We start from the raw sequence: 71,030 nt of genomic DNA, 5'->3' as shown, positions 1-71,030 counted from the left end.
TTGGGGTGATGCTGAAACAGGGCAGAGTAGAGGTGGCATTGTGGGGCTGGCGTAAACCTTCTCTCTCCATTTCCCCTTCCAAGAACCGAGGGGACAGTAACCCTTACCCAGCGAGGTCACATTCTCATAGTTCTTCTGCATGACATCCCAGTAGAGGGCTCTCTGAGTGGGGTCCAGCAGAGCCCACTCTTCCCTGGTGAAATACAAAGCCACCTCCTCAAAGGTCACTGGCCCCTGAAAGAGCAAGAGTCCAACACTCAATACCTGCTGCCCCATTCACAGCCCCACCATTTGTGGGGAGAGGAGCCCATCAAAGGGAAGCCCTGGGTGGATTGCAGTCAACAAAGTCCCACCCCCACCCTGCTCAGAGCATCCAGGAAACATCAGAGTGAGGGGACAAAGAGAGAGCCCTTATCTCTCCCAGCAGATCCATCACATACCTACTAGCCACAGACTGGTAAAGGAGAGGGAGGCCCTAGCAGGGACCAGGGAGAGCTCCCTGGTAGGAAGCCCAACACCCTCCTCATTGTGAGGAGCTGGATATGAAGGGAGGGGAATCTCCCCTAAACCTCACTGGTGGGTGCCCCCTTCATATCTCACAGCAGCCGCTGGTTAGTCGGGTCAGGCTCCAGCACTATGAGTCTCGTCAGTTTTCCCAGCCCCATGTAACTGGGTTATTTTCTGTTCCACAAACTAGAGCATTTACACCTCTGAACCTCATGGGTCTGTTCCTAGAATCTAGGCCACTTATTAAACAACTCCCAGCAGGTTTGTCACACCTGCCCTCCCTTTCTCCACCCTGTGCATTTCCTGCCCCGCGCCAACCTCCAAACCAGACTGTGCAAACCTTCCCATCTCCACTGTATTTGCTGTCCCTCTCTCTCCTGTAGGAACACTCCAAACCCCTCCCTCAAAAAAATAATCCCTACCTGAGCTGGCTCCACTGCAGCCATTTCTCTTCCCTGTATCATGGCAGAATGGGATGAGCTGGAGAAAAACATGGACGTCATTCTGCAGCCCTGGCAGGGAGAGAAGGGCAGTTGTGAAATTAACTAAAGCCTGTTCTGAAACCTCCACATCACGATTCCCCCAGGCCCTTTCCCTCCAGACAGACATCGTAGACTCTGCCATGCTGGGAACATGCTTGATCTCTTTATTAGAATGTAGACCTGGCTCCTCCTGTCAGGCTAAGCCCACAGAGACATTTTTAACCTCCCTTCTCCCTCCCCTCACCCCGTAACAAAGTCTCTGAACACAAGGCTGGAAAAGAGCAGAACCCAAGGAGTCACTGTGGGGGATTCCCTCGGACACTGACCCCACGGCAGTCACACCCCAGCAGGGGGAATATGGAGTCAGGAACTGGTTTTTCCTCTGTCTGATCCTTTGCTTGTTCACTGGAAAGTGGTTCTGCCCAGGGATGCTGCAATACATGTCTCTGGGTGGACTAGAGAGCTGGAAATCTCTCCCCCCACTCATTTCTCCCACTGCCCCTTTCAGTCTCTCCTTCCCCTGTCCTGTCTCCCTGCCCCTCTGGCTGGGACAGTCCCATTCCTGGGGGCTTTGCTCTCCCATGGCTGGATTTGCTCCTGGCAATTGCTAATGGGAGGAGAAATGAGAAGGGGCTGTTTGTGCAGAGTCACCTTCTTGCCAGTCCCCAGCACTTTCCCTGAGGTCTTTCAGTTACCTGGAGTCTGTAGCTCAGAATTTGCATTAACAGGGCCCAGGGCTGCCCCAAGAGGCTAGGACCAGCTGGTGAAAGTCATCACCTGGGCCAGGCAGAGAAGAAGCTTTAATTAAGGGCACATCCCAGCACAGAGCCCCGCTGGGGGAGCAGCAGCTGCTAAGCCTGGTCTCCCAGATCACAATGGAGGCTGCAGCATCTGACCCAGGAAGCTGAACCCCAATATCCTGAGCAGAGAGGGACAGAGCGTTTGAGCAGCTTCCGTCCTTTAGCTCTCTGGGGAGAGCAGCTAATGAGAGCCCCTCCTCACAGGGAGAACTGCTGATCTCATTTGCCCCACTGTCCATCTGGAGTCACTCCTTGTCTTTCCATGCAGTGACTCTGGATTAACAATGGTCTCAATGAAACCAGATTTCAGAAAGAAGGAGTCCAGAATGCTGTGGAAGAGACCATTGTGTGGCATTTCTAGCCCCCTTCCCACCTGCCTCACCCCCAAGATCTAGTATAAGGACTCGGGGCACAAATTTTCCCAATGGAACTGGAAGGTCCTGGAGTTTTCAAGATGTTTGATAAGTGGATAGAAAGTTATCACGGTGACTGGGCCTGGCTGGGGAATGCTGGGCAGTGCTTGGAGCCAGGATTCTGGCACAAGCTGATGAGATAGAAGGAGCATGGTTAGTAGCAGCCCCCAGAGCCTCCATCCAGGGGCCCCCAGACACCCCCAGTACCCAGAGCACAGACCTCACAGCCAGGGTCCCACCAGATATTCTCTGGGACCCAACCCCTAAAATCCCTGAACAGGGACTCCAGATACCCCTCAGCACCCCACCAGACCATCACTGGCAGGCTGGGAATCCTAAAGGGTTCCCCCCACCAAGAGCCCCCAACAGCCAGGGACCCCCACCGCAGGGGACCCCTCACTGGGAATTCAGTCCCTACTGCCTGCCCAGGATTCCCCTACTGCCTGCCTAGGACCCCCACCTGTCCTCCAGCAGGACCTGCCAGGCCGTTTGCCTGGGACCCCCTGATGCTTTACAATGGGACCCCTCCCTCTGCTTGCCTGGCATCCCGACCTAGCGCCTGGCACTCCCCCACCCAGTTCTGTGCATTGGGCACGACTGAGCCCCTGGCACAGCACCAGGCTCCCTCTAACCCCCTGCCCCGCCTCCCCAAGAGACGCCCACCCTCACTGTTCTGCACCAACAAGTCCCCAGCGATACCCACCTCCAGGACCCACAGCCTCAGGGCTGGGCACATCAGAACCCACCCCCCCCCAACCTCCAGAACCCACCAATTTGATTAGGGTACCCCCTGCCCAGTCACCCAGAGGCCTCCCCCTCCCACAATGCCCCTTCAGCTCCAGTTGCAATCCCTCCACACAGACACCCCATCCCCTACCCCAGCAACAGTTACCTCACTGTGTCTGCTAAGTGGATAGAAAGTTATCACTGCCTCCTGCTGGCCAGTCACACGGGCAGAGGGATCCCTGGGCGGTGCTGCTTCAACAGGAGAATGGAAGGCCTGGAGGACAAGAAAGGTCCATGCCCTGTCACTAGCTACATCTTCGCACTGCGGGAAGTAACCCCTCCCAGAGGCCATTTGTCATGGGCTTTGGGATACTTCTGGACCCACATTGCACTCAGAGTGACCTCCTCACCCAGTGCCAGCTGGAGAAACGAAAAGGGTCCAACCAACTCTCCTGTTACCAGCTGGGAACCACTGATCCTCCAAACAGGGGGAGGCCTCTGGATTTGATGGGTATTAAATAGGTTTAGAGAGGAAAGTGGAAAATCAGAGGTTGTTGATAGGAGGTAAAATCTGAGTGTTTCACATCAATATCTGATAACTGAATAGAGAGAAAATGGGCAACATTTGCCAATATTTTATATCCATGTTCAGGAATCTGAGAAAAGGTGTAAATCTGAGATTTTCTTAGTATTTTATAATTAAAAAGAGACAGGGAAAAATCTCAGGCCATAGTCATTTAGAAATAGACAATTAGAGAAAAAGTGGGGCTTAGGATAATTTTTAGATTTGCAGAGAATACATATCAGAAACTACGCAAGTGATAACATGAGAAGGGGGAGGGATAGTTCAGTGGTTGGAGCACTGCCCTGCTAAACCCGGGGTTGTGAGTTCAATCCTTGAGGGGGCCATTTAGGGAACTGGGGTAAAAATCTGTTGGAGGATTTAGTTGGGGATTGCTCTTGCTTTGAGCAGGGGGTTGGACTAGATACCTCCTGAGGTCCCTTCCAATCCTGATAGTCTATGAACACTGTCGAGATCTGAGAGGATTTTATATTACTGCTAAATAACTAGAGGGAAAAGCGGGACTGTTGGACTGGATTTTATATTACTATCCAATACATATACAGAAAGTGATGGCTCCTCCCACCCCCACAGGCAGCAGGGAGCCCTGTGAGGAGCTGCTTTAAGAGGGCAAAGGGGGGGGGGGGGAAGCTGGCAGGTCCCTGGATGAGGGAAGGGGGCAGCAGTGGGGGATGGGCAGGTGGCTGTTGGTAGTTGGGGGCAGTAACTGGGATTGGGAAACCGGGGTCCGGGCAGCCCCTGTTGGAAAATCATAGTGCTAATGAAGCCTTTCCGTATTAGGCCTGAGTAAACCAAAGTTATGTTATGCTTGTCCAAACTGTGTTGGAAAGCTTACAGAACTCATTAGACTGAAAGCCGTGTATCTACCTAAGTCAGCTATTTCGCTTATCAGTTTTGTTTGGCTCCCCAAGTATATGTTGGCTCCCCAAGTGTATGCAGCTGTGTTCACATGTATGCATCCAAAGTATCTAGTACAAAGGGTCAACGGATGCATCTTGTGTCCCCTTCAGAATGACAAATGTATCCTCAACAGATGTCTCTTGTAGCCCCCACAAAATGATATATGTATCCTGCGTATTCAATTATCCCCTAACAGATGCATGTACAGGTTCTACAGGTCAACCAAATGACGTAGACAAACGTAGGCTAAGTTGTTTGTTTCGGGGTATAAAGGTAGGCCCATCTGGCCATGTAAGGTGTGTCTCTTTCTCTGGCACTAGCCGAGAGGAGCACCCGCTCAGCTGACCGATCAATAAAGGGTGTGGTACTTGTCTTCCTGTCTTCATGCCTCCTTGGTGTAATTAGGTAAGCTCCGGGGGGAAAACGAGCCCTTTTGGCTAACACCCCCACGGGGGACACGTGCCCCTCCCGTCCCCGCCCTGGCAGAGAACCGGCATCTCACCCCCACCCCCCCCGGGGCAGCCACGTGCTGGGGACTGACCCAGGGGGACAATTTCCCACCCGGACAAGGACAAATCGCCGCAGGTAAAACGGGGGACAGGGAGCCGAGAGAGCGGCTGGGGGCGAATCTCCCGGATGTTACAGCCCGAGCGAGACCCCGAGAGAGAAACGGGGCAGAACCGGAGAGACTCTGTGCCGGGGCGAGAGGCGCCAACAGGGACAGGAGCCAATTAACCAACCTGCCCCTGGGAATTTCCGGGCTGCCCAGAGACAGTTCAACCCCGCACCGCGTCCCACCGACCTTCCCCCCCGCAACTCCGGCTTCTCCCCACAGAGACCCGGGGCGGGCTTCTCCCCAGCGGGGGCGGATCCTGCTGCGGCTCCCGGGGCCGAGGCGGCTCCGAGGCTTCTCCCAGGTTCCCCGGGGCAGAGTCACGTGCCCGCCCCTCCCCCCCGGGGTCTCTCACTCACCGGCTCGCACGGAGGCGGCAGCAGCAGCTTTATTCTCCCGCCCCCAGCGGGACTCGCACCGAGCATGCGCAGTTCCAGCTCCTGACCTCTCCCTCGCCTGGGCAGGAGAGGGCGGACGCGCCCCCGGGGCAGGCTGGGAGATGTAGTTCCGGACTCTCCCTGGACCGGAAGTGACGTCAGCGCGGGAGGCGTGGCGCTGCGGTTCTGCCTGGCTCGTGCGGGGCCGTTGGAGCCTCTCCCGGGCCGGAGAAGGTTTGTGCCGTTGTGCTCTGGGCATGCGCAGATCGCGGCGGGCGAGACCTTCATTAACCCCCCGTGGGGCCGGGCGGGGTCCCGAGAAAGGGGCGGGGAAGTGTCGGTGCGGCCCGGACATGGCCGGGGGGGGGGGAGCCGGTGACCCCCGAGGAGCGGGGAGAGAAAGGGGGGGGCTGAGCCCCCCTCGGATTTACTGCTGCCCCCCCCGTGGGGACCCCCCGCCCCCTTTCTCCCTAGAGCCACGAGCAGCCCCCAGGGTGACCCCCCTCCCCCAACCCCTGAGAAGTTCCCTGCCCCCCCCCTCCGGCTGTGCCCCATTTTCTCTGCCCTTCCCCAGTGGCCAGTTCAGAGCTCGGGTTTGGGGGTTTCCCCCATTTCCCCTGCAGGGATTTGTCCTTGTGCGGGTGGGAAATGGTTCCCCCGAGGGATTCCTGAGCTGGGCAGAGGCTGGGGGGGGCCTGAGACAGGGACACCTCTGGGCTGTGCTGGGGGGGGGCACTCTCTGCACTCCCTCATGGAGGGGGAAGGCCCAGGAAGGGGGGGAGGAACAAGCGTCCCCCATGGAGATGGCCCAGCCCCAGGTTTCCCAGTCCAGCTACTTCCCCCTCCCCCCCCTGCCCAACCCAGCAGCCCCCGCCCCTCCCCGCCCCCTGCCATCACCTGCTAGTCACATTCCCAGACCCCACTGCCAGCCCCTCCCCACAGCCAGTGACCTTCTGACTCCAGCCCCCTCCTGTCCCCTGTGAAAGCCACATCACCCAGGGCTCCCTGCCGGCCATGGGAATGTGAGGCAAGAAGAATCTATCCCATTCTGTTGCTGATTCAATATCGCTGTATAATCGCCTCAAATTTCCCCTCTCTTCTCTTAAATGGTTGAATGGTGACATAAAATCTCCCCAAATGTTGGTGCTTCTCTCTTATATTGGCAAATATTTAGTTTGTGCCCCATTTTCTCCTCAGTTCTGAAATACTGATATCAAATTCTCGAAAATCTTCCCGCTTTTTTCTCCAGGTGTATGACCGAGATCAGGGTTCTTATCGTACTGAGCATGGCCCTGTTCTGCCAGGCGCTGCAGAGACCCCAGGTGAGATCAGACCCCACTGTTGTGCTAGGTTAAACTGAGCCCTGGACCGAGATCACGGCCCCCCTTGTGCCAGGCAGTGCACGACTACGACCCAAACTGCTGCATCCATTGTGCTGGGCACTTCAGAGACCTCAACTGAGATCTGTGACCTCGTTGGGGTCTGGCACTGCAGTGATCCCAACCCAGATCATGTTGTACCACTGTACTGGGCACTGCACAGACCATGACAGAGATCCCAGTCCTACATTTTGCCAGATGCTCCAGGTACCCCAAACAAAACCCGGGATCCTGTAATGCTAGGGTTTGCAGAGCCCCAACTGAGATCAGGCCCCCTGTTGGTCAGGGCTCTGCACAGACACTGACCGAGATCATGGTCCCCATTGTGACAGGTGCTGAACAGACACCCAGGATATCTCTACCCTGCCATTAAACCCCCCAGCTGGCCCATGGCAGCTGCCTCAGGCTCACAGGGCTCAGGCGAAGGGGCTGGTTAATTGCCGGGTAGATGGCTGGGCTCAGGCTGGAGCCAGGCTGTAGGACCCTGCGAGGTGGGAGGGTGCCAGACCTTGGGCTGCAGCTCCAGCCGGAACATGGACACCACCATTAAACAGCCCCACAGCCTGAGCCGTGTGAGCCCAAGTCAGCGGGCACGGGCCAGCCGCCGGTGTCTGACTGCAGCGTAGACGTGCCCACAGGGACAGAGAGGCCTTGCCACAAAAAGCTCAGAGGCTAAATAGGCCAATGGTGGGAGGCGACTCTCCATTTTACAGATGGGGAAACTGAAGCTCAAAGAGCTGAAGTAATTTGCTCAAGTTTCCATGGAGAATTTGGGGCAAAACTGGGAACTGAACCCAGATTGTTAGAATTCTTGCCTCTTCCCCTTAACCCCAGGCCCAGAGCGTGTGTGTACAGCTTGTTTTGAGCTGTGTCTGCCTTGCATTGGCTTCCAAGGGAGGCTGTGGCATTTCCTTCACTGGAGGTTTCTAAGACCAGGTTAGAGATACACCAGTCTGGGAATGTCTAGGGATACTTGGTTCTGCCTCATCACAGGGGGCTGGAGTAGACGCCCTCTCAAGATCCCTTCCAGGCCTACACTGAAATAATTCTCTTCTGTGCTGTGTCCTGTTCTACGCTGAGCTGTTTTGCATGGTGCCATTTGGAACTGTGATGCACCATGTTGTGTAGCAGTTTTATGGTGCATTGTTTTGCCTCAGCTTGTTTGGTGCCTGTGTTGTGTTAGTTTGAGCTGAGCTCTTTTCCCTTGTTTACTTTTCTCCTAGTGTGTGTTAGTTTGCATTGTTTTGCTTTTTTCCCCTTTTGTATTGCCATTTTATGCTGTGGAGTGTGGGTTGTTCCCCCCCCCCCTCCGAATTGCCTGACATTATGTTGTGGTGGGTTTTACTCTGTGTGTTGTGTTTTATACGTATCTATTTCATAGCATCATAGAAATGTAGTGCTGGACAGGACCTCAAGATGTCATCAAGTCCAGCTCTCTCTGCTGAGGCAGGACCAAGTCTATGTAGATTGTCTCTGACAGAGCTTTGTCCTACTTGTTCTTAAAAACTTCCAGGGAAAGAGACTCCCAGCCCCCTTGTAAGACTATTCCAGAGGTGAACTGCCTTAGCTCTGGGGACCCCCCCACAGATTTGAGTGGTGAGCAGCTCTGGAGAGAGAGGAGACCCCAGTGAGTGGGCAGCTGGGTAAATAGATTAAAGTTGGGAGGAGAAACATTGATGTGTCCAAGGTCACCCAGGCTGTCCGTGACAGAGCTAGAACTAGATCCCAGTTCTAGTGCCACCGTACTGCTGTTTTGGGCACTGAAGGTCTCTGCCACACTGGTGTTTTAGGCACTGGTGCAAACCCTTAGTTTGACAGAATTTACACTAGTGCACTCGGATTGGCACTGGTGCACCATGTCCCGGTTTGAAGGTTTGGTGGGGGCGGGGGAGGGAGGCAGTGATCTCACTGAGGCCTGGGGCTGACTGAACAGTGCAGCTGGCAAGGGAGGGGCAGTGAAGTATGAGCCAGGAGCACAGCGCCACAGCACTGGACACTGACTTCTCCTGACCCATGACACACACCCCAGGTGTGTGCAGGGACTGCCGCTGAGCTGCCCTGCCAAGACAGCCTGTGCATCCATGGACAAACCACCGTTCCTGCAGCCTAATACAATGGGGTCTGGGACCTTTCCAAGCTGCGGGTGATGGGGCTCTGGAGTTACCAGGGTCTGTTCCTGGCTCTGTCCCTGACCTGCTTGGTGGCCTGGGGGAAGTCACAACCCCTTTCTGTTTTCCTCCTGCCCATTGTCTACTTGGACTGTGATCTCTTTGGGGGCAAGGACTGTCCCTCTCTGTCTGTGCAGAGCCCAGCACAATGGGGGTGCTGATCTCAGTCAGGGTCTCTGCCATATGCAGCACGATGGGGCCCTGATCTCCATCAGTGTCTGTGCAACGCAAGGCACAGTTGATAGACTCACAGACTTTAAGGGCAGAAGGTAGAGGTGTATTTCAGATGAGGTCTCATCAGTGCCTTGTACAACAGTACTAACCCTTTCATGTGTCTGCTGGAAATACCTCGCCTGATGTATTCTAGGACTGCATTAACCTATTTCACAGCCGCATCACGTTGACAGCTCATAATTATCCTGTGATCAACCAATACACCCAGGTCTTTCTCCTCCTCTGTCACTTCCAGTTGATAAATCCCCAGCTTATTGCAAAATTATGCACTTGGGGACTAACAACTAGAATTTGTGCACTATTAATTTTCATCCCATTTCTATTACTCCAACTTTCAAGGATGTGCAGATTTTCTTTTATGATTTTCCTGTCCTCCTCCATATTGGCAATCCCTCCCAGCTTTGTGTCCCACTCCCACTTCTTGTGCCAAGATCACTAATAAAAGTGTTGAGTAAGATTGATTCCAAGACTGATCTGAGGAACTCCACTAGTAACTCCTCCAGCCTGACAACTCACCATTCAATATGACCCCCTTGTAGACCCCCCTTTAACCAATTCTTTATTGACCTTTCGGTTCTCATATTAATCCCCATCTTCTCCAATTTAACGAATAGTTTCCCATGTGGAACTGTATCAAAAGCCTTATTGACGTCCAGATCACGTTTCTCTGGCACAATCTACCTTTGGTAACACCAGGGGTGATTTATTTATAGTGCTGAAGGCTGGGAGGAACTGTTAGCAATGGGCTGAGAATGGCCATGTGGAGGTGGGGGAAGAGATGGGAGGCGGGGGGGGAGGCGGCATTGGAGGTGTATCTGGGATTGTGTTTTGTAGGAGTCCATGTCTCTGCTCCCTGTGGCCGTGGCGCCTTCCGTACCAAGGCAACACGTCAGCAGAGCAGACGCACACACCATAGCTCCGCCTGGAACACTCAGCGTTCACTGCCAGACGGGCTGGGCAACTTTTTAGGGACCCAGCTTGATATGCCTGCCTGGGGTGGGTTCAGTTGGGCGGGGGTCTGGGGCTCTGATAGTTTGCGATGTTCCTTTTTGCATAGTCAGTTCTTTCCATTTAATGTTTTACCCCCACCGATGCCGCTCTCTTCTTAACTTGCTTTGGTTATTTCACTTCCAGGTTACCGCCAGTCATAGAATCATAGAATATCAGGTTTGGAAGGGACCTCAGGAAGTCATCTAGTCCAGCCCCCTGCAACTAGTCAGATACTAACCCAGACACCAACTCACAAGCATTCAATAAAGTCTAAACACATTCTTACAATTCTAATACCTCTTTTAACAATACTAACATAGGTGAGTCAGACTGATTCCAGTTATGTGTTTGTCCATGTTCAATTAAGACATGGGGGCTTTTGCAAGAGCTAACGCCTCATCTGCCAGTGTCAGAGGCAGGATGGGCAGGGATGGTGTGTCTAGCCTCTTTGCCAGAAGCTGGGAATGGGTGGCAGGGGACGGATCACTTGATGATTTTTCTGTTCTTTCCCTCTGAAGCACCTGGCATTGGCCACTGAGCTAGATGGACCAGTGCTCTGATGCAGTCGGCCATTTTATGTTCACAGTCTGTATGAGGAATATCTATTCATTTGGACTCGCTGGGAGGCACAGAAAGAAACAAGATGTGCTGTGGCAAGAAGGCCCAGTCTCAGAGCCCCCAGGGTCACACTTGCCAAAAGCTAAAACTAGGCCCATCCCATGAAAGAAGCACTCCCAGGAGAGACTGTATAAAGGCTGGAGCATCCAACAACTTTGTAAACCCGAGACAGCTGCCTTGGGGCCAATGACAGGGAGAATCCCCCAAAGTGACTCCTTTGATTCTGCTCTTCTCTGGCCTTTGGTTCATAGAATCATAGAACTGGAAGGGACCTCGAGAGGTCACCAGTCCAGTCCCCTGCACTCATGGCAGGACTAAGTATTATCTAGACCATGCCTGAGAGGTGTTTGTCTAGCCTGCTCTTAAAAATCCCCAATGATGGAGATTCCACAACCTCCCTACGCAATTTATTCCAGTGTTTAACCACTCTGACAGTAAGGAAGTTTTTTCCCTAATCTCCATCCTAAACCACCCTTGCTGCAATTTAAAGCCATTGCTTCTAATCCTACCCTCAGAGGTTAAGAAGAACAATTTTTCTCCCGCATGTTTGTAACAACCTTTTATGTACTTGAAAACTATTACCATGTCCCCTCTCAGGCTTCTCGTCTCCAGACTAAACAAACAGTGTTTTCAATCTTCCCTCATAGGTCATGTTTTCTAGACTTTTAATCATTTTTCTTGCTCTTCTCTGGACTTTCTCCAATTTGTCCACATCTTTCCTGAAATGTGGCACCCACAACTGGACACAGTACTCCAGTTGTGGCCTAATCAGTGTGAAATAGAGCAGAAGAGTTATTTCTCTTATCTCGCTTACAGTACTCCTGCTAATACATCCCAGAATGATGTTTTATTTTTTTTGCAGCAGTGTTACACTGTTGACTCATATTTAGTTTGTGATCCACTATGACCCCCAGATCCCTTTCTGCAGCACTCCTTCCTATGCAGTCATTTCCCATTTTGTACGTATGCAACTGATTGTTCCTTCGTAAGCGGTGTACTTTGCAGGTGTCCCTATTGATATTTACTTCAGACCATTTCTCCAGTTTGTCCAGATAATTTTGAATTTTAATCCTATCCTCCAAACCACTTGCTACCCCTCCCAGCTTGGTATTGTCCACAAACTTGATAAGTGTAAAAGAGACTGTTACTGGGAGGGTTTCACGATTTCTCAGAGGGTTACACCCTGGTGGGAGGGGGCTAGGCCTGTACTGGAATAAGGTCACTCTGTTCTTCACAGTGTGGCAGAACCTAGAATGTCCATTAACAGGGAAAATCCTGGGAATCGGCTTGTGGAATGGATGAAAACCCCGTCTGAATTCTCTCTCAGTGCCCTTCTCGCCCTGACAGGCTACAGACTAACGTCCACGTTTGCTCCAGATCATCCCGTCCTCCCAGGGGACAGGAAATGGCTGCAGTGGAGCTGGCTCAGGTAAGAGATTATCATGGAGCTGGTGGTGGGCTCTGCTTGGAGGGAGAGGAGCAGTAAATGCATAGGAGGGTGGGAGCTGCTGGAGGTGGTGGGAGGCAGGAAATATTGAGGGTGGAGAAAGGGAGGGGACAGGATGTGACAAACCCGCTGAGACTTGTGTAAGGTAGGGTATGATGGGTTGTCTCCCCTAGGGTGCGGTCTGGGGCTTCTGGGAACCGCTGTGCCCTCTAACCCTCAAGCTGGGCTGGCCCTTCTCACACTGCTTTGCTGGAGATTGTCAGCCTCTCCAGGCCCTGTTATCACCCAGCATGACAGCAGGTGGCGCCATACACTCAACTAAGCTACCTGAGTGCTTTACCTAAGCCACTCAAGGACAGATAGAAGACAACAGCCAATTTCCCAGCTCCCCAACCTTGCACACTTGCTGTAGTAGAAATCCAGAATTATACCATCTTATAGTGCACAGGGATCTCTATAATGTAATCTCATTAATATAATTCGCCTTCCCCTCAATATGGGAAAGATATGCACAACAAGCTTGTGCTAACCAAGCTCAGATTTTCCCCAGACACTTCATTCGAAATACTTAACACTGGCTAAGATAAAGCATAAAACGAGTTTATTAACTGCAGAAAGATTGATTTGAAGTGATTATTGTTAGAAGAATAAAGGAGCAGGTTGACCCGGAGGCAGATACGAGTACAGGCTTCTTTATTGCAATACTTGTTCCCCTCAACCCAATTGTTGAGTAAGCACTGGATTAGTTACATCACTCTCCTTTTATCCCAGTTAGTATGTACACGCCTACATCCATTACAATACCCTCCCAACCCTTATTAAGTAATAGAAATACCCATACTGTTAGTATACCCATCCCTATCTATTATTCACAGGATTACACATGTCATACAGGTTTCAGAGTAGCAGCCGTGTTAGTCTGTATCCGCAAAAAGAACAGGAGTACTTGTGGCACCTTAGAGGCTAACAAATTTATTTGAGCATAAGCTTTCGTGAGCTACAGCTCATTTCTTCGGATGCATAGAATGGAACACACAGACAGGAGATATTTATACATACAGGGAACATGAAAAGGTGGAAGTATGCATACCAACTGGAAGAGTCTAATCAAATGAGATGAGCTATCATCAGCAGGAGGAAAAAAAACTTTTGAAGTGATAATTGAGATGACCCATAGAAGGTGTGAGGAGAACTTAACATAAGGAAATAGATTCAATTAGTGTAATGACCCAACCATTCCCGGTCTCTGTTTAAACCTAAGTTAATTGTATCTAATTTGCATATTAATTCGAGTTCAGCAGTCTCTCTTTGGAGTCTGTTTTTGAAGTATTTTTGTTGCAAAATTGCCACCTTCAAGTCTGTCACTGAGTGGTTAGAGAGGTTGAAGTGTTCTCCCACTGGTTTTTGAATGTTATGATTCCTGATGCCAGTTTTGTGTCCATTTAGTCTTTGCGTAGAGACTGTCCGGTTTGGCCAATGTACATGGCAGAGGGCATTGCTGGCACATGATGGCATATATCATGTTGGTAGATGTGCAGGTGAACGAGCCCTGATGGCGTGGCTGATGTGATTAGGTTCTATGATGGTGTCACTTGAATAGATATGTGGACAGAGCTGGCATCGGGCTTTGTTGCAAGGATAGGTTCCTGGGTTAGTGTTTATGTTGTATGGTGTGCGGTTGCTGGTGAGTATTTGCTTCAGGTTTGGGGGCTGTCTGTAAGCGAGGACTGGCCTGTCTCCCAAGATCTGTGAGAGTGAGGGATCATCTTTAAGGATAGGTTGTAGATCTTTGATGATGCGCTGGAGAGGTTTTAGTTGGGGGCTGTAGGTGATGGCTAGTGGTGTTCTGTTGTTTTCTTTATTGGGCCTGTCCTGTAGTTGGTGACTTCTGGGTACTCTTCTGGCTCTGTCAATCTGTTTCTTCACTTCAGCAGGTGCGTAGTGTACTTGTAAGAATGCTCGATAGAGATCTTGTAGGTGTTTGTCTCTGTCTGAGGGATTGGAGCAAATGTGGTTGTATCTTAGAGCTTGGCTGTAGGCAATGGATTGTGTGGTGTGTCGCGGATGGAAGCTGGAGGCATGTAGGTAAGTATAGCAGTCAGTGGGTTTCTGGTATAGAGTGGCGTTTATGTGAGCATCGCTTATTAGCACAGTAGTGTCTAGGAAATGGACTGCTTGTGTGGATTGCTTTAGGCTGAGGTTGATGGTGGGATGGAAATTATTGAAAAGATGGTGTAATTCCTCAAGGGCTTCCTTTCCATGGGTCCAGATGATGAAGATGTCATCAGTGTAACGTAAGTAGAGTAGGGGCGTTAGGGAACGAGAGCTAAGGAAGCGTTGTTATAAGTCAGCCATAAAGATGTTGGCACACAGAGGCACTGCTATGGGTACCCGCTCCACCAAGCCTTTTAAAACTCTTGGATACAAGTTATCTGGACCTGCTGATTTAAACGTGTCTAACTTTAATAGCTGCTGTTTAACGTCCTCGTGAGTTCTTGTTGGAATGGAAAGAGGGTCGTCGTCAACATCTTATGATATGAGTTACAGCATCTGTTTTTCTCCAAATCCAGGGGAGAAATATTTATTGAGGACTTTTACCTCTTCAGCATTATTTTTGATAATTCTGCCATTTGGAAATTTAATGTAGTAATTTACCACTACCTTTGTTAGGATTAATTTTGTACTTAATATACTTTTAAAAACTTCCTTCGTATTTCCATTGATTTCTTATAGCCAGTTTTCTACAATTCTGACCTTCTCACTTACACTCTTTACTATTGACTTCCCCTTTCTTCCATATATTTTATTTGGAGAATGTTGGCATTCCTACCAGGGAGACACCAGCAGGGTCCAGAAACAGCCCCATCTCCTATATAAAGCTCTGGCTAGTAGGTATGTGATAAATGTGAAGACCCTGCCTCCGTCTGTCAGCTGGGAGACACAAACTTTTTCTCTTTCTACCCTCTGATGCCTCCTGAATGCTCTAGACAAGGTGGGGTGGGACTCTGTTAACATGTGCGTTGCGGAGCTTCCATTTACCTGGTGCTGCTGTTCTGTGAATAATGGGACTGTGAGTGGGGCAGCAGGTACTGAGTGTTGGACTCTTTCTCTTTCAGGGGCCAGTGACCTTCGAGGAGGTGGCTGTGTATTTCACCAGAGAGGAATGGGCTCTGCTGGACCCCGCTCAGAGAGCCCTCTACAGGGATGTCATGCAGGAGAACTATGAGACGGTGGTCTTGCTGGGTGAGGAGTCCTGTCCCCTGGGTTATTAGAAGCTGTGGGGTCTCTGAAGAACCCGAGTAGTGATAACTTTATACCTTTATTTGTCATACAAGTTTTGACAAGTTTCCTTGCCCCCCTTTTTTGCCTTATCTCCCATACATAAGTATCATTTTTGGACATGTGCCTTTTTTGGTGCTGTCAGTCATTTTAAAATTGCATTAAATGTATCCTTATTGGCTACATTAGCAACTACATTAATAACTGTAGCTTTGATGCCTTTTCAATAGGAAAATATGCTGACTGTAGAATTCTACAGTAAATAGGTGTGTGACTCATGCCTGGCTTGTGTGACAGGCAGATGAGCTCCTCTTTTGATAGGAGATGCAGCTAAAGAAGTGAAGTTTTTTACCCACGAAAGCTGATGCCCAAATAAATCCGTTAGTCTTTAAGGTGCCACCACTGGACTCCTTGTTGTTTTTGATAGGAGAGCGTATAATGTTGACATTCAGAACCCCACGGGTGAAGGGAGAACAGAGCTATGGGAGGGGAGGAGAAGTGGGGAGTAGATAATTCTGGGGTGCCAGGACACGGGAAGGGTGTGTGCAGGGTTAGAGCTAAGAAGCAGCAGGGAGGGGTGAGGTTGTGAGAGACGAGGAGGAAAGGCAAGTAGTTCCCAAGGTGCCGGGAGGTGGTGCCGGCTGAGAGTAATGGGACGAAGAGGAGGGGAGTGTGGAGGAAGGGCACCCAGGATGTGGGCTGGGTGGGTCAGTGGGAGGGAGGAGAGGTTTAGGGATCTGGAGCTATGGGGAATCCCAGACCTTTAACCCCGAATCCCTACCCAAGCTTTAGAGCCTATACTCTGGTTTTATTTCTGTTCAGTTTCGCTTCATTATAAATTTTTTTCCTAAATATTATTATTTTAACTCTTGACCTCCCTCTCCCACTCATTACCCCCCTCCCCATATAACCTCCCCATCTCTATGCCCAGCGACCCTGGCCACCGCTCCGGAGTCCTTGCTGCATCCTCCCTCCCATCGCGGGGCCGCTACCCAGGCACAAATGGGCACTTTGTTGATGATGTCACAGGGTGGTGGTGTAGCCTGTACAATGTTTATGCCTGTAAGATTACGTATTGGGGTACAGCTTGTCCTTGTACATGGCCACTCACAGTGAATTGAGTGGATGACATTTGGTGAAACACACAGAAACGTGATTTAATACAGACAGTTATAATTGAAGTCATAGGCAAGGCTCAATACACGTAACAATTAGACTAGATAGTAAAGAGGGTCTTGCCCTGTGCATACTTACAAGTTATGGACACCGTTGGAAACAAAGATCGAGGGGCAAGGGAGCCCATCAGAAGGGAGGCCCTGCTTCCGTTGACCCTATCTCAGGGACCCAACAAAATGAAAAAATGGTCACTAGGAAAGGTAATTTATCCACTTTATTATGGTAATAGGATGGCTATATACCCTATCTGCTCCTTTACTCTGATTACAATAATGTCAATAGCTGCCCCAACCCATATGTGGCCTTTGGGAAGTCCATAATTTAGCATCAAGCATTAATACTCACGATTTACATCACTTAGTTATTAATAATTCCAATATATGAATGAGTCCAACTGCTGAGATACTGCATAGCAACCTAATTGCTAAAGCTCACCCCCACTTTCAGAATCCTGTGGCGTATTGCACCTGTTTGTGGTTACTCGTTAGTCTCTCAAAATGAGGGTGCAAAATATCTGACTTGGGATTCTCTCCTTAGGCCTATTCAGATAAATCCCAGACTTCAGCATAACTACTCCCACAAAGCCTCCAGCTAATATACGGCCCTTAACTGTAGCAAGCTTTGGCTATGTTTACACTACCGCAGTCAGTCGACCTACGCTGCGCAACTCCAGCTACGTGAATAAAGTAGCTGGAGTCAGCGTACCTTAGATCGCGTTACCACAGGGCGTATGCTGCAGGGGGTCGACTTACTTTACTCCTCTCATCTAGATAGAGTACAGGGGTCGACTGGAGAGCAATCTGAAGTCGATTTAGCAGGTGTTTACTTCACCCACTAAATCGATCACGGGTGTGCTTTTGCAATGTCACAGTTATGGAGTAGCTAAGCCTTTGATCTGCCTCCATGTGGTGCTCAAGGAATGGCCTCTCAGGTATCAGGCCTCTAGCCAGCCCCTCTCTATGCGTAGGGACCCACATGCCTCTCCTTTTTGACCAGGGTTTGAGGCTTGCAGCTTGTCCTCCACCGTGTTTGCTGGACTAACCCCCAGTTCCTGTGCTTTGCTTTCTCTCCAAGGGCTGTGAGCAGTGTGTGTGTGAGAGAGGCAGGAATTTTGGTGATACTTGTATGATGCCAATACACACCTCAGTTTCCCTCTCTGATTGGTATTGCTATGATTAGAAAGAGCAGGAGACATGAGGTGTTTTGTCACAGAGCTGTCATGAGGTGATATGAATGGATCATTAAGGACTGGCTGGGGCCAACCTACATCAATGGAATACCCGACAGAGACAAGGGACTAATTGTCACCTGTCCATGGGAGGATCTCCCCTTGGCTGAGTGAAGCACACATGGACTCGTTACGTTCTTGGGAGCAGGAAGAACTGGGCTCGCAGGCACAGGGAGCTCTACCGGAGCGAAGACAAATGAACAGGCACAGTGAAAGGAAACCAAAGCATTTTCTACTGCAGCATGGCTCAAGGGCATTGGCCAGTATGGACTGTATTGTCTTCTTCGCTTCCCTGTCCTAAGGACTTTCCAATGCTGTGTTTTAGTTGACTAATAAACCCTGCTATGTTTTAAAAGTCTGCCCAGTGTCACAGCAAAAACTTGCTCTGTGCATTGACTGAGGAACAGTCTGTGTACAGGAATGTCGTTCAGCTGGGACCTGCTGGCAGAGCTCACAGGTTGAAATAGGAGTGTTGAAGCCAGAGGCTCAGTCTCAGGTGCTGAAGCTACATGGCCTATCCTTGTGGAAGAGTGGGACCCGTTGGGGGTCTAGTGCACTCAAGGGGCACCTCCCAAGGACTGTTTCAAAGCCAGGGCATTGCACCGATCCTATGGGTCCATGACAGTGTCAGTGTGTCTTCTGGGGAAAAGATATAAAACAAGAAAAGCGTCTAAATGCATATTTACCATTGCCCCCTCATCAGTCATCTTTGGAATCACTGGTTGTTTCCGAAGTGTATTAAATCCTTCCTTAAAAGCTGACCTCTGGGTTATCAGGTCATGTCAGTTTGTAGCCCAAAATATCCCCCTCAGTCAGCTCAAACTCAGCTGTTTCTCCCCCAAAAGTCTGCCTTCTTCAGTCTCCTGAAAGAGGTAAAATCAGTCCCTGCCCCTTTCTTCATAGGGCAAAGCTTCAGAAGATGGAGGTCTGCATAACCAGCTTTAGGATCTGGCATTCATCACCCCTTAGTGACACCAGATTGCACAGGAAACCCATCCCAGCCCTCCCCGCTATCATCTGGCCCATCTCAGCAACATAGTCTATGAAGTATTCTATGGCTCAAAGATACAGATAACAGTCATAAGTAGGGCCAGTGTTTGTTGGCAATGAAAACAGAGTAATTGACAAGCATGAGCAATATATAATCCTTTATAACATGAAAATGCATTGGGGGGAGGGGACAGGAGCCAGCTGTGTGGGGGAGGTGGGGCCCAGACACTGGGCATTGAGAGCCTAGAGCCGGCTGTGTGCTGGGGAGACAGGGCATGAACCAGCTGCGTGCAGGGGAGAGGAGCAGGGGAGAGGTGCTGTGGACGCAGCCGAGAGCAGGTGCGAGCGCCATCCGCTCTGCAGTCTGATGAGGGAGCCCGACGTCCCATTGCCAAGGGCCCCCCCTACCCAGGGGAAGCTCCACGGTGGTTTTGCTGAGCCCAGACTTGTATGAGGAGGGAAGAAATTGGCAGCAAGTCTCAACCACAGCCAGCCTCTGCCCTGCGCCCTGGGGAGGAGTTGGGTGTCTCTGGGCAGAAATCTGTGGGGCTGTGACCCTGCATGCCCCACCCACCCTCTGATCAGAAATTCCAGATACGAAGGGTGATTCCAGAAATGAAGAGTAATTTTGGGGAAAAAATGCATTTATAGCGGCAATTTCTGGAAAACACTGGCCCTAGTCATAACATTAAATACGATAGTCTCAAGATGTATGCCTGTGTTCATCAGATCTGTCCCTCTGCCTTCACATAGTTCACTCTCCTGGGGGGTTCTACCCCTTCCCCCATTCTGTGTCTGTCTAGTCTATTTAGACTGTAAATTCTTCAGGGCCTGGCCCAGCTACTATTCTCTGTTTGTACTTTGCCTAGCACAATGGGGACCCACTGTTAGCTGGCCCTTAGGCACTAAGGTAATGCATATGATTTATAATAAATAACTCTCCTGCCACTTTGAGCCAAGGAAGCTGGCCTTGGGACGTTACTGCTTAAAAATGAGCTGGGGTTAAAACCATGGACTATTCTTGTGACAAGTATCCCAGAAATTCCACTGACTTCCCTTGTTTTCTTTGCCTGGTGTAGGGTTTCCAGTTTCCAAACCTGATGTGATCTCGCAGCTGGAACGAGGGGAAGAGCCGTGGGTCCCAGACCTCCAGGGCTCTGAGAAAGAAGTGCTCCCGAGAGCTGCCTGCACAGGTGAGGAATTGGTTAAGCCAAGTCAAAAACTGTCCGTGAATACAGGAAACATTTGGGATGCCCTACAAAGACCCTATGAGCTCTCTAAGTTCAAGATTGTTCCCTGCAGATGTGGAATCATTAGGCAGATGTCACTCATGGCTCCCCTCTACCCTGACTGACAACTGGCAGGAGGTCCCTCCCCGATCTCGCTTTCCCTGAGAATTCTGGTGCAATGAGGACCCAGAACTGATCCCTTCCTCTCTCTTCTCTGGGGAAAGGTTTGGGGATAATCGGCTCCTGATAGCTTTGATCTCTCCCGCACATATTTTGGTCTGTTCATCCTTTTTCCCATTCTCCACTCTTAGATTTCCTTTCTCTCCGGTGCAGGGAGTGACCTGTGTCTGGATTCTCTCTGTCTGCCATCAGGTGTTGGGATGGTGAGTGAGAATGGGGAGAAACCCCAGCAGGAAGATACTGAGCAAGTATTACCCCATGGGACGTTATCAGGAAGATCAAAAGGGAATGAGTCCAGGAGTTGTGCACTCCCAGAAAAAGCAAAAGCCTGTGAGAATCAGCACAGGCCATCGGAAGATTTCAGTAGCCACTCAGAACTTCTTACATGTGAGCGAATCAACTTGGAAGGGACACACTACACATGCCATGAGTGTGGGAAACACTTCAGTCGGCGCTCAAACCTTATCAGACATAGGAGAATCCACATTGGTGAGAAACCTTATAGATGCCATGAGTGCGGGAGAAGCTTTAGTCTGCTCTCATCCGTTATCAGACATAGGAGAATCCACACTGGAGAGAACCCCTACACGTGCTCTGAGTGCGGGAAACACTTCAATCAGCGCTCGAGCCTTATCAGACATCGGAGAACGCACACGGGTGAGAAACCTTATGCAGGCCTGCACAACTTGTAAAGCGGCGAGGGCCATATTACTCTAAAGAAAACAGCTGAGGGCCAACACCCCCACCCCCGGCCTTGCCGAAAGCCCCCCTCAGCGCTGCCCAGGCCCCCCCCCAAAACACATAACCCCCCCTCGCCCGCGCCACCTGCCCGGTGGAAACAAACCCTCCTTCCCCAGCACTGCCCTGTCAAAAAAGCTGTGGGCCAAAAAGGAAGGGTTGTGGGGGGAGGTACTTTATTAAGAATTTTTCAATTAATCAAACAATTTTTTAAATTATTTTAATGTTTTTATGACTCACCCCCCCCCATGAACTAAGGGGAGGGGAAAAGGGGGACAGTTTGAAGGGATTTTCTGGGGCTATGAACTAAGGGGACGGAAAAGGGGGGCAGTGTGAAGGGATTGGATGTGACTGTCCAACACAAACACAGGGGCCGCAGGGGGCAGGGGGGAGGTCCCTGGACCAGGGAAGGGGGCAGCAGTCAGGGCAGGGCAGGTCGCACTCACACACACACACACACCCCTCCAGCTGCAGCTCAAGCCCAGGACAGGCGCCCCTCTCCTCGCTCGGCACTTACGGGCTCTGCCTCGTGCCCAGCACTTCCCTCCTCAGTGCCCCCCCCTCCCCAGGCAGGGGGCTGAACCCAGCAGCCCTACCCCGCCTCTTGCCTGCAGGCCGCACAGTCTGAGAATGCAAAAAACATTTGGGATGCCCTACATGGCTTCCCTCCTATTCTGACTGACAACTGGCAGCAGGTCCCTCCCCGATCTCGCTTTCCCCTGAGTGTTCTGGTGAGATGCAGACCAAAACTGATCCCTTCCTTTCTCTTCTGGGGAAGGGTGTGGGGAAAATCAGCTCCTGATAGGTTTGATCTCTCCCACACATATTTTGGTTCCTCCTTTATCCATCTCTCTCTCTCTGAGATTTCCTTTCTTTCCAGTTCCGGGAGTGACCTATGTCTGGATTCTCTCTGTCTCCCATCAGGTGATGTGATGGTGAGTGAGAATGAGAAGCAGAAACCCCAGCAGGAAGATGCTGAGCAAGGAGAACCACAGGGAACGTTATCAGGAAGATCCAAAGGGAACGTTTCTGGGAGTTGTGCACTCCAAGAAAAAGCCAATTCTTGTGAGACTCAAGAGAGGCCAAAGGAAAACTTCAGTAGCCACTCAGACCTTATAACATGCAACAGAATCAATTTGGAAGAGACACGCTACAGGTGCCATGAGTGCGGGGAAAGCTTCAATGAGAGCTCAGCCCTTATCACACATCAGAGAATCCATGCAGGGGAGACGCCCCACACATGCACTGAGTGTGGGAAAAGGTTCAATAGGCGCTCAAAGCTTATCAGACATCAGAAAATCCACACTGGCGAGACGCCCCACACATGCGCTGAGTGCGGGAAAAGCTTCAATGACCGCCCACACCTTATCAGACATCGTAGAATCCACACAGGGGAGACGCCCCACACATGCGTCGAGTGTGGGAAAAGCTTTGATCGGCGCTCAAACCTTATCAGACATTGTAGAATCCACACAGGTGAGAAGCCCCACACGTGCTCTGAGTGTGGGAAAAGCTTCAATAGAAGCTCAAACCTTATCACACACCAGAGAATCCACACAGGGGAGAAGCCCTACGCATGCGCTGAGTGTGGGAGAAGCTTCAATCGGCGCTCACACCTCATTACACATCGCAGAATCCACACGGGAGAGACGCGCTACATATGCTCTGAGTGTGGGAAAAGCTTCAGTGACATCTCTGCCCTGATCACCCATCAGAGAATCCACAACGGAGAGACGCCCTACACATGCTCTGAGTGCGGGAAAAGCTTCCGCTGGAGCTCATACCTGATCAGACATCAGAGAATCCACACAGGGGAGAAGCCCTACACGTGCTCTGAGTGTGGGAAAAGCTTCAGCCAGCGCTCTACCCTTAACGCACATCAGAGAAACCACACACGAGCGACGCGCTACCCATGCCCTGAGTGCGGGAAAAGCTTCAGTCGGAGCTCAGACCTTATCAGACATCAGAGAATCCACACAAGAGAAACGCCCTACACATCAGGCCTGCACAACTCATAAAGTGGCGAGGGCCATATTGCTCCAAAGAAAACAGCTGAGGGCTGAAACCGCCCGGCTCCACAGAAACACCCCACCCAGTGTCACTCGGCCCACAGAAACACTCCCCCCTAGCACTGCCCAGCCCCACGGAAACAAACCCTCCTTCTCTAGCACCGACCCGCTGAAACAGCTGTGGGCCGAAAGGGAAGGTTGGGGGCGGGGGGGTGATACTTTATTAAGAATTTTTCAATTAAAGCAAACAATTTTTAAAATTATTTTAATTTTTTTATGAATTATGTAAAAATGAAAAACACCTGTTTCATTGAAAGAAAACATTTGTACTTTTCATAATTCCCTTGCAAATTTAATGAGAGATAGTACATCTCTTTTCGGCAACAAGCTTGTCGTATTCGGGGGTCATATTTGAAGTGGATATTTTCATAATGTTTTCCAAATGGTCATCAGTCAGAGAAGAACGTTGCTTGTTTTTATTCATGTTCATGATGGAAAATGTTCACGTATGAAAGTGCTTCCAAAAATGCTGAATGTTTTCAGTGCAACTTCGATAAGATTCTTGTATTTTTCATTGTCCAGACTTTTGTAGAAGTCCCGCAGGCTGCTTTCTCTGTGCTTATTTCGGTAAACTGCCGAACATGGAAATTCAGTAACCTCCAACTGCAAATCTAGTGGCACTTCCTCTGGATCCACAGAAAAGGGATCTTCAATCAGCTTCACCTGGACGTCTTCTTTAGACAAAGTAAGTCTTCTGTCAGATTCTTCAATCAAAAGATTAATGTGCTTTGCATATTTTTCTCCTAATTCGGCAGGTTTGTGCTGAGGGACACATTTAACCTATTTTTCTCCTAATTCGGCAGGTTTGTGCACAAGTGACACATTTAACCTTTTGACAGCTGACTTCTGAAAAGTTTGTTTCATTTTGAAAGCTATCACTGCTGTGTACATTTGAAATAGAAGTTGATTTTTTTCCTGAAGGTGAATGTTGAGATCATTCAGGTGGCTGTAATATCACAAAAGAAAAAGAGATCTTGATTTCAGGACTCATTTTCAAGCTCTGGGAATTTTACTGGCCCATTTTCTAGGAATTTTGCTACCTCCTCTTTCAAAGCAATGAAACGGCGGAGCACTTTTCCTCGACTCAACCACCTCACTTCCGTATGGTAGATCAAGTCGCTGCACTCGGCGTCTACCCCTTCAAGAAAGGCTCTAAATGTCCTATGTTTTTAGTCCTCTAGAACGGATGTAGTTTAACATGGAAACTACCACTGACATGACATGCTCAGATTTTAAGACTTTGCTACACAAAACCTGCTGATGTAAATGCAGTGATGTTTGGTTATTTGTCTCCCAATAAATTCTTCAAGAATAACAACTGCACCAACATTTTTTCCACACATAGCTGGAGCACCCTCAGTACAAATGGCCACCAAGCTTGTGAAATCTAATCCCGACTTATCATTCATGGACTTTATCACTTCACTGGAGATTTCTTTTCCGGTTGTGCGACCCGTCATGGAGCACATGCCAACAAGTTCTTCAGTTATTTCAAAGTTATCAATACCTCTAATAAAAATAAGAAGTTGGGCGGTGTCTTTTAAATTGGTGCTTTCATCCATAGCTAGGGAGTAAAAGCAGAATTCACTGACTCTCTGCTTTAACTGATTACTTAGATTGGTAGAAATGTCAGCTATTCTTCTCTGTACAGTCATGCGTGATAGACTGACATTCTCAAATATTCCCCTCTTTTCTGGACATAACTCAGATACAGCAAGCAAGATACACTTTTTTAAAAACTCACCTGTGAAGCATTTCCCAGCAGCAGCAATTTCCTTAGCCCTGGTCTACACTACGGGGGGGGGGTGGGGTGTCGAACTAAGGTACGCGACTTCAGCTACACGAATAGCGTAGCTGAAGTCGAACTACCTTAGTTCGAACTACTCACCCGTCCAGACGCCACGGGGTCAAAGTCCGCAGCTCCCCCGTTCGCGGCGGTGGAGTTCCGGAGTCGACGGGAGCGCATCCGGAGTTCGAACTATCGCGTCTAGATTAGACGCGATAGTTCGAACTCCGAGAAGTCGAACGCCACCCGTCGACCCGGCGGGTAAGTATGGACCTACCCTTAGCAATTTGAAAGCTTACTTTAGTAACTGTATCATTCTCAGTATGTACGTATTTATTCGGCCATTCAGTGTTGAAAACGCTGTGCTCTGATTCTCTTTTTCTTTTCACTCATGGTAGCCATTACAAAACTCAAGATTTTGTTGAATAAATTCACACACAAAGAGAAGAGATCTCTCACGGTGCATGGCCCGCTAGCAAGGCACTGATGGTATGTGGAAGCCTGTAGAGGGGGAAAGAAACAGCGCGCACAGGGTGACCAGATCACAGAGGTAAAATAGGACCCACCTCCTCTCCGCTCGGCCCCACCATCACACCCCTCTTCAACCCCTAGCCCCCCACTGGCTTGCTGCGTCCCTCCTAGTCAGTCCCCCACCCACCACTCACCTCTTTTCACCTCCTTCCTCCCCTGCCAGAAACCCCCATGTCCGCCCCTAGAATCCCTGCTGCCTCACTGCTCGCCTCTTTGCCCACCCGTCCGCCTCCGACTCGCCGCTCACCCCGACTCGCCCCCCCCGAAGTATAAAGCCTCATTCAAAGACCCAGGGATCACTATATTACTGCATACCGCAGTCAATCAATGCAGTTGTAGATAAATCTCTGCATTATGCATTTTTTTATAACTTGTATATCACTTTATATTGAACCTTGGTAGTATGTTATAGCGGGCCCCTAAGGTAGTATAAATAAGGTAAAAAAAATGTCTTTTTGCTAGAAGTAGAATAAGATCTTCCCCCCACTTGGTAATCAATTGCCCCGTTGAATGAATGAGGTATGACTGAGGAAGGTGTGGAAGGCAGCACCTCCAGACAGCTGCAACCCTTGGAGAGGGGCTGGGAGCCAGACCAAGGATTCATATTACAAATAAGGCACAAATAGTCAACAGTGCGGAGGATTCACCACAGGAACAAGCTACCAAGGAAATTGGTGGATTTGCCATTTCCTGATGTCATTTAATGAAGACTAGATGCCTTTCTGGAATGTTTGCCCCAAAAGTAGCTCTTGTGTCATACAGGAGACCTGTGATATGCAGGGGGTCAGATTAGATGCTCTAATGGTCTCTTCTGGCCATAAAGTCGTCTAATTTCTGAAAAACTGAGTGTAGCATTGAGAGCAGCGTCTGATGTGTTCCTGTCTAACCGGCTTGCTGCCTAGAACAAACGCTCCTTGAGTGGGGTGATCAACAGGGAGTAGCTCAAACCTCCAAAGTGCCTGGCCAGGGGCAGGACATTAGCACAGCAAGGGAGAGGTGTGGCAGTGACATCACAAAGTCCTTTTGCAGGACCTCAGACTATTGGTCAAAGGTGGTGGGGAGGTGGTGACCTCACAGAAAGATGCTGACAGGCAGGACAGGGGCGAGGGGCCAGGGAAACCTCAGAGACCCTGTGGCTTTGCTTCAGCAAGTCTCCTTCTCCAGGTCTCTCTTTGAGGACTGAGAGCCAGGAGGAACCTATTTCGAGTTTTCTCCTTCCCTTTTCCTGATTTTAGTAGAAAACAGCTGTCCCTGTTTAGAAGGTAAGAGCCTCCTTGAGGTTTGAAACCTGTTCAGTCTGATCCATCTGGTGACAGTTGAATTCTAGGCATGGAAAACACGAGCTTAAGGAGGCAGAATTTCATTCTGCTACCTGGGATTTTGTCCCTCAGAATCACTGGGGACATTAGGGTTTGTCTTTTTTGTTTCATCTTTTCCTCCATCCCTCCCTCCCTCCCTCCTTTCTCTTTGTCTCTTGCTTCTTTTGTCCTTTCTCCTGTTCCCCTCCCAACACCAGGAGCGAGGTGTGTGTGTGTGTGTGTTGCGGAGGAGTGCTCTGCAACTCCCACTGTGGGAGGTCCACCCAAAAATGTGGGGCGGAAATAGTGCTCGGGCAGTGATCCCCACAGGTAACCTGGCCATCCTTTGGGCTCTCTCGTGAGAACCCTCAGCCTCTCGTCCTCGGTCTCTACCCTGATTGGCTGAGCAGGGGGTTATTGACAGGGAGGATTACTCATGTCCTTGTTGTTCTCTTTGAAGACCAAGGAAATAAGTCAGAACCAGTTCTATGTTCGATGAATTTTGCTGCTTCGCTGCATTAATGGTCTCTGAGCAGTTCATGATTCTCTCTAACATTGCAGTTCTCAAATACTTGCTGAATAATTACAGTGCACTGTTGTTGGTCTGGAGCTCATCTGAGAGGACTTTATTCAGGTCATTCAATGGATGAAATTCTAGATCTGATGGTTAGTTTGAAAATCAAGGCTCTTGGGTCCTATTCCCAACTCTGCCATTGACTGGCTGTGTGACCTAAGACAAGTCAATTCTCCTTTCTCAGCCTTAGCTTCTCCCTCTTTCAAGTAGGGATAATAATGATCCGCTCCTACCTACCTTACGGTATGTGGAGGCAGGGCTGGCTCTAGGTTTTTTACCTCCCCAAGCAAAAAATTTTTGTCTGCCCTCCCATCGCCCTGCTGCCCGAGCCCTGGGTTCTCCCCTCCCCACCCCTGCACCCTCTGCCTCCCCAGCCCTGGGCTCTACCTCCTGACCCTCACCCCCCTGCCACGGGCTCTACCTCGTGACCCTCACCCCCCCTGCCACCCCAGCCCTAGGCTCTCCCCCACATACACCCTGTGCTGCCCCAGCTCTTGACTCTCCCCTTCCCCCCTACCAGTGCTCCCCCACCCACACACCTCCTGCTGCCCCAGCCCTGGGCTCCTCCCCCCACCTGCACCGTCCTTCCACCCCAGCTCTGGGTCACTGGTAACTTGCTCCCAGTTTAATAGAATAGAAAAAAGAGAGGATTGAATGTGTAACAGGGAGTTTCGTAAATCTTGGTTATTTTATTTTTGCAACAGGCTCCTGTCCACCTCCAGTAGAATTTTCAGTCCCAATGGCAACTTACTTACCAAATGTAATACAGACTAGTCCATTCCTCCCAAGTGGATGTGGTTCTTGTTCTTCTGCACGTTGTATCCCATGGAGGCCAAGGACCTGCAAATGTGTCTTCATGTGCCTTTGTTTCATTGATGAAAACATAAGCTAGACACTTAGAGGATTGGAACTGCTTTCATCAGAGGGACATGTTTGCTAGGTTTTTATGTATTTGCACGGGAAAATGTTGAGTGTTTCCATTTATTTCAGGCATCCCTAGTCAGTGGAGCTCTTGAACATAATGGAAATGGATATGCAATTATTTTTGTTGAAAGACCAGGCTTTTAAGGGAGTACTTGGATTTGAACCAAGGACCACTTGATCTGTAGTCAAACACTCTACCACTGAGCTATACCCCCTGATAATTACATTGGCAAGTCAGTGATCTTAAGGATCTTGAAAACTGAGAGTGGAGTTTGTTTCTTCCACACCAGTGTTGCTGTCTGTGCATCCCGGAGCTATGGGGTGAGTGGGGAAGGCCCACAACTAGCTTGTCATTATCAGCAAAGGAGCAGCCGACATCAGGACCAACGAGACGTGTTGGTGGCCCATTAAGAAGAATCCACTCTCCCAGAGACTTCTCACCGAGGGCACGGTACACAATGGGGGCTACCTACCCGCCACGTCCCATCAAGGGTCTTTCTAGTCCCACGTCAGTGTTACCCAATTTCTAATCAGTCTTTGGCCCAGATTCCCTCCCTGAGCGGCACCAGCACATGCCTGGGCCCCTGCTAGTGTTAAATCTGCCTTGAGCTGGGACCCAGCTTGGCAAAGAGCCTGCAGCCCCCTCTGTGCTGGGGAGTGAGAGCAGCCCTGGCACTGGGCAGGGCAGCCCTGACGGAATGAACCCAATGTGCCCGTGAGGCCCTGATCCAGAACCTCTGCCAGGCAGCTTGTGCTGCTCGGGCGTCTCTAGTCTCCGGCGAGGATTCAAAGCTTCTCTGCTCCAGGGGAACCCCTGCGGGAGGGGGGCAGGGCACCTGCAGGATAAATCTTCCTGCTGGCAGAGCCCCGGTCCCCTCCTCATGGGCACAGGGCGTTGCACACGGCACCCACCACATGCACACACCCCTTTGTGGGGAGAATCAGCTCCGGGATATTGGGGTCAAACCCTTCCCACCTCCTCCCTGCAAACCTTCTCCTGGCTTCAGTGAGGGAATGGGGGCGTGAGGGGCTAGTGCGGTAACAGCAGCAGCGTGGCCGTGGGGCTCGGCCGGTGGCTGGGGCCAGTCACCTGAGCATGAACCCAGCCGACCCCAGGAGATGGACCCGGGTCACCAGCCCAACCCACCACGCGGCTGCTGCCGCTGCTCCGTTAGTGCGCGAGCTCCCACAGACCACGCTGGGGAGAGCCCCCAGCTGCAGGAGAGACGCCCCTGAGTGCCTGGCAGGGCCCAGCTCCTGGCTGACCTGCACTGCTGGGGGTCAGGGGGCTGGGTGACAGGGGGGCGTTGGCTCTGGGGTGGGACTGTCACTTCCCCCCCTGCCAAGCCAACAGGATCACAGCAAACGAAACCAGCTCGGCCGGCAGGGGAAAAGTTCAGTCCAGGGCCTGGTGCATTCTGGGAGCAGGGGCGGTGCAGAGAAAGGGCAGATACGGGGCAGCTCTGAACACTCTGCGCAGAACTGCCTGTCCTGTCCCGCAGCCCCTGTTACAGGGGGCTTTTAGCCATAGTTTTAATCAGGCCAATAAATTGAAACAAACCCCTGTTAAATCATTGCTCAGCCCGAGTCCTTCACCTGCATTCCTTAGGGCATTGGGTGTTTCATTTCCTGCCTCCATTTCACACAGAGACACAATTTCCTTTGCACAGATCCGTGAACAGCAAAACCTCACTGTGTCTCTGGTCTGAGCCAGGGTGTTCGATTCCAGTGAACCCTTCTCTCCTGCAATGCAATGGTCAGACAGAGGGGACATGGCACCTGCATCCCTGGCAAGGGCTCTTTCTTTCTGCTGCTGTTGTTAGTCCATGAAACATCAAGGGTGGAATGCAATGCTGAGTTCATGAACCAACCCTCTGAAATAGTTCAGTGCCCCAGAGAAATCCTGCTGCCTGCTATTGGAAGGATGTGCTGGAGATTTGAATGGGAAAGGGACTGTCTGAATTGTCAGAGTGGGGAATGAACAACAATCTACAGCAATGTCATTAACACAAACACACTCTCATCCTGCTCCAGCCGGAAGGGAAATGGGCAGGAATTCTCGCTGTTCAGCCCAGGACACACTTACACTGATGCGCAGCCGTGAGTGTGCTGGGGAAGCTGGTCTGGGCAAACAATTTGAAGTGACAATTCAGTGAGAACAGAATCATCATGTAGGGAAATGGGTGTATGTCAAGTGGTTGTGGCTGAGTGGTTAAGGCGATGGACTAGAAATCCATTGGGGTCTCCCTGCGCAGGTTCAAATCCTGCCAACTACGCAAGCGCTGCGCTGCTGTTATTATTACCCTAGTCTTAGTACCTGAGCATCCACAGTGCAAACTGCAGCCAGATCTACTTTCACTCTGTCTACACTTAAAATGCTGCTGTGGCATTGCTATAGCACTTTGGAGTAGACAGTGACTGGAGGGGTTTTCCCATCCCTGTAATAGCTGCATTGACAGAACAATTCTTCCTTTTAGTTAGCACTATCTAATCCGGGCTTAGGTCACCTTAATTCTATGGGTTTGGGGGGAGGGGGGATTCGCACCCTGAGAGACGTCGCTCTGCCAGTTCAGTGCCCAGCGTACACCAGCCCTTAGATCCCTCTTGGTATTTCAATGCAGGCACTGACCTGTGAGAGGAAAACATCAGCTCACAAACACAGGGACTGAATTCCCCACATTTAATCTCGCTGCACTTTCCAAAAAGTCACGAAATTCAATTCATTCTTGCTAGGACAGAGAAAAAATAAGTGACACTAAGTTTTTGGCTTGGTTAAATAAAACTAAGTGTTTAATTAATATAGTAAAAATCTGCACTGATTCCTCTAACTAACCCCATCGCGTGAAATAGGAACAGAGACAAATCTTGTCAGTGATGACTAATTTCGCAAATGATCTTCCCATTATTAATTGGAGGTCTGGGCATCTCCAGTGTCATTGCTCTGCATTCACCTTCCCCTAGAATTGTTCTCGGACATTCACCTTCCTCTGCAGCGTGGGGCTTGGGTCACTTGCTGAAGAATTCCCTGCACCTTGAGGTCTTTAAGCCACGAGTTGAGAACTTCAGTAACACAGACATAGGTTAGGGGTTTGTTCCCATTAAATGCTGTTGTGGGACATTCCCAGACCTGGAAATGTACCAACAACAGAATTTGAAGAGCAAACCTGGCTCCCCGCACCAGGTGGGATTTGAGTGTTTTGTCCCTGTCACTTAGTCTTTGTCAATAGTACAGATGCCATGGGCAGGACTCCAGGCTCTGCTTGTGGGATCCTGGCCCAGGGGCTGGGGTGGGGGGGCGGTGGAGAAAGAATTGTAGATTCTGACCTGCACTCTGGAGAGGAGGTAATAAGTGAAGGGGGCATTTTTGACTGCTCCCCTGCCTCAGTGTCCCCAGGGCTGGAATTCTACATTCCACGGGGGCAAATAAGGGGGTGATGCCATTTGGTTAATGAAAACCAGTGATCCATGTGAGGTTTGAACTCACAACCTTAGCATAGCTCCTCACAGCACTGCTGTATAAGTAGTGTGCGCTAACCAATTGCGCCACTGGAACACTTTTTAATTTTGGTTTTCCGAGACCCCTAGGTTGATACAGGCAAGGAGTGATCCCAAAGACTTCACAGTGCAGCTGAGAGCAGGGGTTAAGAGCAGGTAGCGACAAGTGTTGTACTCGGTGGGGTGGATTCTTCTTAATGGTTCCAGGCACCATCTGACCCTTTTGTTCTTCCCTGTGTAATAACAGAGCTGGTTAAGACTCAATGGAGAGTCTTGCTGCAGACCAACAGATCTGAAATCACTGATAAGCAGCTCTACGCATTAGTCCTGCTTTGGGACAGTGTCTCTCATGCAACCAACAGTTAGCTAGTCTAGCTCAGGGTCCAGCTCAACTTCCACCACGGTCCACTGGCCAAGGGCGGCTCTAGGCATTTTGCCGCCCCAAGCATGGCAGGCAGGCTGCCTTCGGTGGCTTGTCTGCAGAGGGTCCGCTGGTCCCGCGGCTTTGGAGGCACGCCCGTGGGAGGTCCGCCGAAACTGCGGGACCAGCGGACCCCCCGCAGGCACGCCTGTGGGAGGCAGCCTGCCTGTCGCCCTCGCGGCACCAGCAGAGCGCCCCCCCGCGGCTTGCCGCCCCAAGCACGCACTTGGCGTGCTGGGGCCTGGAGCCGCCCCTGCCACTGGCCCCCAGTCCTCTTCTGCCACCAGGTCAACCCGGAACTCAGGCAGGAATGGGGTGAGGAAGCAAGTCAAGCTGAGCAAGGCAGGCAAAAGTGACTCTTGCCTTCAAGGGCTGCTCACAATGACGTCCTTTTTCTGTGCAACTGCTGCAAAAACATCCCAGGCAGAGAAGCAGCAGGCCAAAATGCTGCTCTATAGCTGCCAAAGTAACTCAGTTGGGAGAGTGTTAGACTGAAGATCTAACAGTCCCTGGTTCAATCCCAGGCTTTGGCGGGCCCTTTGATCCCTCTTTGTGCAGTGCTGGCTTGTTTTCTGGGAGCACAGTGGTCTCTGCACCCAAGGTGAGTCCCTGAGCTTGGGCTCTGCAGTAGGAAAAGATAGTGTGGGCTTCTTCTGCTAGTTGGCCCACCTGACCTTTAAGGATGAGAGCTGTCTTTCTCAATATCTCAGGAAAAGAGTGAGGCAAGGCAGCCCTCAGGAATGGTGCCAGAGGGCTGCTAGGCAGGGATTGGGGATGAAAACTCCTCTGTGCAGTTGAGCAAGGGCAGTACCAGGGAAGGGGCATCTGTAAAAGTGGCCATGTGGAAGATGGCAGGGGTTTGGGGGCCCAGGAGGAGGTGCTTGATGCCCAGTGCCTTGGGTATGGTGGGTGTTCAGGAAATGCACATTCATGACTTTAGGGTAGCGTGATGGGCAGAGGGTGATTGGAGGAAGGGCCCATCTCTCTGGTCCTCCTGGCCAGGGAAGAACCATGGGGTTGTAGTCTTGTTTTTCACAGAAGGTGCTGGAGGGCATTACTGGTAGACTTTGTGCTCTGTGGAAAGTGTGTATGGTTCCCTGTTAAGGCGTGAACGGGAAGATCAATGGAAGGGACTAGCTCCCTTCCTCTGGACAACAAGATGTTTGGTCTGGGGAGGGGGGGATTTTAATTGTGTCAGCTGGCCTGAGGACCACTGGTCCCGTTTTCCCAACTGTCAGCCCCACTGAGAATGTTTTGGGGTCACTCCTTGCCTGTATCAGCCTAGGGGGTCTCAGAAAATCACAATTAACAGGTGCTCCAGTGGCGCAATTTGTTAGCGCACAGTACTTATAGGGCAGTGCTGAGAGAAGCTATGCTGAAGTTGTGAGTTCAAGCCTTATCTGGAGCACTGGTTTTCATTAACCAAGTGGCATCACTCCCTCATTTGACTCTGTGGAATGTGGAATTCCAGCCCTGGGGACACTGAGGAGGGGAGGAGGCAGAAATGCCCCCTTCACTTATTAGCTTCTCTCCAGAGCACAGGTCAGAATCTACCATCCTTTCTCCCGCCCAGCCCCTGTGCCAGGATCCCTCAAGCAGAGCCTGGAGTCCTGCCCCTGGCGTCTGTACTATTGACACAGACTAAGTGACAGGGACAAAACACTCAAATCCCGCCTGGTGCGGGGAGCCAGGTTTGCTCTTCAAATTCTGTCATTGGTACATTTGCAGGCCTGGGAATGTCCCACAACCGCATTGAATGGGAAGCTGCCTGCAGAACAGTTACACTGCACAGAGCTCCTGTGGAGGAGGGGTGGGAATTAGTAACATTTTGAGGATCGTTTAGGAAATGAGCCTTTGCTGACAAGGTTTGTCTCTGTTCATATTTCACCTTCAGGTGTTATGCTGAGGGATCTTTAGTGTATTTTTGGGAGGTTAATAACTATCTCCTCAACTTTATTTACTCATCTTAAAAATTGGTGTCACTTGATTTTTGCATCTCCCTATGAAAATACAACTGACAAGTGTGGATTTCTACAGGGGGTCATGATGTTATAGTTGGGGGATTCAGTCTCTGTACTTCTGTGGGGGGGGGTTGCTTTTTTACAGCTGCCTCATGGCCAGGCACACTGGGGTGTTAGCTGCACCCACTGTCCTTGCCAGGGGCCCCTGCTGAACCCTGGGCGGCTGCACTGCCATGCTGGGGTGACTCTGCAGGGGGAGAAACTGCTATGGAGCAATGTAGAGCAGGTGCAGGAAGGAGACGGGGTCACTATTCACATTCTGAACTGCACAATTTTCCAAATTTGGGACTAGATTCATAGATTCATAGACTTAAGGTCAGAAGGGACCATTATGATCATCTAGTCTCACCTCCTGCACAATGCAGGCCACAGAATCTCACCCACCCACTCCTGTAACAAACCCCTGCCGTATGTCTGAGTTATTGAAGTCCTCAAATTGTGGCTTAAAGACCTCAAGGTGCAGGGAATCCTCCAGCAAGTGACCCCGTGCCCCATGCCACAGAGGAAGTCGAATGTCCGAGAACAATTCCAGGGGAAGGTGAATGCAGAGCAATGACACTGGAGATGCCCAGACCTCCAATGGGGGCAGCGTGGAAATTAGTAATGGGAAGATCATTTGTGAAATTAGTCGTCACTGACAAGATTTGTCTCTGTTCCTATTTCACGCTGTGGTGTTAGTTAGAGGAATCAGGACAGATTTTTACTATATTAATTAAACACTTAATTTTATTTAATCAAGCCCAAAACTTTATTTAACCAAGACAAAAACTTAGTGTCACTTATTTTTTCTCTGGCCTAGCAAGAATGAATTGAATGTTGTGACTTTCTGGAAAGTGCAGCGAGATTAAATGTGGGGAATTCAGTCTCTGTGTTTGTGAGCTGATGTTTTCCTCTCACAGGTCAGTGCCTGCATTGAAATACCCAGAGGGATCTAAGGGCTGGTGTACGCTGGGCACTGAACTGGCAGAGCGACGTCTCTCAGGGTGTGACCCACCCCCAAACCCATAGGGTTAAGGTGACCTAAGCCCGGGTTAGATAGTGCTAATTAAAAGGAAGAATTGTTCTGTCTATGTAGACATTACACAGATGGGAAAACCCCACCAGTTACTGTCTACTCCAAAGTGCTATAGCAGTGCCACAGCAGCATTTTAAGTGTAGACAGAGTGAAAATAGATCTGGCTACAGTTTGCACTCTGAATGCTCAGGAACTAAGTCTATAGTAATAACAACAACAACACAGTGCTTTCGTAGTTGGCAGGATTTGAACCTGCGCAGGGAGACCCCAATGGATTTCTAGCCCATCGCCTTAACCACTCGGCCACAACTACTTGATGTAGACTGATATCATTACATGATGATTCTGTTCTCACTGAATTGTCACTTCAAATTGCTCAGACCAGCTTCCCCAACACACTCACGGCTGCACATCAGTGTAAGTGTGTCCTTGGGTGAACAGCGAGAATTCCTGCCCATTTCCCTTCTGGCTGGAGCAGGATGAGAGTGTGTTTGTGTGAACGACATTTCTGTAGATTGTTGTTCATTCCCCACTCTGACAATTCAGACAGTCCCTTTTCTAGTCAAATCTCCAGCACATCGTTCCAATAGCAGGGGGCAGGATTTCTCTGGGGCACTGAAATATTTCTGGGGGCTGGTGCGTGAACTCAGCCTTGCATTCCACCCTTGATGTTTCATGGACTAACAACAGCAGCAGAAAGAAAGAGCCGAGCCAATATCTCCCTGGCAGGGATGCAGGTGCTACGTCCCCTCTGTCTGACCATCGCCACTGCAGGAGAGAAGGGTTCACTGGAATCGAATGTCCTGGCTCAGACCAGAGACACAGGGAGGTTTTGCTGTTCATGGATCTGTGCAAAGGAAATTGTTTCTCAGTGTGAAATTGAGGCAGGAAATGAAACATCCACATGGTGGCCCAATGCTCTAGGGAATGTGGGTGAAGGACTCGGGCTGAGAAATTATTTAACGGGTTTGTATCAATTTATTGCCCCGATTAAAATCTATGGCTAAAAGGCAGCCACTGTTGTTAGTACTTGTACCGGTGTAGGGACACCCCAGTGGGTGTCAAGTCCATTGCCTTCACCAGGGGCAGTCAATTATTTTATCAAGGTACAAATTTCTTGGCGAAGGCCTAGACTCCAGAGAAAACAATACACTGCTGATAAGAAGAAGTACATCAAAAGATTTTGCAGCCACCATGGGCATAACTATGATGTGTCGTGTTTCACTCTTTATACCTGGCGCCACCTCCTTTCCCTTTAGCCTTGTAGTTGACCAAGGGCAAAGCTGAACATCTCCTCAGATACCAGGGAGTGTTTATGTCCATTCCTGCGAGCTACACAGGGGTTTGATGTTGCTGCTTTCAGTCCTCTGGCTCTGCCGGGATAAGGAACAATTCAGGCTGTCACTGAACTGAAGGAGGAAGATCAGTTTTTGACAGGCAGAGGGACGCCTCCTCTTAAAGGTGTTTGTCTGGCTGGCAGTCCTGGTTCCCAGGTCTCGTCCGTGGGGCTCCAGCAGTTTTGACCGGGTCACTCCCTTGGCCACACCGGCTGCCCCCAGGCGCTTCCCCCCCAGGGGCTCCGGCAGTGCAGCGGAGCTGAGCAGCATCTGCCTGCTCGCTCCAGTGGCTGCCGGCCCCTCCCCATGGCAGGGCAGGGTGGGTCTGTGCCTCCGCGCACTGCCCCCGCCCCGAGCCCCTGCAGCCAATGGGACGCTGTGGGGGTGATGCCTGGGGGCAGCAGAACATGGAGGCCCCCCAGCCTGCCCTGCCTTGGAGCCCCAGGTAAGCGCCACACCCCTGACTCCCTCCGAGAGCCTGCACCACCATCCCCTCCCCACATACCCCCTCCTCCCCGCAAACTCCCTCCCAGAGCCTGCACCCCGGTCCACACACACCTGACCCCAACTCCCTCCCACAGCCTGTGCCCCTCCCTCCACACAAACCCTCCCGCCCGCCCTCATCTCCCTCCCAGAGCCTGCACCCCCACCCCGCCTCCTATTCCCCCTACTTCCTATCCCAGCCCAGAGCCTGCACCCAGCACCCAAACTCCCAGAGCCGTACAAGGAATTTTTGTGCCCAAGGCAAGGGCCGGCTCCAGGCTCTTTGGCAGCGGGTCCTTGAGTTCCTGTCAGAGGGAAGGACCTGCCACTGAATTGCCACCGCCGCTTCATTTGTTCTTCGGTGGCAATTCAGCAGCGGGTCCCTGAGTCCCTCTCGGAGAGAAGGACCCACTGCCGAATTGCTGCCGAAGAAGTGGCAGCGGTAGAGCTGCCGCCGAAGCGCCGCTGATCGTGGTAGAGCTGCGCCCCTTCACTTTGCGCGCCCGAGGCAAGTGCCTCACTCGCCTCACCCTTGTTACAGCGCTGCAAACTCCATCCCAGAGCCTGCCCCCCAGAACCCCTCCCCCACCCAAACTCCCTCCCAGAGACCAGCCTCTCACCCCTTCTGCACCCAAACTCCCCCCAGAGCCTGCACCCCTCCTGCACCCCAATCCCCAGCCCAGGGCCTGCACCCTAGACCTCCTCTCCCCTCCCAAACTCCCTCCCAGAGCCTTAGGCAGGTTGGGGAATGGAGTTTTGGGGATGGGTTCTGGGCGGTATGAGTGACATTATTGGCCCACTGGGAGGACTGGAGGACTGGCCCTGGCCCTAAGGTAAACTGAGGTTGAGACCCTGCTTTAAGGGATTGGAGCAACGCTGGAGAGACTGACGGGCAGGGAGCTGGGGAGCTGTGTGTGCTCCAAGGAGAGTTGTTGTTGTGCTCTGGTGACACAGAGCGGGGGTGGGGAGTTTGTAAGCTGTGGTGTTTGTACAGAGATAAAGTTTACTAACCTCCTGGTTAAAAACTGTTCCTGCTGTGGGCTATACAGGACACTCTTTGTTGAGAGTAGAGCTCAGTGGGTGAATGTTTCCCTGCAGGGTAATAGATTCCTAGTTCCAATCCAAGTGATTCCCTTAAAAAGCTTTTTCAAATGAAAATCGATTTCCAGACCCATCTCCAGTATGTTCAGGAGTTCGCTGAATGGGGGCAGGGGGCTTGAAATGAATTTAAACACTCAGCATTTTCCTGTGCAAATGAATAAAGACCTAGCAGAGCTGTCCAGCAGCTGAAATCAGTTCCAGTCCTCGGCGTCTCTAAGAGGGACACTCGGTAGCTGAGGCATGTGGGACACCTCTGTGGTGAGGACAGGTGAAAAAATGCTGGACTCAATGAAAGCTGAGACCATAGGAGGGGAAGGTGAACGGCAGCACCACACAGGGTCATAACACTCAGACACGGGGCTTCACTGTCACTGCCCCTGTGTTTTCCATCATTTCTATCCTAAGGAACACACCCTCCCCCTCCCCCTCACACTGTCACACACAACCTTCTCCCCTTGAGCCCCATCCCACCCCTACCCCGCTCCCCCCCACACGCCATGGGACACAGCCTCTCGGTGACTCTCCCAGATGGGGGCTTGTCTCTGCATCTCCCCATCAGGGGAGCAGAGAGCCGAAAGGGCCACAGGAGACCAATGGAGCTAGGCAGGGATAGAAAAGACTTCCCCTCCCTTCCCAAGAGTCCCGTTAATCTCCCCCATGGGACGTTCCAGCACCAGGTGGGCTCAAAGCACCAACCTTCCCCTGAGCAACGGAAGGGGGAACCAGCTCTTTCACATGGAAGGAGACTCCCCACCTCTGCTGCTGCCATCCTGCAGCCTTTAATATGGATTTGTTTTAGCTAATGCAACCCCCCACACTCCACTAATCCATCCATGAAACATGGAGACAAACTCCTGCAGGTAGTGTCCAGTGGTGCAATGGGTTAGTGCCCAGGACTTTCAGAGCAGTGCTGAGTGGAGTCATGCTGAGGTTGTGAGTTCAAACCTCATCTACAGCACTAGCTTTCTTTAAGCAAATAGCTTCTGCCAATCATTTTGCCTGCAGAAAATACAATTGCAGCTCAGAAGACACCGAGGTCCCCTTGCTTTACAGAGAGCAGGGCAGATTCCACAGATCTACCAGGCTCTGCTCTCCACCAGCCGCCTGTGTCAGGAGGGGTCAAGCAGAGCCCAGAGCACTGCCCCCGACTCCCCCTCAGTCTTTGCTCCCCAAGCCACCTTTGTGCTCACCCTCTTCGCTGTCAGACTCAAACCCTGCCTGGCTTTCTGTATGTCGGTGTGGTTTTCGTCTGTTGTGTTGATGTGCATGTGGGTCCTGTGTGATTTTTGTGGATGCCATATAGTTTTGTGTGTGTGTGTGTGTGACTTTTGCATGCAGATTGTTTTTTGCTAAGTATTCTTTTGGTATGTGATTTTTGTGCTTTCCTGTTGTGGGCTTTTGCTGTATTTTTGGTGTGGATTTGTTCTATGTTTTGTGTGGCTTTTCCCTTATGCACTGATGAGCTGCCAAAATAGTAACAACCGGTTCCCTCCTTCATGAGGGGGTCGTGCCCCATCCAACCCCCCATGTTTTTGACACCCCCCCCGGGACCCCTGACCCATCCCCCCATTCCCTGTCCCCTGACTGCCCTTTGCAGCCCCATCCAACCCCTCCTCTCATTCTTGATGGCCCCCCGGGACCTCTGCCCCATCCAACCACCCCTTCTCTCTGTCCCTGAGTGCCCCCACCACCTCATCCAACCCCTGCTCCTTCCTGATTGCCCCCCGGGATCCTTGCCCCCATTCAATGCCCCTGTTCCCTGCCCTCTGACCGCCCTGACCTCTATCCACCCCCCCCACAACCCACCAAACACCCCCTCCCTGCTCCCTGTCCCCTTACCACACTGCCTGGGGCCGGAGCCGTGGGGTCTGACTCCCCGGGCCAGGCCGGCACCGGAGCCGCGGGGCCCGACTCCCCGGGCCGGGCCGGCACCAGGGCAGGCGCCACCGGGCCCAACTCCCCGGGCCGGGCCGGCACCGGGGCTGGAGCCACTGGGCCCACCTCCCCGGGCTGGGCCAGCACCGGGGATGGAGCCGCGGGCCCCGACTCCCCGGGCCGGGCTGGCACCAGGGCTGGAGCCGCTCTGCTGGCACCAGGGCCGGAGCCTCGGGTCCAGAGCTGGGCTGGGTCCGAGCCGCGCAGCCAGAACCAGCCCGAGCCAGGGGTACTTGGCTGGGGCACTCGGCTGGGGCCTGGGGGAGCCGTCCCGCCCGCACCCGGCTTACCTGCCTGTTGCTGCTGCTGCTGCTTTTTTCAGGCTTCCCGTGAACATTTGATTCGCGGGAAGCAGGAGAAGGGGAGGAGAAGGAGGGCGGATCATTCAGGGGAGAGGGGGAGGTGAGCTGTGGCCGGGGGCCGGGCAGACAGCTGCCCGAGCCTTTGTTAAATTTAAAAGCTTTTTAGAACCGGTTGTCCTGGAACAATTCTAATTTAAAATTTAACAACCGGTTCTTGCGAACCGGTGCAAACCGGCTGGAGCTCACCGCTGTGTCTATGGCTCTGTGTGCTGTGTGGGTTTGGTCTTTGTTTATGTCTGTGTGGGCCTGTGCAGTCTGTGATGTTCTCTTTCTCTCTATTTGTCTCTCTGTTTGTATCTTCATGTGTAAATTCACTGGAACTTTTCAAACACTCCACAGCTTTGCCAATTTTCACCAGGAATTTTACTCATTAACAAATTCTCACTTGTTCCCTACCAGTTGGTGACCATTGCCCCAGGGGCCTGTTAGTCTCAGGGTCCTGATTTCCCATTGACCCTTCCCCCTTCTAGTGGGACTGGGAACTGGCCAACAAAAAAACCCCCACTTAGTTTTAGTAAAAGGCCAACAGTCCCTTACACAAGCTGGGCCTGTGAGGGAGGGAGAGCTCAGTGGTTTGAGTACTGGCCTGCTAAACCCAGGTGTGTGAGCTCAGTCCTTGAGAGGGCCAATTAGGGATCTGGTATAAAAATCTGTCTGTGGATTGGCCCTGCTTTGAGCAGAGGGTTGGACTAGATACCTCCTGAGGTCCCTTCCAACCCTGGTATTCTATGATAGGGTCACCAATGTTCAGAGAAACTAGCACAAGCTGGTCCCATGGTGTAAGGGTTGGCATGCTGAAATCTGAGTTCAAATCTCAGTGGGACCTTGTGGTAAATCCCTGGAGATCCAAGTGCTTTCCTATCTCCAGCTGTCTAAGAATGAGCTGTTTACCTTGTGCTGAGTGACTCATCCCCACTGGAGCCAGGTCTTTGGTTGGAATGGGGTCTAGAAGTGGCTACGGTTTGACTGGGTGTTTGGGATTTATGATGCCCACAAGTTTGGCCCTTGTGCTTTCTACCACACTTTTCCTCTTGCCCACATGGCGCTTGAAGAAAGGAGTGTCAGGGCCAGGTTTCATAGTCAGGGAAAGGCAGGAGGGAGGAAGAGTCCCAGGCTGGAGCCCAGCACCTCTCCTCCTCTGGGCACCTACGACAGAGGTGGCTGGTGCTGACAGCTCCAAGGGAAGGCTTAAAAGCCACAGAGCAACCAAGGGCAGGGCAAGAGGAGGGGAGAACCATGCCTATGCGTGGCCAGCAGACAGCCACAGAGACACCCAGCCAGGCTGCTCCCTGGCATGTCAAACCCCACTGGAAACCACCCGCAGCCAGCTGCTGATGCTTTGTGGCCAACATCAGAAGATGGTAGGAAAGCAGGGCCAGCCTCCTGGTGGGGCCTCTTACTGTTCCCACTCAAGGTGCTGACTTTGGCAGTGGGGCAGGAGATTTTACCCCAAGAGGCTTTTCCCCAGCTGGCGAGAAGCAGAGAAACACCCAGGCTCCCAAGGTGCTATGTAGCAAGTACCCTCCAGCACAGGGACAGGCGCACACTTGGAAGAGGGAAACTGCTCCACACACTAGCCCGGGCAGCCGCCCATTTTCTTTGGCAAGTCAGGAAGGGCAAAGGCGAGACTGGAAGCACCTGGGGCTCATGCCCCAGCCTTTGCGACACCCAACCCCCAACTCCTTCCCGGGGCTCTAGCTGAAGCCAGAGCATTGGCCTGAGCGGCCAAGAAGAGGTTCCAGCCCTGAAGGGAGCAGGACTTTCAGGACAAAGGTAAAATTGCACAAGCACGAAGGGACTTGAACCCTCAATCGCCTGATCTAAAGTCAGACACCTTATCCGTTAGGCCACGTGGTCACAGAAGCAAAACCTTTCCAAGCAGTTATTTGGAAAAGGCAGACACAGTGTTTCTCACGTCCTCTACTGAATGGGGCCGAGACTCTCTGGGCACAAGAAGTCGAGTTCCCAGTGAGATGTGAGACAATTCTCTGGAGCCAGGTACAGGACTTTGGCAGGGAGGCTCAGGCATGAGGGATTGGGGTGCAGCGGACGGACCGGCTATCTAGGTGCTTAGATTTGGTCTCACTGAGGAGAAGGAGGAATCCTGCTGACAGGCAGTGGCTGTGGAGAAAAAGTGGTATGTCCAGGCTGCTCAGGTGTTCTTCTTCCAGCTCCTCATCTGGCTGAGCTGCTCCACCGGCCTGGACAAGTCCTCTGCATGCTCAGCAAATAGCTCAAGAGCCATTTTTGCCCAAACCTGTGCTGGGGGGTGAGCTTCTGTCTTCCCTGTCCTATCCGCGCTAGAGCAGACCACTAGATTGAGAGAGACAGTCAACAACTATTAAGGCTAAGATTATATAAAGGGGGGTCACAGAATTTGTGACTTTCAGAGATCTCAGTGACATTTTCCACCTCAGCCCTGGGGTAGCAAGTCTGGAGCTGTCGGCCGGTGGGGGGCCTCACAGCTCTCAGCCACCAGTGTCGGAAGGGGCTCCCACAGGCCCATGCCACCACGGATGGACCCCACAGCTCCCAGCTACTGTGGGTGGATCCTAGAGCTCCCAGCCATGGCAGGTTGTGCCGATTGGGTGTCCACACTAAGCTCGGCATCAATATGGTGATCCCGGGGAAGCTTGGCCTAAGGAGGGGTGAACTGGCCCAGGTCGGAAACAGAGCAGGTCAAAACTCCCGTGCTGATCAGTAGTGGGGTCGCGCCTGTGAATAGCCCCTGCAGCATAGCCTGGGCAAGACAGTGAGACACAGTCTCTTTTTAGACACCCTCCATCCCCCACAGAGACTTTAGGGGGGGATGGGAGCACCCATTGTGGGGATCCTGAACTGGTGGGAGGGAGGCACCATGTACCAGGGATCCCGAAACGCAGAACAGGGACACCCACACACCAGGTGTCTTGATTTACAAACTGCAAGTGATGATGAATTCACCACCTCCCTTGCGAAGCTTGTTCCACTAGATAATTAGCCTCAGGGTTAAAAAATGGTCATTTCCAGTTGGGATTTTCTGACATCGACTGCGAGCCAATGGGGTATTGTTCAGTCTTTGTCTGGTGAATTAAAGAACACTTCAAATCACATATACCCCCCTCTGGGAATTTGTAACCAGTGATTAAATCGCCTCTTAACCTCCAGTCAATGAAATCAATTGAGCTTCTTTAGTCTCTCGCTGGAGACATTTTCCTTGTTTTTAAAGGCAAAAATCCTGATCTTTCCAATGGGAGCTGCTGCTCCAATGTTCAGTTTGGGGAGGGATCTGGCTGCACTCAGAGATCTGCCCGCGGGTTAGAATCTGGGATCCGAAGGGTCGAACGCAAACAGCGTTTAGATGGGAACGTTAGTGCCGCCCCCGTGTGGCCAAAGACTAGAACTGACCAGCAGAGTTTACAGCTGGAGCCTGGGACGCTCCTGAACAAACTGGGCACAAAGCCTCTCGCGTGGGATCCTCGCTGTGCAGCAGGAGGCGGAGGGAAGCTGATTGTCAGGGCTCAGGGCAGCTCCCTGCCAGGCTGAGCCGGTGTCTGTGCTAAGCTCGGCATCAATCAGGTGATTCTGGGAAGTTCGGGGTCCCCGGGCTCCCAAAGGAGGGTGAAGCAGGTCACCCCTGGAGCAGGTTAAAGCTGCAGGGTGACAGTGGGGTTGCTGCCCCTGTGAACAGCTGCTGTAGCACTGCCTGGGCAGGACAGGGAGAGCCAGTTATACCCCCCCCCCAGCCTGTATCGGGGGATGGGAGCACTCACACCCTGGGGACCCACCCACCAGAGATCTACGGGTGGGAGAGTGGCACCCACACACCCAGGATGTTGTAGGGGGGGACAAGGGCAACCACACTCCGGGATCCTCTGCAGAGGGACGGACACCCACACAGCCAGGATTCTGTAGGGGGGGCAGAGGTACCCGGACACCTGGGCGGGGAAAGGGGGCACTGAAACATCCGGGATCTTACCTAGCAGGACAGCGGCGCCTGCAGCTCGACATGAGACGGGGGCGGGGGGAGCAGGAGCATTTCCCAGTTCCAGGCTGTCCCCGTCTGGCCAAGGCACAGAGCTCAAAAGCAGAGTTTAAAGCTCCAGCTGCCAGGCTGAGAAACAAGCTGGGCCCTGTGGCTGGTACCTGTGATACCAGCGCCTGGGGAGGCTGAGGCTGGCGGATCGCTTGAGCCCAGGAGTTCTGGGCTACAGGGGGCTGTGCTGATTGGGTGTCTGCACTAAGTTCAGCACCAATATGGTGATCCTGGGGGAGTTTGGGGTCTCCAGGTTGCCTAAGGAGGGGTGAACCAGCCCAGGTTGGAAACAAAGCAGGTCAAATCTCCTGTGCTGATCAGTAGTGGGATCGCACCTGTGAATAGCCCCTGCAGTGTAGCCTGGGCAAGACAGTGAGACACAGTCTCTTTTTAGACACACACACACCCCCCCCGCAGAGCCTGGAAGGGGGGATGGGAGCACCGACACGATGGGGAGTCTGACTTGGGGGGAGGGATGCCCCCCTGCAACACGGATCTTGAAAAGGGGAACAGAGACACCCACAGATCCCGGATGGGGGCAGGCAGGGGAAACCACACACTGGAGCTAGTTCATGGGGTGGGGGACAGAGACACCCACCAGAGATCCTGGATGGGAGCACCCACATGATGGGGATCTTGAACTGGGAGGAGGGAAGCACCATGTACCAGGGGTTCTGAAGGGGGAACAGGGACACCCACACACCAGGTGTCTTGCAGCAAGAGCTGCGGTCTTCATTTACACAGGGCAGTGATGGGGAATTAACCACGTCCCTTGCGGAGCTTGTTCCACTAGATGATTAGCCTCATTGCCAGGGCAGCTTCAGGAAGTGCGGGGCCCAATTCGAACAGTTTCGATGGGGCCCGGCAGGGATGACTAAAACAAAAAAACACTTAAAAAAACCCCTTTCGTTTCTTCCATGTATTATTTACTTTCCATGACTATATAAATAATAACAAAATTATCTATTACATACATTGCATCATATATTAATTAGCTGATTTGCACTTTCATATCAGGAAAATAATTTGTTTTGATAGTTGTACAACTGATTTTCTTCACTAATGTTTATTTTATTAAAATTTATAAAACATTTCCTTATTAATATAAAATTGCCCCCTTCTTCCCCCAGCGCCTTGGCCCCGTGGAAACAAACCCTCCTTCCCCAGCTCCGCCCCATCGAAACAAGGTTCGGTGGGGGCAGGAAGAAACTGCACATGGGGTGACCAGATCACAGCAGTAAAATAGGACCTGCCCCCTCCCTGCTGGGCCCCACCATCACACCCCTCTTCACCCCCTAGCCCCCCGCTGGCTTGCTGCGTCCCTCCTAGTCAGTCCCCACCCACCACTCACCTCCTTTCACCTTCTCCCTCGCCTGCCAGAAACCCCCATGCCCGCCCATAGGCGACAGGTTTGTATAATTTTTGGTGGGGCCCAAAATGGTGGTGCCCCCCCGCTCCCGCCCTGTAAGCCGATATAAAATGAAGCTACAACTCGTCAGTGCCACAAGATTACAAGGGTCAATTAAAAGTGGGAAGTCAGAAGTGGCACTTGCCTACTTCAATATATGGTATTATATTTTGTTGCACCTGTTGTGACAAAGTGGGAATGTTCTTAATGTTTTCTCTGAATACTGTGTGGGTGCCTCAGTTTCCCCTGCAAGATGCCAACTGAAGGTGTTGGGGACAAAGAGATCAGGTGGCCTCCTTGTCCAGAAGAGACCCAGAGGAGGGAGTGTCAGTTTGGAGCTGGCTGGGGAAATGGGGAGAGACACAGAACTTGGTTCTGGGCTCCCCACCCCACAAGATGGGCCTGAGTGAGGGGTCCTGTTTTCTGTACCAACAAGCTCTGTTTAAACTGTGTTCCCATCATCTAATAAACCTTCTGTTTTACTGTCTGGCTGAGAGTCACGTCTGACTGTGGAGTTGGGGGTGCAGGGACCTCTGGTTGCCCCAGGACCTGCCTGGGCAGACTGACTGCGTAAGGCGCATAGTGTGGAAGGGCTGAATGCTTCGAGGTCAGACCCAGGAAGGTGTAAGCTTCCTGCACTGGAGACAGTCTGCTCCGAGAGAGGAGGCTCTCCCAGAGTCCTGACTGGCTTTGTATGGAGTTGTTCCAAAGCATCCCAGCATCCCCTTCCACACTGTGCGCTTCCCGGAAGTCTGCACAGGCACTGACACTCCCTCCTCTGGCCTTTGTCTCTTTTCCAGGCATTAGGAGGCCACACGATCTCTCTGTTCTCCAACACCTTCAGTTGGCACCTTGCAGGAGAGCGGCCCAGGCCATCAGTATCCAGGAGACAGGGTTTCAGCCATTCTCTGTGCAGACGGCATCACACTAGCACTCTAGGGCTCTACAACAATCACACCCCCTTATCCCACCATCTAGATCCTTGAGAAATGCACAGGGGAAACTGAGGCACCCACACTGTATTCAGAGAAAACATTAAGAACAGCCCCACTTTGTAACACCTGTATACAACTAGTTATACACTTTAAAGGGGTGTAAAATAGTCAAGTATTGTGCTAAACAAAATGATACTCCAAACTGACCACCAAATTTAAGTTGCATGTTTTCCCCTCAGGTGTGGGCTCTGGGGTTGGGCTGGGGATGAGGGTTCACAGTGCAGGAGGGTGCTCAGGGCTGGGGTGCTGGGACTGGGGTGGGGCAGGGCTGGGGATAAGGAACTTGGGATGCAGACAGGCTGCCCCAGGGCTAGGGCCAGAGAGGACCCCCCTCCCTGTTACCGGCAGCCGCAAGCTCCAGAGGAGGGCCCCATCGTCCCCACCTCCTGCAGCACACTCACTCTGCGCCACAGTCACTGCACATGCTCCTAGGGACTCTCTCAGGTCCAGAAAGCCCACTCGCCTTCCCTGTGGTGGGTACCGGGTGTCACGGAGTCCCTGGGCGATGCTCTAGAACTGCTCCCCACCAAGCCAGGCAGGACTTTGGGAGCCTCCTCTCCTCGGAGCAGACTTTTCTGGGCAAGAAGCTCACACGGCTTCACCTTCCTGGGTCTCTCCTTGGAGCATTCAGCATCCTCTGCCCCTCTGTGCGCTTCCCACAGTGAGCCCGCCCAGGTGGGGTCCTGGGGAAGCCAGAGGGTCCCGCCCCCCCACTTTGCAGTCAGACGTGACTCTCAGCCAGCCAGTAACACAGAGATTTATTCGATGACAGGAACAGGGTGTAAAACAGAGCTTGTAGCTACAGTGAACCGGACCCCTAGGCCGGGTCCATTCTGGGGGCAGTGAGCCAGACCCCCCTTGTCTGCACTTCACGCCTGGTCCCCAGCCAGCTCCAGACTCCCAAACCCCCTCCAGCCCCCACTCCTCTCTGCTCACCTGATCTCTTTGTCTCCAACACCTTTAGCTGGCACCTTTGCAGGGGAGGGGCTCAGGCATCAGTTGCCTGGAGACAGGGTTTCGGCCATTCTCTGTGCAGACGGCATCACACTGGCCCTCTAGGGCTTTACAACAATCACACCCCCTTATCCCACCATCTAGAGCCTTAAGAAATGCATTGGGGAAACTGAGGCACACAGACAGTATTCAGAGAAAACATTAAGCACATTCCCACTTCGTAACACCTGTATACGACCAGTTACATACTTTGAAGGGGTGTAAAATAGTCAAGTATCGTGCTAAACAAAATGATACTCCAAACTGACCACCAAATTTAAGTTGCATGTTTTTCCCCTCAGGTGAGGGTTCTGGGGTGGGGCTGGGGATGAGAGGTTCACAGTGCAGGAGTGTGCTCGGTGCTGGGAGTGCAGGCTTTGGGGTGGGGCAGGGCTGAGGATGAGGAACTTGGGGTGCAGAGAGGCTGCCCCAGGGCTAGGGCCAGAGAGGACTCCCCATCACCACCACTGGCAGCAGCAAGCTCCAGGGGAGGGACCCCTCCTCTGCCCCTCTGCCCCCACAGCACACTCACTCTGCACCACAGTCACTGCACATGCTTGTAGGGCCCCTCTCAGGTCCAGAAAGCTCACTCACCTCCTCTATGATGGGTACTGGATGGGGGGGTTGCCATCACAGGTGGCCTTCCATGTTGCTGCCCCTCACCATAACTTCACTGTGGATGGGGGATGGGGCTGCCCCTTCCCCAGCATGGGGCAGGGGCAGGGGCAGGGGCGGAATCATAGGGTCAAACACTCACAGAAGCCCCAGCAGCTGCTAAGGTGAGTGAAGTCCGTCTCCTGGCCGGAAGTCCCCTTCGTGTCTCCTCCAGGTAGCGGGAGAGGAGGGCTGCCAAAAATGGCAGGGTCCCCTCCCTCCTGAGGTGCTACAGCAGCTAGCACTGCTCTTATGCTGTAGCCCTTAGGTGGCGGCAGCAGCAGCAGCAAGGGAGAGAGATGCGTGCTGCGCACTCTTTACGTTCAGGCAGCGAAGCTCCGGGGTGGAGGGGGGGAAGATGCCATTTCTGGGGGATTGTTCCCAAGCTGCAATACTTTGTGTTCAAACATCTACCAGCTTCCTTGGTGAAAAATAACACCAGGTTTCTTTGCAATATACAAGAAAGAAGGAGTTCTTCTTCGAGTGATTGCTCATATGCATTCCAGTTAGGTGTGCGCACGCCGTGTGCACGTTCGTCGGAAGATTTTTACCCAAGCAACACTCGGTGGGTCGGATGGGTGCCCCCTGGAGTGGCGCCGCTATAGCGTCAGATATATACCACTGCTGACCCATCCGCCCCTCAGTTCCTTCTTACTGCCCATGTCGGTCGTTGGAACAGTGGAGCGCGGCTTAGCTGACCTCCACTTCCCTAGCTACTCGTAGTTTCTCTCGTTAATTCTTGTATATATAGTTCAGATTTATATAGTTGTAGTTAACTTTATTCGTTTGTAGTATAGTTAGTGTATATAGTTGATACTATATATATGAATGGGTCACAACCTTAGCCCAACCGAAGGCACTGAAACAAACTCAAATGATGCTTCAGCTTCCTCCCTCAGCATCACAAGACCAACACAAAGAAAACTCCCGAGGAACGGAGCTCTGAGCATTGCCAGGTTGTGAGTTCCGTGCCCTCAGGAAGCAGCCAAAATGCTCAAACCCCCACCCGCTTCTCTTTGACCGCTGGCAACATGGTATTTGCACAGGAGCCGCAAGCCCGTCTTTCCTGTCTTTGTCTATCCCGGCCCCTTCCCCCCAAATGCTTTCATGGGACGCTGGAGGGACCTAAGGACCTGCAGGTTCCCGCACCCACCTCCTAAAGCAAACAGTCCTTCCCTTCTCTGACATTCCTGGAGCCGCACATCCTTGGAAGAGTTTTACCCCAGGGGGTTCTGATTCCCTGCGAAAAGATGTGTCTGGCGGCCGGCGGGAACTGTCTTCTCTGCCCCCTCTTTGGGCGCTGAGAAGCTTTTTCTGAGAAACAGCACCTCCTCCTGCTGGGAGAATCCTAAATTCCACCCTCCCACCCAGGTTTCTCTGAGCAGCTGCTAGATGATTTTCCCACTTCTCTGGTCTAGACACCAGCATCTAACTAGCCTTGGAACGGGCCCTGTTTGCTAGCTGGAGAGCGAAGGAACCAGGAAAGAAGGCAAATGTCAGGAAACGAATCTCAGCACGCAAAGAAACTTCCTTCGCTCTTCTTTTGCACTGTCTGTGCCTTTGCTACCCCTTGAGGCCTAGCCCGACTAGCTCAGTCAGTAGAGCATGAGACTCTTAATCTCAGGGTCGTGGGTTCAAGCCCCACATTGGGCGTTTCATCTTGCACTCTTCGACATCACTCTCTCCCTTAGAGTCTCAGAGCATAACGGAATCCACTCTTTGTCCTCTCAACCAGCTGAGGCGGTCTCGGACCTTTAGTACATCATGAAGACAAGACACATTGACAATTCCATGGTCCTAAGAGAGTTGAGTCTCTTCTAGCCCAGGCAAGAGAGGGAAAAAATAACCTTTCAGAAGCTGATTGCCCCCCTCCCCCTGAGCAGCCATCTAGAGCTTCTCTACTTATTTCTATATCTTCGCCAGTGCTCAGTAGTTGAGATAACTGCTTCTTTCTCAAATCCTCCACCAGCCCTCTTCATTGGGATGGAGATTGCTTAAGGCTGACGATTCCACCACATCTTATTCATCCCTCATACATTTCTGTAAGCCCATGGAGAGTAAAACAAGATAGCAACAAAACTGTTTTTTTTTTTAAAAAAAAGACATGGCCTCAATGTATAACAATACTGGAAATTGTCTTAATATGTTTTCTGTTTCTTTTTCATATCAGTGCTAAAAATAGGAAGGGAACTGTAAGGAAACGAAGAGCTCAGAGCTTGTGTTAACCTCCTTTGAAGACGAACGAATGGCCTCAGTTGGACAGAAAGTAGGCCTAGAAAGTTATGCCCAACCCCCACAACTGTCATCTCCCTGGTGGTCTAGTGGTTAGGATTTGGTGCTTTCACCGCCACGGCCTGGGTTCGATTCCCGGTCAGGGAGTTATCCTCTTCAACAAAAGTCTACCTTGCCTTCCTCGCTTGGAGTTCAACCAGAGGAATGCAACTTCCTGGCCTCCTTCAGAATGCTCGGAAACTCTTTAGAGGCCATGGGGAAAGCAAAGCTTCCAACTACTACAATATGGCTATCTGCCCCTTAAAGCCCAGCCTCTGCACCCTTTTACACAAATACACTTACTTGTGCAAACAATTTAGTTTTTCCTTCTTACCGAGCCTAACCTAAATTAGAACAACATTGCACTTTGACCCAAGATCTTTTTCTTTTCTTTTCACTTTTCTTGGTGAAACTAAACCAAACCAAACAATCATTTTGGGTCCACCAAAATATTTCACTAAATATAATATTCATCCAAAAACCTTTCACCCAGCGCTATATACAAGTCTTTGGAAGTAACACCCCGGAGAAAGATCATTAAGCTTTTCCATTCCTAAGATCTAGCCGCTGAAGGCTTCTGAGCATGGGCTATGGGCCTTTCACCTCTAGGCCAGTGGTTACCCTCTTGCTCAGGTGGCTACTGATGAAAGGCAACGTGGTTTAGTGGCAGATCCATTTCAGCCTCCCCCTTCCAATGTCTACAGGAGGGTGTTTGTTTCGCATTGCATCTAAGAATCAAATCAATTCTCTTGAAACCTCAACCTGGAATCAAGGTGATTGTAGGTCAAGGAAGGAAGGTTTTGTTCATCCTGTTCTAGTAAATGCTCAAAGTTGCGATGCTTCTTGGAGCTTCCAGACACATTGGCCAGAATTTTCAGAAGGTCTCACACCCACCGCTAGGGCCAGATTTGCAGAAGAACTAGGCTCCCAGTTAGGCACTAAAATCTTTAGCCAGATTGTCAAAAGGCTCAACCTATTTTTCCAAAAGATGAGTTATTTTGGAAAAAGCTTGTAAAGATTGTGGGTGCTGGTTACTTGTCTATGTGGCCCACACTGCTGGAGTTGGAGGTTCACCATTGTTTTCTCAGAATGCGGTGTCCGTAGTCTGCCTCAGTTCTGGTGTCCATCTTTTATTCTCCTAATAAATCAGCAGGGAGACTAAAACAACATCGGACTCACAGGGCTCCCGGAAACCTGCCAATTTGGCTCACGGTGAAGGTGTATACAAATCATCTGTGCTGTAGAAGGGCTCTGGGAGTTGAAAGAGTTGTGAATTTAACCCTCTAGCGAGATGGCCCTCTTCTGCTTCCCAAAGGCTTTGGCTGCAGTAACAGCCCTGGGAAAAGCCCTGGCCCTCCTCACCTGCCCTTGCCCAGCACAACGCCTTTTCGGGCCTACACAGCTCTTCACACAACACCCGCCTGGGACCTTACCCTCACCTACCAGCTCAGCAGCACCTTTTTTCCTCTCAAAACCTCCTCTTGCCACCCTCCCCCTTCCACACTTCACACTCACCTCATCGCAAACTCACCCATGGCCCCTTTGGCTTCTCAAGCGCCTCTGGAGGGACGCAGCTTCCCAGGCACGCAGATCCTTCCCTTCAATGGACACTGGATGGACATTCGAAACACAGCCCTTTCCAGTAGGTAATGTGTTGCTTTTGGACCCTGACGCCCAGCAAGAAGTCCTGGTACTCTTTTTCTGACCAATGGACCCCACTGACTTGCCTTTACCAAGCAGAAACTAAGGACCGGCTGATGGCTCTCTTTGCAAATGGACGCCATCAGACTGAGCCACGAGGCGTGCTGCAGGATAGCCCCTCCCCACCAAAAAGCAATGCCGTGACCCAGATTCGAACCTAGGCTGCTGCGGCCAGAGCGCAGAACACTAACCACTATACGATCATGGCCAGGCGCTGAGGGTGCAGGCAGCAACCCAGTGGAAAATGCTCAGCTCTGTGCTCTCGGGGCAGCCACCTACCTCACCAGCATCACAGGTATTTCTCAAGTCTCCCCATTACAGTCACAGGTAAAATGCTGAGCAAAGGAAAAAAGACAGGAAGCCAATCCCATGCCTGTCCCTTTTTCTGTCTTCCTCCACCCCTGGACCAAGTCCCTCCCCCTTTGTCTGGGCCATTGTCCTCATGCCCCTGGCCAGCCTATTTCCCTTTGCATTTTTCCATGGAGAGGAATGTTTATGAGTTTGTACCCAATTTTTTAAGGCTTTGCTTTGGCAAGGCTGTTGCCTGCTGTGAGAAAAACAGAAGGGGGCTACCTGAACTGGTGTCACTGGCTGAAGCTTATCTATAGTATATGAAAAAAGCTCAGAGCTCTGAAAATGGTTTATTTACTTTAAGATTCTCATGTTAGTGAGATTGTTTCCTAGCTAGCAGGGGACTGTTTTGTGATGTGCATTCTACTGGCTCTTTGGTTTTGTATGTTTTTGGGAGGAACGGTGGAGGAGAGTATCACGGTTGAAGAGCAGCAAAGAAATGCGTTGTTGTTTGTGTTAACGTTTGGTTTTTCCTAAAAGTGTCTGGTTTGGAGTCATTTGTAACTTTTCGGTTAGTTATTGGTAACGGCTTCTTATTGGGCCCCTGAGTTGAAAGGCTGCTCTTGCAGATTTTAGTTTGTCATTGTTGGAAGGTCAGTTCAAGAGCTGCTTTCTTAGTCTAGTCCGTGAGGGCTCTTCTGCCGCCCTCCTTAATATACCTTCCAGAAGGTGATTGCATGGTTTCCCTCGTCTTCCCACAGAAGAGAAATTGTCCATCCCTTTCCTGTTGGGAAAACACCAGTGTTTTAACTTAGGAAACGGTCAACGTTTTGCCCAGATGAGTGCTAGTTCATAGGCGCAGAAGAAGAGGAAGGCTGTGGCCCTTTGAGTCAGATTCCTAGCGAATCCACCTTTGTGATCATCAATAACCAAACTTCCATACAAACGGACTTCACTAAAATAAGACAGGAGATCTACATCACTCACTTCACCTCTCTACAAAGGAAAAAGGACTGTAAGCTGTCTAAACTCCAACCACATGGGGCCACAACTGTGATACCCCTAACCCACCGAGCAATATCGTCAATCTATCCAGCCACACACTCAGCCCAGAAGAACAGTCTGTCCTATCTCGGGGACTCTCTTTCTGCCCTGCCACCCCCACCAACATGATACAGTTCTGCGGCAATCTGGAAGCCTACTTTCGCCGTCTCCGACTCAAAGAATACTTCCAGGACAACACTGAACAGCGCACTGATAAACAGTTACCCTCCCACCAACAGCACAAGAAGAAGAACTCCACAGGGACTCCTCCTGAGGGTCAAAATGACAGTCTGGACCTATACATTGAATGCTTCCGCCGACGTGCACAGGCAGAAATTGTGGAAAAACAACATCGCTTGCCTCACAACCTAAGTCGTGCAGAATGCAATGCCATCCACAGCCTCAGAAACCATCCTGACATTATAATCAAAGAGGTTGATAAAGGAGGTGCTGTTGTCATCATGAACAGGTCTGACTACCAAAAGGAGGCCGCCAGACAACTCTCCAATACCAAATTTTACAGGCTACTTCCCTTAGATCCCACTGAGGAATACACTAAGAAACTGCACCATCTACTCAGGACACTCCCTACACTAACACCGGAACAAATCAACATACCCTTAGAACCCCAACCAGGGTTATTCTATCTACTACCCAAGATCCACAAACCCAGAAATCCTGGACGCCCCATCATCTCTGGCATTGGAACTCTCACTGAAGGACTGTCTGGATATGTGGACTCTCTACTCAGACCCTAGGTTACCAGCACTCCCAGCTATCTCCGTGACACCACTGATTTCCTGAGGAAACTACAATGCATTGGTGACCTTCCAGAAAACACCATCCTAGCCACTATGGATGTAGAGGCTCTCTACACAAACATCCCACACACTGATGGAATACAAGCTGTCAGGAACAGTATCCTGATGATGCCACAGCACAACTGGTTGCTGAGCTCTGTGCCTTTATCCTCACACACAACTATTTCAAATTTAATGACAATATATATCTCCAGATCAGTGGCACCGCTATGGGCACCCGCATGGCCCCACAATATGCCAATATTTTTATGGCCGACCTGGAACAATGCTTCCTCAGCTCCCGTCCACTCACGCCCCTTCTCTACCTACGCTACATTGATGACATCTTCATCATCTGGACCCATGGGAAGGAGACTCTGGAAAAATTCCACCATGATTTCAACAGCTTCCACCCTCCATCAACCTCAGCCTGGACCTATCTACACGGGAGGTCCACTTCCTAGACACCACGGTGCAAATAAGTGGTGGTCACATTAACCACCCTATACCAAAACCTACCAACCGCTATGCCTACCTTCATGCCTCCAGCTTCCATCCCGGGCACACCACAAGATCCATTGTCTACAGCCAAGCACTGAGGTACAACCGTATCTGCTCTAACCCCGCAGACAGAGACCAACACCTAGAAAATCTCCACCAAGCATTCTCAAGACTACAGTACCCACATGAGGAAATAAGGAAACAGATCAACAGAGCCAGATGTGTACCCAGAAGCCTCCTACTGCAAGACAAACCCAAGAAAGAAACCAACAGGACTCCACTGGCCATCACATACAGTCCCCAGCTCAAACCCCTCCAACGCATCATCAGGGATCTACAACCCATCCTGGACAATGATCCCACACTTTCACAGGCCTTGGGTGGCAGGCCAGTCCTCGCCCACAGACAACCTGCCAACCTGAAGCATATTCTCACCAGCAACTGCACACCGCACCATAGTAACTCTAGCTCAGGAACCAACCCATGCAACAAACCTCGATGCCAACTCTGCCCACATATCTACACCAGCAACACCATCACAGGACCTAACCAGATCAGCCACACCATCACCGGTTCATTCACCTGCACGTCCACCAATGTAATATATACCATCATATGCCAGCAATGCCCCTCTGCTATGTACATCGGCCAAACTGGACAGTCTCTAAGGAAAAGGATAAATGGACACAAATCAGACATTAGGAATGGCAATATACAAAAACCTGTAGGAGAACACTTCAACCTCCCTGGCCACGCAATAGCAGATTTTAAGGCGGCCATCCTGCAGCAAAAAAACTTTAGGACCAAACTTCAAAGAGAAACTGCTGAGCTCCAGTTCATCTGTAAATTTAACACCATCAGCTCAGGACTAAACAAAGACTGTGAATGGCTTGCCAATTACAGAACCAGTTTATCCTCCTTGGTTTCACAGCTCAGCTGCTGGAACAGGGCCTCATCCTCCCTGATTGATCTAACCTCTTTATCTCTAGCTTGCTTCCTTATATATACACCTGCCCCTGGAAATTTCCACTGCTTGCATCCGAAGAAGTGGGTATTCACCCACGAAAGCTCATGCTGCAAAACGTCTGTTAGTCTATAAGGTGCCACAGGATTCTTTGCTGCTTTGTGATCATGGTATTTCCCCTGCCAGGTAAGTATGAGTTCCTGCTGCCTGGCCGCCGCCTGCCCTCTCTCGCCCTGCACTTATAACACACGGGGCAGACCGACCGCCAGCCTCGCCCACACCGGCCCCCACTGCCGACAGCTGCCCTGACGCGTCCCCCGGAGCCCCTCCCTTCTCCACGCCGAGCTCCCGGTGCCAAAGTCGGGCCCTGCCTGGCAGCCTGCGTCCGCTCCCACAATGCTCTGCTCGCACACAGATCTGCATACCCGCTCACGCGGCTCCGCCCCTCCGCTCGGGCCCCGCCCCCTGCCCGCCCGGGCCGCCACTCTTGCCTGCCCTGTAGTGGTAGCCGGGTCCCGTCCCGGGAAGCCAGGCCAGCAGAGAGACGACGTGGCCCACCTGCTGCTGGGGAAAGAGCACAGCTTACATTTTGCTTCTCGCTCTCTCGCTCTCTCCCCACCGGAAGCTGGTCCAATACAAGACTGACCTCCCATCCCTTCGCAAAAAACCCACCTTTCCAAACAGTCCTTCTTTCCCAGCCCCCTAATTTTGCTTTCACACCCTGGGACCATCTCCTCTCTTTGTCTCCCCCACACCCCCCAGGTAAAGTAGAGATGGAGGCAACTTCAGCCACTGGAGACAGCCCCAGCGAGCGCTGCAGCCCGCCCCAGGGGCCGGGGAGGTGTTTGCAGACAGAATACATATATTCCAGAATTCCAGCCCTGGGACACTGAGGAGGGGAGGAGTCAAAAATGCCCCCTTCAATTATTACCTCCTCTCCAGAGGTCAGGTGAGAATCTACAATCCTTTCCCCCCCCCAGCCCCTGTGCCAGGATCCCTCAAGCAGAGCCTGGAGTCCTGGCCCTGGCATCTGTACTATTGACAAAGACTAAGTGACAGGGACAAAACACTCAAATCCCGCCTGGGGCGAGGAGCCAGGTTTGCTCTTCAAATTCTGTCGTTGGTACATTTGCAGGCCTGGGAATGTCCCACAACAGCATTGAATGGGAAGCTGCCTGCAGAACAGTTACACTGCACAGAGCTCCTGTGGAGGAGGGGTGGGAATTAGTAACATTTTGAGGATCGTTTGGGAAATGAGCCTTTGCTGACAAGGTTTGTCTCTGGTCATATTTCACCTTCAGGTGTTATGTTGAGGGATCTTTGGTGTATTTTTGTGAGGTTAATAACTATCTCCTCGACTTAAAAATTGGTGTCACTTGATTTTTGCATCTCCCTGTGACAATACAACTGACACGTGTGGCTTTCTACAGGGGGTCATGATGTTACAGTTGGGGAATTCAGTCTCTGTACTTCTTGGGGGGAGGGAGGTTGCTTTTTTACAGCTGCCTCACTGCCAGGCACACCGGGCTGTTAGCTGCACCCACTGTCCTTGCCAGGGGCCCCTGCTGAACCCTGGGCGGCTGCACTGCCGTGCTGGGGTGACTCTGCAGGGGGAGAAGCTGCTGTGGAGCAATGTAGAGCAGGTGCAGGAAGGAGACGGGGTCACTATTCACATTCTGAACTGCACAATTTTCCAAATTTGGGACTAGATTCATAGATTCATAGACTTAAGGTCAGAAGGGACCATTATGATCATCTAGTCTGACCTCCTGCGCAACGCAGGTCACAGAATCTCACCCACCCACTCCTGTAACAAACCCCTAACCTATGTCTGAGCTATTGAAGTCCTCAAATCGTGGCTTAAAGACCTCAAGGTGCAGGGAATCCTCCAGCAAGTGACCCGAGCCCCATGCTGCAGAGGAAGGCGAATGTCTGAGAACAATTCTAGGGGAAGGTGAACGCAGAGCTATGATACTGGAGATGCCCAGACCTCCAATGGGGGCAGCGTGGAAATTAATAATGGGAAGATCATTTGCTAAATTAGTCGTCACTGACAAGCTTTGTCTCTGTTCCTATTTCACGCTGTGGTGTTAGTTAGAGGAATCAAGACAGATTTTTTTACTATATTGATTAAACACTTAATTTTATTTAACCAAGACAAAAACTTAGTATCACTTATTTTTTCTCTGTCCTAGCAAGAATGAATTGAATTTTGTGACTTTCTGGAAAGTGCAGCAAGATTAAATGTGGGGAATTCAGTCTCTGTGGTTGTGAGCTGATGTTTTCCTCTCACAGGTCAGTGCCTACATTGAAATGCCAAGAGGGATCTAAGGGCTGGTGTACGCTGGGCACTGAACTGGCAGCGTGACGTCTCTTAGAGTGTGAAACCCACCCCCAACCCATAGAGTTAAGGTGACCTAAGCCCTGGTTAGATAGTGCTAAAGAAAAGGAAGAATTGTTCTGTCCATGTAGCTATTACAGGGATTGGAAAACCCTTCCAGTCATCTGCCTGCTCACTCCAGTGGCTGCCGGCCCCTCGGCATGGCAGGGTGGGGTGGGTCTGTGCCTCCACGCGCTGCCCCTGTCCCGAGCCCCTGCAGCCAATGGGACACTGTGGGGGTGCTGCCTGGGGGCAGCAGAACATGGAGGCCCCCCCGTCTCCCCTGCCTTGGAGCCCCAGGTAATCGCCACACCCCAGACCCCCTTCCTGAGCCTGCCCCCCCCACCCCCTTCCCACACACCCCTCCCGCCTACCCCCAATCTTCCTCCCACAGCCCACAACCCCACCCCTACTCCTGTTCCCCCTTCCTCCTGCCCCAGCCCAGAGCCTGCACCCAGCACCCAAACTCCATCCCAGAGCCTGCAGCCCAGACCCCCTCCCCAACCCAAACTCCCTCCAAGAGCCCAGCCTCTCACCCCTTCTGCACCCAAACTCCCCCCAGAGCCTGCACCCCTCCTGAACCCCAATCCCCAGCCCCAACCCAGGCCCTGCACCCTAGACTTCCTCCCCCCACCCAAACTCCCTCCCAGAGCCTTAGGCAGGTGAGGGGCAGAGGGGAGAGAGTTTTCCTGTGGGTGCAGTTAATCCACTTCCCAAGAGGTGGCAGCTCTGTCAGTGGGAGAAGCTATATCGGTGGGTGCGCAAACTGTGGTGTTTGCCACATTTAAGAAGTTTAATCAAACCCCATTTTTAAAACCACCTGTGGTCTGGGAATGGCAAAGGAGCTCAATGAAGCAGGGTCTATCCCGCAAAGTCCTGGAGATCACAATTCTATATTCCTGTTGTCACGGGGGTATAGCTCAGTGATAGAGTGCTTCTTGCTGCTCACAGTGGTACTTGGTCAAACTCCTGTGTTCTCTTATAACCTTTTTTCTTTTTTTAAAAAAAGGAAAACATTTTCATTCCATTCTCCATTATGTTCAGGAGCTCCTCTATACGGGGGTGCTTGATATGAATGTAAACACTCAACATTTTGCTGTTCAAATGCATAAAAACCTAGCGAAGCTGTCCATCAGCTGAAATCAGTTCCAATCCTCTAAGTGTCCAGTTTATGTTTTCATCAATTAAACAAAGGTATCATACGAATGTACATTTGCAGATCCCTCCTTTCCAGGAGCTGTGCTGTGCAGAAGAACAAGAACCACATCCAGCTGCAGTTGAGAAGTCTGATAACGAAAGAGCAAACAAATGTTCTGAGGGCTGGAGAAAAATGCCTTCTACTGAGCTATTGAACGAGCTCAACCTGTTTTGCTTATCAAAAGAAGATTGAAAGGTGACTTCATTGAAGTGTTGAAAGGCCTTAATGGAGAGAAAAGATTGGGTATGAAAGGGCTCTTTAATATAGCAGAGAAAGGTATAACAAGACCCAATGGCTGGAAGGTGAAAAGAGACAAATTCATATTACAAATAAGACACAAATATTCAGCAGCCAGGATGATTCAATACAGGAACAAGCTATCAAGGAAAGTGATGGATTTGCCATCTCCTGATGTCATTTAATGAAGACTAGATGCCTTTCTAGAATGTATTTGCCCCCAAAGTAGCTATTGTGTCATATAGGAGGCCTGTGATATGCAGGGGGTCAGATTAGATGCTCTAATGGTCTCTTCTGGCCATAAAGTCGACTAATTTCTGAAAAACTGAGTGTAGCATTGGGAGAAGTGTCTGATGTTTTCCTGTCTAGCCGGCTTGCTGCCTAGAACGAACGCTTCTTGAGTGGGGTGATCCACAGGGAGTAGCTCAATCCTCCAAAGTGCCTGGCCAGGGGCAGGACATTAGCCCAGCAAGGGATGGGTGTGGCAGTGACATCACAAAGGCTTTTTGCAGGACCTCAGACTATTGGTCAAAGGTGGTGGGGAGGTGGTGACCTCACAGAGAGATGCTGACATCAGCCAGGCAGGACAGGGGCGAGGGGCCAGGGAAACCTCAGAGACCCCTGTGGCTTTGCTTCAGCAAGTCTCCTTCTCCAGGTCTCTCTTTGAGGACAGAGAGAGTATTCCGGTTCAGGTACGTGAGCGCCAGGAGGAACCTCTTTAGAGTTTTCTCCTTTCCTTTTCCTGATTTTACTAGAAAACAGCCATCCCAGTTTAGAAGGTAAGAGCCTCCTTGAGGTTTGAAACCTGTTCAGTCTGATCCATCTAGTGACAGTTGAATTTTAGGCATGGAAAATACAAACTTAAGGAGGCAGAATTTTATTCCGCACCTGGGATTTTGTCCTTTAGAATCACTGTGGTCATTAGAGTTTGTCCTTTTTGTTTCACCTTTTCCTCCATCCATCCCTTCCTCCTTTCTCTTTGTCTCTTGCTTCTTTTGTCCTTTCACGTGTTCCCCTCCCAACACCAGGAGCAGTGTGTGTGTGCGTGCGTGTGTGTGTGTGTGTTGCGGGGGAGTGCTCGACAGCTCCCATTGTGGGAGGCCCACCCAAAAATGTGGGGCTGAAATAGTGTTCGGGCAGTGATCCCCACTGGTGGCCTGGGCCATCCTTTGGGCTCTCTGGTGAGAACCCTCAGCCTCCCATCCTCAGTCTCTACCCTGATTGGCTGAGCAGGGGGTTATTGACAGGGAGGAGACTCAGGTCCTTGTTGTTCTCTTTTAAGACCAAGGAAATAAGTCAGAACCAGTCATATGTTTGATGAATTTTGCTGCTTTGCTGCATTAATGGTCTCTGAGCAGTTCATGATTCTCTCTAACATTGCAGTTCTCCTCAAATACTTGCTGAATAATTACTGTGCACTGTTGTTGGTGTGGAGCTCATCCGAGAGCACTTTATTCAGGACATTCAATGTCTGAAATTCAAGATGTGATGGTTAGTTTGAAAATCAGGGCTCTTGGGTCCTATTCCCAACTCTGCCATGGGCTGGCTGTGTGACCTAAGACAAGTCAATTCTCTTTTCTCAGCCTTAGCTCCTCCCTCTTTCAAGTAGGGATAATAATGATCCGCTCCTACCTACCTCAACACACTCACTGTCTCTCCCCACACACAAAGTCTCCACACTGCAGTTGAAAGGCAGCTGGCAATCTAGTAGGATGCCCACAAAACGATGGGAGAGAGAAATCTGCATCATTGAAAGTACAGCCATGGAGACACCACACATCAGCCTTCCCTAGCTGGCAAGAATCAAACTTCCACAGAAAAACCCCTATGGTGTTATAGCCCAGCTCCCTAAGCCCTCAGCCACAACCACTTAACACACGGCTCTTTCTACACTCTGGTTCTGTTCTCACTGAAGGGTCATTTCCAATTGTTTGCTCAGACCAGCTTCCCCAGCACACTCACTGTTGTGCAGCTCTGTACATGGGGCCATGGCTGAGCAGCAAGAATTCCTGCCCTTTTCCCTACTGGCTGGAGCATGGCTAGAGTGTGTCTGTGGTTAATGATGTTACTGTAGATTGTTCATTCCCTGCCTTGGCAATTCAGACAGTCCCTTTTCCCAACATATTTCTAGCACATCAGTCCCTGGCTGGGTCTCCTGGGCAGTGGAAAACATCCCTTGTTTGGTGCTGCCAAGGGGATCGTGCAGAGCTGAGACATCCCTCGGCTTGGAACAAAGGGGGAGTTGGATGGAATTTATCACACAACCCTCCCTGCTCCCCAGAGCCCCATGGGGAGAATCTAGAGAGGGGGGAGTCATTCCTCCCCTGCGCTCCCAGAAGAGCTGCTAGGGCTCCTTCCTGCCAGCTACTCACCTCTGGATTCACCCTCAGCTCCTGGGAACTTTCTGCCCCAAAGGCTCCAGAGGCCTGGGGTGGGGAGGGCGTCACTGCACAGTCTGAAACACAAGGGAGGTTTCTGGAATTGAAGGAAGGAGCAGGAAATGGAGAGGAAAGAAACAGAGAGAAAACGCCTCTTCTCCCCTCCCCCTCCCAGCAAGAAATGTGACCAAGGACCAGCATTAGGGGAAATGGTGCCCGGGGCAAAACTTGTACTTTGGCACTTCCCCATTGCCCCGGACGATCCGCCTCCCGCTTTACCGCTAGCTCCTGCACTCCCAACCCTTGTGCCTCCTTCACCCCTAACTCCTGCCCCCTCCTGTGCCCTAACCCCTACACTGTCGCCTTTGCCCTTAACTCCCACACTCCCCTCCTGTGCAGGGCCGACTCCAGACCCCAGCGCGCTAAGCGCGCGCTTGGGGCAGCATCCCGTGGGAGGGCGGCAGGCGGCTCCGGTGCATCTCCTGCAGATGTGCCTGCGGAGGGTCCCCCGGTCCCATGGCTTTGGTGGAGCATCCGCAGGCATGCCTGCAGGAGGTCCACCGGAGCCGCGGGACCAGCGGACCCGCTGCAGCCCCGTCTGCAGGAGATGCACGGGCAGCGGGACCGGCGACCGCCAGAGCATCCCCCGTGGCGTGCCGCCCTACTGGGGCGGCGCAAATCCTAGAGCCGCCCCTGCTCCTGTGCCACCAGCCATTGCCCCTCTGCTGCACCCCCTTCATCCCTAACCCCTGCACCCCCTCCTGCACCCATGTGGGGACACTGACCTGTGTACATGGAGCCGCTGGCATTGCTGCCTGCTCCTCCCTGGGATGCTGCTCCTCCAGGCACCCCGAGGGGCTGCAAGGCGTGGGGAGGGGCGAGAAGTGACATCATCCGAGCTCCCTGCATCCAGGTCACTTTCCTCAGCTGGGCTGCATCAGGGGAGGGCAGAGAGCAGCAGCTTCTGATGCTCCCCTCACAGCCCAGCCCCAGTGGGGAAAGTGACCAGGACGCAGGGAGCACATAGTGTTGCTCCTCGCTCCCCACCCTCTGTGGGGCCACGGAGGAGCACTGGGGCAGGGAGCAGTGAGCACCTTTGCACTGCCACACGGTGCCCTTTGACCCCTGGAGCCCTGGGCGGCTGCCGGGGCCCCACTAAGGCCGGCCAGGCTCCCAGCACGAACAGCAGAGACACAGGGAGACTGGCCACCCACTGAGCAGAGGTAGCCTGGGCGGCTCGTAATGGAGGCTCGGGGGGCTCAGCCTCCCCAAACCTTGCGTCGCCCAGGGGGCAGTGGGGCCCATGACTAGGGGCCCTGGCCAAACTGGGCCCCCTGGAAAACTCTCCCCCATGTCGGCCCCAGGAGTGGAGGAGCTCCCACTCCCTGCTACGGCCCGGGGGCTGCAGCAGGGGCACAGAGCATCTCTGGTCTCGGGGCCACAGCGGGGCAGGGGTAAAGGAGTGACAGGGTGGGGCCAGTGGGGGAAGGGGTGGAAAAGAGGTGACAGTGGATGGGGCCGTGGGTGGAAGGGGGCAGAGCCACAGACAGTAACGGGGGGTCATGGTTCCAGTGCTGGGGCCCCGCACTTGTTCTCCCTTCCCTGGGCTTTGGCATCACTAGCCCCTGCTTAGCGAGTAGGGTTCAGTGGTCCCCAAAATGTGGGGCATGACTCCTAGGGGGACACAGAGGAACATTCATGGGGGCACCTCAGGGCCTGAGCCAGCCCCCATGGAGGGAGCAGCGCTCAGCCCCACTCTGTCCCAGCTCTTCCCCAACCCCACCCTCAGCCTGGGCCTCTGGCTCCCAGCTCGGCCTCGACCCCCTTACCCCTGTCTGCACCTCTCTCCCCAGCAAGCAACAGCCCCACTCCCAGCCCCAGCCTCGACCCACTTACCACTTACCCGTTTCTCAACCGTGGCTTCTGAAGGTATGATGCTGCCCCGCGCAGGAACGTGCTGCGCCGCTTCACCCCTTCCCCCCCCCCGCACAAAGCGGCTGGTCGGGGCGGGGGCCGGGGGGGAAGCTCCTGCCGCCGAAATGCCCCACCCCCGGCACAGGGCAGGTCTGTGCGGGGCGGGTCCGGGCCGGGTCTGGCTCTGTCCGGGGACTCGATCCCTGTGTCCACCCCGCGGGGATGTTCCCGGCGCCCCTTGTTCGCTGGGGCTGTAACCCACCCCCCCTGCATCTGGGTGTGAGCGGGTCTGGGTGGGTCCGCCGGGCCCAGGCACCGGCTGCGTGTCACCCCCCGACTCCCGCTGCCCCCGGCCCCGCCCCCCTCCCCCGGGTGAGCCCGGCTGTAAACACCCGCAGACAGACTTGGCCTTCCCGCAAAGCCCTGCCCTGCCCCCCCTCATTCCCTGCCCCTGCTCCCCCATACCCCCAAAGCTCGGTCCCTGCCCCCCCCCCGCCTGGTCACTGCCCACCCCGTGTGTGCACCAGCACTGTGCCGGGTCGGGATGGGAAATTGTCCAAACTGGCCCAGGAGAGACGTGTGTGTCCCTGCTGCCCCCTGCTGGTGGGGCTGAGCCCCGCTCTGTGTGTGTGTGTGTTGGCGGCTTTGCAGAATTTTGTATCCTGCAGCAAGTGACACACACACATATTGATGCACAAAGACACTCACACAATCCCAAGAACACTCACACACAACACACCCAGAGGGACATGCTAGCCCAACCCCCACAGAGAGAAACAATCACACCCCACAGCCACACTCTCAATCACACACACACACACCAGAATATTCGCAATCTTGCACAGAGACACAACTGCACACAGTTCACGCCCACTGCTCCCAACACAAGGACCTCCTGCCCCACACAGCCTGTGCCGAGGCCTGTGGAACTCACTGCCACTGGACAGCTACCAATGAGAATGATCCCCTCCTGCTGGATCATCTGCTTGGCCCCCCAATCCCTCTCGGGACATGTGTGGCGTGGCTGGGGATTGTGCAATGGCCCAGCACCAGGCAATGCAGAACAGACACCACACACCCTGCTCAGCCTCACCTGAGCTGCTCTCCAGGTGCATTGGAGCCCAGCACCCCACACCGTGGCACTCCTGCCCCACAGGGGGTGAGCTGCAGCTCCTGCCACACTCCGCAGAGGGGAGAAGGGTCAGGCCAGCCAGCCCTTGTAAGATGGGGAAATCACCATCGGGGTCAACGGTATGGGGGCTGTGACATATAGAGAAACGGTTGTTGCACTGGCAGAGGGCAGCAGAGCATGCGCACACACACACAATTGCAAACATACACAAACACATGCATGAATCCAGCCACACACACACAATTGCTAATGTACACAAACACCCGCACAAATCCAGCCAACACCAACACAAGCCTGGGAGCCAGGGGAGCAGAGCAGGCTGGGGCTGGGTCACTCCACTTCCTGCAGGAAGTAGCCAGCCCCCCTGGTCCCACGATGGCCTGGGACCAGCCCCCCTCTGCTTCCCCCCACAGAGACCTGCGGCCCCAGCCTGCTCTGCTCCCCTGGCTCCCAAGCTTGGGGGAGTGGGAACCGCCCCACAGCACTCGCCGGCGGCGTTGCTGGGAGCAAGGGCAGTGGACCAGGCTGGGGCTGGGTCACTCCACTTACCATGCAGTGAGTGCAGGGGCAGGGGCCATGGGGACGAGCCGGGCAGCCCCCCCTGCAGCAGCTCCCCTCCCCAGCTCCCCTCCGCTCCACCTTCTCCCCTGAGCTCGCCACGTCTCCCGTCTCCCAGGCTTGTGGTGCCAATCAGCTGTTTAGTGCGGCAAGCCTGGGAGGGGAGGAGAATCAGAGCGGGGGCGTTGTGCTCAGGGGAGAAGACGGAGCAGAGGTGAACTGGGACAGGGAGCGGTTCACCTGCACGCTCCCACCCCTGTTACTTGCTGTGGGCAGCCCTCCCCCCGCACCTCCCAGCCCCCTGCCCCAGCTCACCTCCACTCCCCCACCTCCCCATAATGCGTTTTTGGTGCCCCCAACCACTTGGCACCCTGGGGGCCGACTAGTTCGCCTAGTGGTTGCACTGGCCCTGGCCACTGCCTATCAGCAGGATTCCCCCTCCTCTTCCTCAGTGAGAATAAATCTCCACACCTAGACAGTTGGTCCGTCCGTAGCACCACAATCCCCCATGCCTGAGCCTCCCTGCCAAAGCCCTGCACCTGGCTCCAGAGAATTAAGTCTCACGTGTCACTGGGAACTCGACTTCTTGTGCCCAAAGAGTCTCGGCCCCCCTCAGTAGCTGACCCGAGAAACACAGTGTCTGCAAAAGCAGCAAAGAGTCGTGTGGCACCTCACAGACTAACAGACGTATTGGAGCATGAGCTTTCGTGGCTGAATCCCCACTTCGTTGGATGTGTCAGTGTCGGCCTTTTCCAAAGAAGTGCCTGGAGGGCCTTTTTTTTCTGTGTAACCACGTGGCCTAATGGATAAGGTGTCTGACTACGGATCAGGCGATTGAGGGTTTAAATCTTTTCGTGGTTGTGCTCGTGCAGTTTTACCATTGTGCTGAAAGTCCTGCTCCCTTCAGGGCTGGAACTTCTTCTTGGCGGCTCAGGCCAATGCTCTGGCCTGGAGGATGGAGACCCCGGTGACCTGGTGACCTGGTGACCTGGTGACCCAGAGACGCAGCTCAGGAGTCACAGCCAGTTCTGGCCAGTGAGAGGTGTGAAGAAGCAGGGACTGTCTGTGTGCGTGGTAGGTAGAGACAGGTATGCAGCTGTAACATGAGCCTGGCCTGGGGGAGGGGAGGTCTCACCTCTGGCTGGAGGTAGACAAAGGGAACAGGGAGTGGAGGCATTCCTCGGTTTTGGGAGCTGGGAGGTGGGTTTCAGGGGATCCTAGGCTGGGATCCAAGCACCCTGAACCCCCAGAAAGGCCAGATTGAGGGGTCCTGGCTCTGCACACAAGCTGGGCTGTATCCTGTGTTCCTGTTGTTCAATAAACCTTCTGTTTTACTGACTGGCTGAGAGTCACTGTGAGTTCAGGAAGAGGGGTGCAGGGCCGGACTCCCCCACACTCCGTGACAACTGGTGGCAGCGGTGGGATCGGCAGCACCCCGTGGACGGCGCTTCCTGCAGTAAGTGACTGGGGAGCAGTAAAACGAAGGGGCGATTCACCCCTGGGAGAGTGTGGCCAGAGAGCAGGACTTTGCAGTAACAGGGTCCCCCCGGGGGATCACAGCGAGCGAGCCCAGGGGCGAAGGAGTCTGCAGCTCGACCCTGGCAGAGAGGTGGTGACCTCAAGGACTGGCACACTAGGGGTCCCCTGGAACCCGTGGGAGTGGCGAACACCCCGCCTGCGAGCGGCTAGCAGGAAGATGTATTCCCAGAAGCGCAAGTGTGAGCTGGTGGAGCTGTGCAAGCAGGGGGGGCTGCGCCATGGGAAGCTCACCAAGGCCCAGCTGATTGCCCGGCTGGAGGAGAGAGATCGCAGGAATGAACCGGTCCCTGTCTCTGAGGGAAGCAGCTGGGCAGATGCAGCGCAGGCACCAGTGTCTGTACCCGCTGGGAGTGGCCAGTCGGCGGATGAGGGCTCCTCGAGACCCCCCACCCCTAGGCCTAGGGGGAGGAGGAGCCCAGCTATGGAGGGCACCGTGACCCCCCCGGCCAGCAGGGGATCGTCCCGGCGGCCTCGGCCTCCGTGGAACTCAGGCGGCTGGAGTTGGAGAGAGATCAAACGGATGGAGATGGAGGAGCGTAAGGAGCTGAGGGCATATGAGGAAAGACAAAGCCAGCGTGAATTCGAGGCGAGAGAGAAGGAGGAGCAGCGCAGACATGAGCTGGCCATGGTCCAACTGAACAACAGGGAGGCCCGGCTGCGGTGAGTGAGGGGGCCCAAGCCTACAAAGAGCTTCGATACGAACTTCCTGGCCCCGCGTAAGGAGGGGGAGGACATAGACACCTTCCTGACGGCCTTTGAGAATGCCTGCGCGCTGCACCAGGTTGACCCCGCAGACAGGATCCGGCGCCTCACCCCCTTACTGGACTCCACCGCCGTGGAGGTGTACAGCCGAATGAAAGGGGAGGAGGCGCGGGACTACAACCTGTTCAAAGAGGCCCTGCTCCGCGAGTTTGGGCTGACCCGGAGATGTACGGAAGAGGTTCCGGGGTCAACGTAAGACCCGGGAGGTCACATACCTGCAACTGGTCAACCGGGCACAGGGGTACGCCCGCAAGTGGACGGCTGGGGCCCAAACCAGAGAGGACCTGCTTGACCTAGTCGTACTGGAGCACCTGTATGAGCAGTGCCCATCCAACCTGAAGCAGTGGCTGATGGACCAGAAGCCGGAGAACCCGCAGCATGCAGGCGGCTGGCCGACCAATACCTGGACAGTCGGGCGGGGATGGCAGGGAGGAGTCTCGAGGAGCAGGCCTGCCTCAGCGCAGAGAGAGTCACCATGGGACCTCCCAGCGGGGCCTATGGAGAACCCCACAAAGGGGCGTCCAGCGTCAGGTCCACCCGACCCCCGCGAGGGGACCCACGAGACATGGGCTGCTTCCACTGTGGCCAGCAAGGCCACATACGGGCCCAGTGCCCCAAGCTCAGAGACAGACCGAGCAGACCCAACCCACAGAGGGTTGACTGGGTACAGACCCAATTGGATGAGGGGCAACCTGCCCAAGAGAGGGGGGCTGGCAGCGTCCCACCTGGGGAGGAGGGAGGAGGGCCCCCGGTCAGTGCCTCTGGGGGGCTGGATGCTCCGGTCCCAAGGGGCTGCTACAGGGTGGCCACAGGGCTGCCCCTCCGGGCAGTGCCTTGTTCCCCTGGAGGTGGATGGGAAGAAGGTCACTGGGTACTGGGACACAGGCGCAGAGGTGACGCTGGCCCGGCCCGAGGTGGTGGGCCGAAATCGGATGGTGCCTGATACCTACCTGTCCCTGATGGGCGTGAGCGGGACCCCATTCAAGGTGCCTGTGGCGAGGGTGCACCTGAAGTGGGGGGTCAAGGAGGGCCCCAAGGATGTGGGAGTGCACCCCCATTTGCCCACAGAGGTGCTGATGGGGGGGGACCTCGAGACCTGGCCCGGCAATACCCGGGGTACCCTGATTGTGACCCGTAGTCAGAGTCGGCGCAGGGCTCTGCACCCTGACAACGGGGAAAGTACTCTGCCCGAGTGCCCAGCGGGGAGGGAACGCCCAGAGACACGACCCAGAGAGGCTGCGGCCTCAGACCCAGCCGGTGAGAGAGAGCAGATCCCCATCCCTGCCCCAGCTGCTGAGTTCCAGGCCGAGGTGCAGAAGGATCCCTCCTTGCAGAAGCCCAGGGACCGGGCTGACCTCAATGCAGCGCAGACCATGAGGAGAGGTTGCAAGGAGAGGTTCCTGTGGGAGAAGGGGTTCCTGTACCGAGAATGGGCTCCCCCCGGGGAAGTGGAGTCATGGGGGATTAGGAGGCAGCTGGTGGTTCCCCAGAAGTTTCGCCACAAGCTGCTGTACCTGGCCCATGACATCCCCCTCGCAGGGCACCAGGGAATCCGGCGCACCAGGCAGAGGCTGCTACAGAACGTTTACTGGCCTGGGGTCTTTACCCATGTCCGGCAGTACTGCCAATCCTGTGACCCCTGCCAGCGGGTGGGAAGGCCGGGACAAGGGAAAGCAGCTCTGAGGCCTTTGCCAATCATAGAAGAGCCTTTCCAGAAGGTGGCCATAGACATGGTGGGCCCGCTCAGCAAGGCGACCCGGTCAGGGAAGAAACACATCCTGGTGGTGGTAGATTTCGCCACTCGATACCCCGAGGCGGTGGCCTTGTCCTCTACCGAAGCAGACACCATGGCGGATGCGCTGCTAACCATTTTCAGCCGGGTGGGATTCCCCCAGGAAGTCTTAACGGACCAGGGGTCCAACTTCATGTCGACCCTGCTCCAGTCCCTGTGGAAGAAATGTGGGGTCCGACCCAGCTGGGCCTCAGCATACCACCCCCAGACCAACGGGCTGGTGGAGAGGTTCAACGGGACGCTAAAGATGATGCTAAAAACATTCATGCACCAGCACCCACAGGACTGGGACAAGTACTTACCTCACCTGCTGTTTGCGTACAGGGAGGTACCCCAGGAGACTACTGGGTTCTCGCCTATCGAACTGAAATATGGAAGGCGGGTAAGGGGGCCCCTGGACCTGATGAGAGACGAATGGGAGGGGAAGGCCGCCCCCGATGGAGAGTCAGTGGTGGAGTATGTCCTGACCTTCCGGGAAAGACTTACCGAGCTCATGGGCCTGGCCAGGGAGAATCTGGCCCGAGCCCAGAGGAAGCAGAAGGTCTGGTACGACCGCACGGCGCGGGCCCGCGCCTTCGCCACCGGGGATCAAGTGATGGTTCTCATCCCCGTGAGGAAAAACAAACTCCAGGCTGCCTGGGAAGGGCCCTTCAAGGTTGTCAAGCAACTAAATGAGGTAAACTATGTAGTGGAGCTGTCGAACCGGGCGCACCACTGCCGGGTGTACCATGTGAATAGGATGAAGCCATATTATGACCGAGGGAATATGGTGTTGGCCGTGTGTGGCCACTGGGAGGAGCCGGGGGATGACCCTTTAGTGGACCTATTCCCAGGGACAAAGGCTGGTTCCCCCCTTGAGGCGATTCCCCTCTCAGATCAGCTGACCCCGGCTCAGCATGCTGAGATCAGAGGGGTGCTGCATCTGCACCGACAGTTGTTTTCCAACCAGCCTGGGCGCACTAACTTGACCGTCCACCGGGTAGAGACTGGGGCACCCCCCCCCCCGATACGCTGCTCCCCTTTTCGGGTTACCGGGAAGACTGCCCAGGACCTGGAAAGGGAGGTCAGGGACATGCTGGCTTTAGGGGTGATCC

General features: G+C 52.7%; 5 non-coding genes across 5 annotated transcripts; 3 read left to right on the top strand and 2 right to left on the bottom strand.

Moving 5' to 3' along the window:
• Positions 1 to 28,382: 28,382 nt before the first annotated feature.
• Positions 28,383 to 28,454, bottom strand: TRNAC-ACA. The gene has a single exon. It is a non-coding gene; the product is annotated as a tRNA-Cys (tRNA).
• Positions 28,455 to 30,433: 1,979 nt separating this feature from the next.
• TRNAS-AGA lies at positions 30,434 to 30,515 on the top strand. Its single transcript has one exon. It is a non-coding gene; the product is annotated as a tRNA-Ser (tRNA).
• Positions 30,516 to 35,422: 4,907 nt separating this feature from the next.
• On the bottom strand, positions 35,423 to 35,504 carry TRNAS-AGA. Its single transcript has one exon. It is a non-coding gene; the product is annotated as a tRNA-Ser (tRNA).
• Positions 35,505 to 50,054: 14,550 nt separating this feature from the next.
• On the top strand, positions 50,055 to 50,127 carry TRNAK-CUU. The gene has a single exon. It is a non-coding gene; the product is annotated as a tRNA-Lys (tRNA).
• A 654-nt stretch (positions 50,128 to 50,781) lies between these two features.
• TRNAE-UUC lies at positions 50,782 to 50,853 on the top strand. The gene has a single exon. It is a non-coding gene; the product is annotated as a tRNA-Glu (tRNA).
• Positions 50,854 to 71,030: the final 20,177 nt, after the last annotated feature.

This window comes from Mauremys reevesii, unplaced genomic scaffold, assembly GCF_016161935.1.
Source record: "Mauremys reevesii isolate NIE-2019 unplaced genomic scaffold, ASM1616193v1 Contig71, whole genome shotgun sequence".
Classification (NCBI taxonomy): domain Eukaryota; kingdom Metazoa; phylum Chordata; order Testudines; family Geoemydidae; genus Mauremys; species Mauremys reevesii.
Note: the sequence above shows the minus strand (reverse complement) of the source record. Positions and strands in the feature narration are given on the sequence as shown.